Source organism: Sorex araneus, chromosome 2 (assembly GCF_027595985.1).
Source record: "Sorex araneus isolate mSorAra2 chromosome 2, mSorAra2.pri, whole genome shotgun sequence".
Taxonomy (NCBI): domain Eukaryota; kingdom Metazoa; phylum Chordata; class Mammalia; order Eulipotyphla; family Soricidae; genus Sorex; species Sorex araneus.
Window position 1 is genome coordinate 141297240 of NC_073303.1, and position 72089 is coordinate 141369328.

A 72089-nucleotide genomic window follows, 5' to 3' on the forward strand; every position below is an offset into this window, starting at 1 on the left:
AGGAAGGGAGGGAGGGAGGGAGGGAGGGAGGAAGGAAGGAAGGAAGGAAGGAAGGAAGGAAGGAAGGAAGGAAGGAAGGAAGGAAGGAAGGGAGGAAGGGAGGGAGGGAGGAAGGGAGGGAGGGAGGGAGAAAGGGAGGAAGGAAGGGAGGAAGGAAGGAAGGAAGGAAGGAAGGAAGGAAGGAAGGAAGGAAGGAAGGAAGGAAGGAAGGAAGGAAGGAAGGAAGGGAGAAAGGGAAGGAGGGATGGAGGGAGGGAGAAAGGGAGGAAGGAAGGAAGGAAGGAAGGAAGGAAGGAAGGAAGGAAGGAAGGAAGGAAGGAAGGAAGGAAGGGAGGGAGGGAGGGAGGGAGGGAGGGAGGGAGGGAGGGAGGGAGGGAGGAAGGAAGAAAGGAAGGAAGGAAGGAAGGAAGGAAGGAAGGAAGGAAGGAAGGATGGAAGGAAGGGAGGGAGGGAGGGAGGGAGGGAGGGAGGGAGAAAGGGAGGAAGGGAGGGAGGAAGGGAGGGAGGGAGGAAAAAAAGGGAGGAGGAAAGGAAGGGAAGGGAAGGAAGGAAGGGAAGGGAAGGGAAGGGAAGGGAAGAGAGGGGAGAGGTGGAGATGGAGGGGAAGGGAAGGGAAAACAGGAAAGAAGAAAAATGCATAAAAGAAAAAGAAAGAAAATAATAAAGGAAAAAGGAGAGTATATGACTAAAATTAACTATGGGTCAAGTTTGTAGGAAGTATCATTGGCACATCAAGAGTTTTATATAACTGATTAATTGATTGACAAAACAGTAATTTTGAGTAGAATCCAAATGTCTATCTTGAATCATATTATTTCTCTGTATATTCTGACCCAAGACTTCCAGGCAAATACACTTTTTTCTCACACATGACAGTTTAAATATTATCCCCCAGAAACAGAGGGCAAATGGAAGACCTCTTCTGTGATAAGAGTAAGTTTTCACAGTGAACTCTGGTAATATACTGGCAGAACAAATGCATTCTAGTCTCTGCTATAGTCTCATCTGTCTGGATTTCCTTGTCTGTGTCCTCAGTGAATGCAACTGCTCTCTCTGCAGACACGTGGGGTGTGATCATCTTGATCTTATCCAGGATGCTGACATGCAAGCTAGGTCTTCTGCTCTTACTCACAAACAGCGGTTCACTTCTTCCTCTTTTATTTTTATTCACGGTCCTGCCCAACCATTTAATCTTTAATAATGCTATAGTAAATATGATATTTTTCTTAATTCTCCTTTCCTCCAAATCATTGTTCAAGTATAAAATTCGAGATTGAACATATTTTGTCATCTGCCACTTCTTAGAACTCATTAATTATTGCTATTAGCCTTGAATACAAAAAACCCCAGAGCTCTGTAAGATTTATAAATATATTACAAAGAATCAAGATGCATGATAAATTTACTGTGTGGGATGTCATTGCAGTTTGGTTGTTTTCAGGAAATTTTTCCATGTGTACTGTTAGAAGTTTTGTTATTCCTAATATTTCTGCACTTTATTATCACATTTTACAATTCAACAAAATTCGGGGCACCCAAGGTGGTACTCAAGTTACCATAGGGTCAAAACTGGACTTCCTGCCTGTAAAGCATGTGTTACCCCTGTCTTTTGAGCTATCTCCTCTGCCCAGTGGTTTATATGAACAATTAATATTTTCCATACTGTTTTCAAACAATAACTTCCAGTTTTATTTTAGGCTAGAATTACAGGTAAGTGGATTCAGAAATTCAAATTTGTTGTAAGATTTTCTGATTTACTTCATATTTAGCTGAAATTTGTCTTGATTTTTAAAAGAACGGTACAATGTTCTTCAACCCTTCCTTCAGTAGTGTAAATTTCCTACCACCAATGACCCTAGTTTCTCTTCCTTCTCCCCCACCCAGTCATAGAACATAAAACATTATATGACTAAAACTCAATCATGAACAACTTTGTAACTGGTAATTCAATTTAAAATTTTAGAAAACTGAGAATAACTGCAAAAGAGAAGAGTACATAGAATGACACATATTGAATTTATTATATAGATTAAAATACAGCTGAATCTATAAAAATCTCTGAGATTTATTTGATGTGTGGTATGAGGTGAGAATATAATTTAACTTGTAGCCTACAGTAGTGTATACATCGTAACCCAATCATGAAAGCTTGTAACTATCTCACAGTCATTCAATAAAATTTTCAAAAAAGAAAATAATTTATGGTCCCATAACACCTCCAGGATTAATTCTGAAGCACAAGGTCAGGAAAACCACTGGGTATGACTGAACCTACCCACCCCCCCAAATAGTATTGTTCTAAATAGTAAGTCAATGAATAATGTTTAAAATATTAAAGTGATAATATAGTAAGCACACAGAGCCTGAGAGTGTAGTGGATTGCTTTTGCTCATGACATGGGCAATGACTCAATGTGCCACTAACCTAAGTAGAGAGATACTAAAAAAATCTAAAAATAAATAAATAAACAAACTACCAACATGGTAATGTGAAACAATTGCTAGCAGATATGGTATGGCCAAGTGCAGTATAACTCAGGGGGTTGGACATAAATTTATGTCATCACAATGGGCTCAGGGATTGTCATGGGTCATGGACCCCTCACACATTTGACAAATGATTCAAAAACTGAGGTGGCATTAATGCTGTAAAACTATAGTCCAAAGTGTCAATCGAGATCATGCAAGACAGTTTTCATTTAAGTTTAAAACAAGATGTGGTTTATTGATGTGCATCAATAAGGCTTAACTTCAGTTATAAGCACTCCTCACACAGGAGCAAATTAGCTCTTTACATAACTCAGGATCAAGTCATGCTCTTTGCCATCCCTTATCAGCACAGGCGGTGGTAAATCACAGTGTCTGTTAGGGATTTACCCCAGGGTTTTTAGGGTTTGATGCTTATAAACTTTTAACCCTTCCTTGGTCCAAAGGATGATATTTTCTTAAACTGCATATTATAATAGATTATAAAAAATAGCTTACATAAGTACAAAACATATATATTCCAAAGAAAATAAGATTAAAGGACATAAAGTTCATCTGAGGCAAAGAAGCTAAAGCTTAAATAGTCTGCTTTTTAAGAAATGCTCATGCCCAAAAACATAATCTTAGATAATCCCAATAAGATGATCTCAAAGAAAGGAGGAGCTACTGAGGTTATTGGTGTTGGGCTTGGTATACTAGATACTGTTTAACTTTGGATATTGACTGCTAAATGAAAATTAAAGGTGCATCTCAATATTTCCTTGACCCTTGTCTAAAATTTGTCAGTTTTGAGCTCCAGGGATCATTGACTTGAAATCAGCAGTTACATCAGGCAACTAACTTGACCTAGAGTTAGACTGAAGTTGTAAAGTCAGCAATTTTAATTTAAATTGCTTTGCTGCCTTTTCTTGTTAGCTGACCTAAATCAAAGCAGAGAAGGATAGAAGAGGCAAACTAGGTCAGCTCGTTTTCCCAGGTTCACCTTAAAACCCACCCTACTGGGTATTATCTGAAATAATAGCCCTCTGATGGAGTGGCTTTTTTAGGTGAGATGCATGAAGAACTATATGACATTCCCTTAGGTGCTACTAGGTAGTCACTAAAATTATCCGCATGTGTGAGTGTTTTCCTTGGGTAGGGACTCATAGCAATGTTTGGGCTTCAATTATACATTCATGAAAAAATACCAAATGGGTGTTAGAAAAATAAACAGAAAAAAATAAGGTTGGGAGTGTTAGATAAAGGTACATTTATGCCTTGGATATCTCCAGTCAGGGGTGCTCTTTCAGGAATGCTGAGGTTCCGTCATTGCATGCTACCTTCTGCTAAACCTAACATTTGAATGTGAGTCTCAGTGATTTGATGTAAACTTAGATAGTGAAAAGGTCGCTTGGAATAAAGCTTCAATAAAGTAAACCACCAAGTCTATTACTAGCATCAGATGAAGAAAAAAAACTTTTCTGACAAAGCTTTGCTTTTTCTGCAGATACAAGGGCAATGATGTTTGTGAATGCAGTTTCCTCTGCTTTTATTGGTAGTAAGTATTTGGTCATACCTGGAGGTTCTCAGGACTTACTCATGATTTTGTACTCATTGATCACTCTTTAGGTGGTCAAGGAACAAAATGTGGTCCTGGGGATTGAACCCAAGTTAGCAGAATGCAAGGCAAGCACCCTACATGCATTCCTATTGCTTTGAACTTTTTCTGTTTTTTTTTTCTTTTATTTTATTCTGGTTCTTCATTTATGTCTCTTTTATTCTGGTATTGGAGGATGGGAGATAGAAATGTGACTTTATTAATTTTAGAAATAGCATTGCACCAAAACAGATGGTAATGTTTTAAACCATATATCATTCAAGCACATTGAAGAGTAATATTAACATACTTTTGGATTACAAACATGATTTAGAAGTTGATATTGAAAGATGTAAAATTCTACTTTTTCAACTGATTTCCATCTTTTGACTTGGAGTTGATCAGTCTTACATAACACTGTTCTAGTTTAATTCTGAACCCACTGGAACTTTCCATTGTATAAAACTCCCCTAACTCGGAAGTAGAAAGAAAACAAACTGAACACCTGTAGGTTTTCTGAGCAAGAAAGAATTTGAGTTTCTTTCTCTTGTGATTACTATCTTTCTTTTACTCCTTTTACTTGCTCAATTCCCTTTTTTTCACAAGCAAGTCTATATTCCAGTGTGGTTAAAAGTCCTTTGATTCTGATTCACCTTATTTAGCAGATTCTGCTCCTCATTTAACCTTTTCCACATATCTGTAGGCTTGTTGAGTCAAGACTTTTATGGTCTCAATCCACAATGTTTTAAAGTGCTGTATACTGAGAGAAATAAAGTGACTCTTTCCATGTCATACTGTTCTGGAACTCAGATACCTGTTCTAAAAATCAGTTTTTCTACTGCAGAAAATTTTTCAGTTTTTAAAACAAAGCAGCAGATGTAGCAAAAACTGCTGAGATGGCTCAGAGATTGATAATAATGAGACAAAGTCTGGCATGGCAAAAATACTCAATGAATGTCTTTTATTTCATTACAAAGTTCTTTTTCTTAAAGCACATCTTTCTGGGTATGTCCAACATTGTACTGGGAGACACTCAAACTAAACCTTTCTTTATATGCGATAATATTGATGTTTATTCTGTTCTCAAATTTACCTATTAAAAACAGGAATGAAAAACTATTTCTTATAGTTGGGTAGCTTATATTTTAATTTAAAACATTTTAAGGATTCCCAGTAAATTTGTCATTGTCTGAGTAAACTTACTTTAAAGCGCAATATATAAAACATGAATACTTTATGAACAAACCAATTAGGCTTAACACATTTTTATGTTTCTAAATTAACAATATTGCTTTAAATATATGAGATGCTAAAAATAATTGCTGCATTTGTATATTCCCTTAAATATCTTTATTTTAACAACAATAACATAATAGAAAGATTTTTGGTGGCTGCAAAACCTTCGTACATTAAATATTTATTCTTTAGGTCCTACTTCCTTTCTCAGACCTTTTAAATCTAGTAAATCCATGTTTTTTTCTATGCAAAAGATGAAGAAAATTAGTGTTTAGAGTTGAAATATTACTTTTTGCTTTCAGCATCAAGTCAACATTCTATAATGGTTTACAAAACTCAACATAATTTAGCCAATGCTTTCTGCTGTGACCACAGAGATTTTGAATGTTTAGCTTTTCGAATATAATGTCTCATTTGCAGTTCTTCATACATGCAAAATTATCTGTCTGTAACACTCCAAACTGTCCTGTATGGTCTAATAAAATGTTACTTTCATGTCACAGTTCCCTATACATAGTAATATACGTATCAAATCTGTTACATATACATAAAAAACTATGTGTTGAATTTGCTCAAAAGATCAAATATCTCTTGAAATGTGGGAAGAGCCAAATAAACAAATGGTCAAGTGAATAAATTGTAAAGACCACCCTTGGCAAAAGAGATGAACTTACAACTTGCTTATTTTTTGGGTGTTGCTTCTTGAATAGTGGAGACCAGAAAAACATAATGTGATGATAGAAGGGGTGTGGGAGACAGAATAAAGATTAGAATATTTAAAGAATGAATAAGCAATGAAAAGAAGAGTCAAAAATCTGCTGCTGGTGTCACATATAAGATTATGCTGAACCCCTTTCAATAATCCTTAATGATCTTTGAGTTTCACCATTTTGCTGTATCCTAATGTATCTCGTACTTTTCTTGATATATTCCTTGTTATTATATTTTTTTGCCCTGGGAAAATATGACTTCTGTGCACAGCACAACATTCCTGAAGTATTAGGAGAGATGCCTATTTTGAGCCCCCCCCACGCCTTTCCTTACAACCTATACATACATCTAAGTGCACTCCCGAGGTCTGTGGCATCTCTTTAAACTATTATTCCTGATCTGAGCCTTGCTTTTTATCAGGTCGTCTCCAGTCTCACTTCAGGAAGATCAAGGCTCAAGAAAAATTTTCTTTTTATTAGACTTGTTTACCACCATCACAACAACATTGTGTTTGTGTGTTCACAGAGATAATTAAGATCTCCTTACTCAGGTTGCATAATAAGCTCAGGAATTAATCAATACAGTTTTTAATAGCACTTCTATGGAATAAGACCCTCCTGAGTAGCTAAACCAATCCTAGGGAAAAGATGATGGGAGGATTTTCTTTCCCCAACTTTGTATTGTACTATAAAGTTATAATAATCCAGGCAGTGTGGTACTGGACTAAAGACAGATTATTTATTTTTTTTAAAATTTATTTATTTTTAATTAGAGAATCACCGTGAGGATACAGTTACAGATTTATACACTTTTGTGCTTATACTTCCCTCATACAAAGTTCGGGAACCCATCCCTTCACCAGTGCCCATTCTCCACCACCCGTAAACCCAGTGTCCCTCCCACCCTCCCCAATCCCATCTCCCCCCCACCCCACCCTGCCACTGTGGCAAGGCATTCCCTTCTGTTTTCTCTCTCTAATTAGCTGTTGTGGTTTGCAATAAAGGTGTTGAGTGGCCGCTGTGCTCAGTCTCTAGCCCTCATTCAGCCCGCAACTCCCTTCCCCCACATGGCCTTCGACTACAATGTAGTTGGTGATCGCTTCTCTGAGTTGACCTTTCCCCGGAACGTGAGGCCAGCCTCGAAGCCATGGAGTCAACCTCCTGGTACTTATTTCTACAGTTCTTGGGTGTTAGTCTCCCACTCTGTTATTCTATATACCATAGATGAGTGCAATCTTTCTACGTCTGTAAAGACAGATTATTGAACACTGGATTAGAATTGAGAATCTGAAAAAAATCCCCTAAGTGCAGTGATAGCTAATCTTCGACAGATGAGAAAATGGTATTAAATGGGTCAAGGAAAGTCTATTCAACAAATGTGGCTATGAAAACTGATTGGTCGGTTTTAAATAAATGAAGTCAGACTTCTTTCTCAAACCACACACAGACGTCAGACCAGGGGCCAGACCGATAGTACAGTGGGTAGGGCTCTCCCCTTTCACATGTCTGACCAGATTTGATGTCTGAAACTCCTGTTGCTCCTGAAGCATGGTCATGAGTGATCCCCAGACACACTCAGGCTCAGGAATAACCCCCGAGCACTGCTAGGCAGGGGCTCAAAACAAAACAAAGCAGCCAACTCAAAACAGATAAAAGAGTATATATAAAACCCAAATCCATATATTATAGTGTAGAAAACATAGGAAGGGCATATCTTCAATGATTCAGTCACACTGGCCAAGCAAAAGTTTAAAAAATGATAAACAATTTGATTTGCATTTCCCTGATTATTAGTGATACAGAAATTTTTCTTGTGCCTTTTAGCCATTTCAATTTCTTCTTGAAGGAAGTTTCTGTTCATTTATTCTCCCCATTTTTGGGCGGTATTGGATGCTGGGGTCCCAAAAATACACAGCAGAAACACCACCTGCACCTCCATGTTTATTGCAACACTATTCACAATAGTCAGACTCTGGAAACAGCCTGAGTGCCCGAGAATAGACAACTGGTTAAAGAATGGATGGTACATTTACACAATGCAACTGTTAGGAAAAATGAAGTCATGAAATTTTCTTAAAAATGATTTGAAATTAGAGTAAGAGGGACATATTTAAAATGACTGCACTCATTTGTGTGATATAAAAAAAATAGTACATGACTAATTTCCAAGGAAAAACAGGGGCAAGAAGTACTGGTCAATGGTTTGAAGCTTGTCACAAGTGTGTTGGGAGACACAGGGCAATTAGGATAGAGAAGGAAACAATATGACAATTAGAGTTACAAATAAGCACTCTGGACAAGAACTGATTGTTGAAAAGTAGCTAAAAGGATTTAAATAATTACTTTTCATTATCAGTATTGCAAACTATAATGCCCAAAAGAGAGAGAGGAGAGAGAGAGAGGGAGGTAGAGAGAAAGAGGGAGGGAGTGAGGTGGAGAGAGAGTGAGAGAGAGAGAGAGAGAGAGAGAGAGAGTATAAAAGTGCCTGACACAGAGGCAGGCAGGAACAGAGGCGGGCAGGATTGGGTGGAGGGAAACTGGGGACATTAGTGGTGGGAAATCTACGCTGGTGAAATGTACATGAGTGTTGGAACTTTATATGACTAAAATGCAATAATCTAACTATGTCTCACTGTGATTCAATTAAAAAAAAATTAAAGATAAACAAATAGGACTATATCAAAATAAGAAGCTTTTTCATTTCAAAAGAAGCAATGACCAGAATATAACAACTATCCTATAGGCTGAGAGAAATATTTTCCAACAACTCATCTGACAAAGTATTAATAAATGAGACATATAAGATACATGAACTAGTATACAAGATATATAAAGCACTTCTACAACTGAACAGGAAAAAAGTCAACTCCATCACAAAATGGAAAGAAGGGATGAACAGAAACGTCCTTAAAAGATGATATATGATTTTATGAAATTTGTTGCCTCTTGGAAGGTTCTAGAGAGTATCATGCTGAGTAAAGTGAGCTGAAGGAAGGGAAAGCATACAGAATTATTGCCCTCATATGTAGGATAGCAAATGCCCAAAGGCAACAGCACCTGGAACTGGCCCTTTAAGCTGAGCTTGCTATGGCGGGGGACTGGTGGCAGAGCGATGTGGGCTCCCTGGTGGAGGGTCAGGAGTTGGAAACTTGATTCCAAGAAATCCTGGAGGTAACAGTACTGCAAATCAGAGTAATTAAAAAATTAAAGTATAAAATGTCGTTTTCGTTATCGTTCGGCATTCTCTTGCTAACCCACATCCTCAGTTAGCTTTTTGATTGGTCACTGTGAGGTCGTAGAAACAAAGGGAGTATGAGCTGGTTATACTTGCACACAGAGTGCAGAGACCCAAACGTGGACTCAGTAAAATGTAGACGCCTGCAAGCAACACTGTGTGTGAGTTTTTCAATGGTACTGAGAATCTGTTTTCCTTAGACTTGTTTTCCTGTTATTCTCAAATTTGCGATTTTTACACAACTCCTCCTCCTTATCCTAATTTGAAGCCTTCTTTCTATCACCTCTTAAAGTATTAAAAAACTATACGGCATGTTAATTTATATGTTTGACTTATTAATATATTTTACCTCCTTTAGTTAGCTTCTGCATACTTCAAAATAATATGCTTCAGAGATAAAGTGATGTCTTAAGTAGATTTAGTACCAATAACTATTATGGTATCATTTTATATATAACTCTGAAATGTCCAAATCATGGAAAAATAAATGAGTTAAAATAATGCTCCTTAAGCACCTATTATATGTTTTGTATTTTGTGGGAATACTCACTTAAATTTATGCCCTTTAAGAACTGTACCTATCTGAAGTAAAGGTAAAGCATACAGTTAAAATATAGAAAAATAGAGGGGCTGAGAGATAGTACAAGGGTTAAAGCATTTCTCTTTAGTATGTATGACTCTGATTTGATCGCTGGCACTCCTAGGAGTGATCTCTAAACTCCGCGGTTGTGAGCCAACTCATCTCCCCCAAATAAAACAAGCAAATAAAAGTCCCTAAGTACACCAATATGCTAAGGAGGTTTAGAGATGAATTACAATTTTGGGTGGGTGTTATTCAGATAGACTCATAGAGAATACCTTGAAAGATGAATATTATTTGATGAGTGGGAAAAAGTGGAGGCAGGTTTTAAAATGACAAAATGGGTGTTTCTTATTATGATAATTAATATAAATTCAGATCATCATTGAGAAGGCATTTTCATAATTTATTTGGTTTTAAAACTATTGTCTCTGAAAATAGTGTTCTCTAGGATACTCTGAGAGCTGAACTCTATGGAAGACTTGAAAAAATAAAAGCATGTGGAATGTTTTGTAGACTCTGGTAGCTTGTGATAATCAATTCGTAATAAACTCAGGTGGTAATAAATATTGCTGTTAAAGTAGGTTAGAACATAGTAGAAGATGTAGATGTAATTTCCCTCCTTAGATTATGGAGAGATACGGAAGGGTTTTAAGAAGTAGAATGAGATTACACAATGAGAAAAAATAATTCTGCTTCACGTGTTAAAAATTCATTGCAGAATTCAAACATTTATTATTGAAAATCCAATTAGAGGGGATTGTTGTAATATGAATGAGAGATAATGAGGATATTGGCTAACAACAGGAATGCAAGTATAGCATGAAAAAGACAGGAACATACAAATGTAATAGAAAAATGCATTGGTTGTTTAACTTTATAAAATTATTAATAAAATTTTCTGAACTGGTGATGAGGTTGAATAATATGCATACATGTTTCCTATATTGGGAATTCTTATGTAAAATTCAATACTCTTTCCTATTTTAAAAACGAAGTAAAAGCCAACTCATAGTAAATTCAGAATATAAGTAAGCATTCTTAACCTGATAAGGAAGCTTCACCAGAAGCCTCTAGCAAGAAATTACTTTATGGTTTTACATTAGAATATTTTTATTATAGTCAGACTTTATGCAAAGTCTTATACTGAGAGTAAGATAAGGATTAAATGATATAAGGGCCATGAAACAAAGATATATTTGGGTGGTGTGGCCTTTTATATGGAGAATATCCCAAATATTTAGACAGATGAAAACTAAATGTAATTTAAACAAAATGGCAAATAGCAGATTTTTAAATGTTATTCCAAACTTTGTAGCATGATTTCATTTGTTACTTAAAGCTGGAAATTCTAAGATTACATTTACCAAACACATCTCTGGCTCACGTTCTACATGTGATTTGGCTTCTATAAACTGCCATTCATGGGAGATAATTAAACTAAATATGAGGCAGATAATATGCTTCTGTTCATGCTGACTGTGAAAGTTGAAAGAAACATTTGGTTTTCTAGGGTGGAGCAACAGTTTCCTGGTGCTTCAGCCCTCCCACTATGTATCCCAGTATGTATCTCCATCTTGGAAGCTGAGGAAGTATGTAACCCTGGGGTCACCACTGTGAAGCAACTTTATGATTTCAGGTTGTAGTGAGTTGTAGTCTTAAAGTCAACTTAGATGGTAACCTTTTATTTTATTTATTTTTTGGGTGGGGTCGCACCCTGCAGGAATTACTTCTGGCGTTACTCGGGGGACCATATGGGATGCTGGAAATCGAACCTGGGTCAGCCGTTTGCAAGGCAAATGCCCTTCCCACTCTGCTATCACTCCAGCCCCGATAATAACCTTTTAAGCTGAATTTCTGACAAATCCTTGGTTTTTTGTAGGCTAGTTCTAAGATGCTATTCTGAGCGGCACTCTGGGAAGCCCAACCCACACTTTGCTCCTCTAGTCTTTTGTACAACCAAAAGGTTGTACACTTTCTACTAATATTATTTTCTTACGGATGGGTGTATTTGTACATGTTTATGTGTTATTTGTGTTGAAGGGGCGGTGAGTGTTATCTACTACCTGTCACTGCTACAGTAAGGTCACCTGATATAAGATTAATATCATTCAGTTTTTATTAATATAATACAATCACTAGTTTATATGCTCAAAAATTTACACTTGCAATAACCAATAAAATGATAAAATTCGACCACAAATTTATACTTTTGGTAGGGAATTTGATACTTCTCTAAGAAGAATACTAAAGCAATTTATATAGACTGAGTTAATTGTTGAATGACTGACAAATATATGAACTTAACTGCAGGATCTTTGGAATAAGGCATGCTCTCTGTTAGAATAGTGTCTCAACTTTCTTTTTTCTCTTCTATTATTGGGAAATTTGGTGCCACAGTCAACTGTGCATGGGACATACACCTGACTGTTCAATAATCACTCCTGGTGGTATGTAGAGGAAACATATATGGTACAAAGACTGAACTCGGTTGGTCACATGCAAGGCAAATGCCACCCACTCTCCTATTTCTTTGACTCTTCTCCTCATCCTTGAGAAAATCAACTTAGAAAATCACAAAGCTCTAAAACTTAGTGATATTAATTTCTTTATAATTTGAGTCTTGCAAAATTTTACCATAGTGTATTGTTACATATTTATTACTCAGTTTTCTCAATCATATTCAGTAGTTCTGTAAATTTTACATATTTTCTTAGACATATTAGCAAATATTTGTTGTTTGGGCTTTATCAACATTAAATATAATGCATGCCATATTGTTTTTGAATAGTTTTGTTGTTTTGTTTGGTTGGTTGGTTTTGGTTATTGAGTCACAATCAGTGATGTTCAGGGCTTACTCCTAGCTCTTTGGTCAGGAATCACTCCCAGCAGGCTCAGGGAGGCCATATGGGGTTGCAAGGAGCCAGCCCACATCAGCTGTTTGCGAGGCAAGTACCTTACCTGCTGTTCTATCTCTCTGGTCCCTACTGTGAATGGGTTGAATTGAAGAGTTTTTGGTATGAGGACTCCTGAGGGACCACACTTGGCATTGTTCAGGGAACTACACTATGCTTCCAGTGCTATATTCCTGGTGGTTAGGTGCTAGGGAACAAATGGGTTTGGTACATGTAAAACAAACACGTTAACTCCTATACTATTTCTCTGGACCTTGAATTTAAGGGACTCTTTTCAGGATCTAAAAGTTAATCATAAGATTTTCATTATTGTTGATCTGGTGCTTTAATTCATTTGGGCTAATATTAAAATGTTGCAAGAGTTAGGATGACTTAAAAACAACAACCCCTGAGTGTGTTTTCACTTCACTCAGATTTGTGTCAAAAGAGGAAAAGCTAATAATTTTTAAATAATAATATATTTTTTTTAAATTTATTCTTTTATTGAATCACCATGTGGAAAGTTACAAAGCTTTCAGGTTTAAGTCCCAGTTATACAATTGTCGAACACCCATCCCTTCACTAGTGCACATATTCCACTACCAAGAATCACAGTATACCTACCCCCACCCCCCCACCTCCCCAGCCCCCCACCCCACCTGTGTAACTGATAAATTTCATTTTACTTTCACTTTACTTTGATTACATTCAATATTTCAACAAAAAAGCTCACTATAAATAATAAATTTTAAGTAATAAGGATTATATAGCTTTTGAAAACTCTTTTGCAAAGAGGTTGGTTATTTTACAATAATGAAAATAATACTTTCATCATATACTTACCACCATTTGGTATGATTAGTCTTTCAAGTTTAACTCCTTAAAAATATAGTAGTTGCTAATTTGGATTTAATTGAAATTTTTGTAATGATTATCATCTTCATGTGCTTATCATTTCTGTCAGGTGAAGTCTTAATTAAAATACTTTGTCTAGGAGTTGGGAAAATAGTTCAGCATGTAGAGCATCTGCCTTGCACAAAGCCAACCCAGGCTCAATCCTCAGCACCACATATGGTCATCCAAGCAAACAGAATGATCCCTAAGTGAAGAGCCAGGAGTTAACCTTGTATATAGCTGGGGTGGCCCCCCAAAAAACAAAAAATTATCTACTTAAAATGAATATAGACATTATTTTTATTATAAACAAATACCTTTTTAGATATATTTTTACAAATATATTCTGCCACTTGGTAGTTCATATTTACTTCTTTATTCGGAAAAGCTTTTCCTTTTGGCCACAGTAAGTGTTGTTTATAGTATTCTTCTAGCTTGGTGCTCAGAGATCATTCCTGTTAGTATTCAGGGAGCCATATTTGATGCTAAAGATAAAATCAGGACCTCCTGTATACAATGTATGAGAATCAGCTTGTTGAACTATCTCTCTAGCCCTTGAGTTTTTAATGTTAGTTAAGTCCCATGTGTCAACTTCTTTTACGGCTGAGTAATCTGATACAGAAAACCTTTGTTGAAAACATCTTTAAATACTGGCTTGTCTTATACTTTATTGAAAATTTATTGTTCATATGTGTGGGTTTATTTCTATACATTAAATTTTGCACTGAGTGATTTTTCATTTTTATATTTATGATAGATTATTTTATTTACTTAAATTTTAAAATTTATTTGAAATCAAGTTTTTTTTTCAGTTTGCCAACTTTTTTCTTTTTCAAAGTTGCTATGTATAGCCTAAGTCGTGTATTAACTTCATAATTGTCAAATTATACCAAAAGAATAATATTTTCATGACTTTTTCCTGACTCTGTGCTAAGGTCACTCCAAGTTCTGTTTAGGAACCATATGTAATGCTGGGGATTGAACCACATTTTTTCATATGATAGGGAAAAACAGTTCATTTTGTTACACTCTCATCAAAAGCAAGCACAGCGGTTGGGCATTCGCTTTTCACAGGATCGACCCGAATTCGATTCCTCCACCCCTTTTGGAGAGCCTGGCAAGCTACCAAGAGTATCGAGCCTGCTTGGCAAAGCCTGGCAAGCTACCCGTGTGTACTGGATGTTGGATATGCCAAAAACAGTAACAATAAGTCTCTCAATGAGAGACGTTACTGGTGCCCGCTCGAACAAATCGATAAGCAACGGGATGACAGTGACAGTAATTTGCTTACATTGTTAAATTAATACTGTTTTTTCTCTTTTTTTGTCTTTTGAAATTTTCAAAAATTCTTTGATATTTTCCATCAGCAAGCTTTTAGTTCTTTAGGAACTAAAGCATGTCAGGAGTTATTTCTAAGCACAAAATCATGAAAGAAAACCTGGGCACAGTTGCGTGTGGCCCAACAGACTCTACACGCCAACCCCATTAAAAAATGGTCTCAATTTTCTAAGTTTCTTTTTCCTTGCTACTAAAAATTAGTAAATTTGGTAATAACTATGTGGAACCTAATAAAAACTTTAAAATATTACTGAATAGAAGGATATCTTAATAAGGGAGCATAAATACTGTGTTCATTTCTCACAAGATTTATATTCTGAATATATTATTTTCCCCTAATTTATCTGTCAATTCAATGTAATTCCAATAAATCCTTGCAGTCATTGTAATTATAAAGTGAATATGAAAATAGAAGGATTTAGAATAGTCACACAAAATTTGTGTAACAGAAACTGCAGGATTTAAACTGTTTATAAAGTTATAACTGAAACTAGGGTATAGATAAGAAGTTATACATTAGAACTGGAAAGACAAAACTGAGTCAAGAAAATGGTACATATTAATATATCACCAGATTTTAATAAAAATACAGGTAAATTCAATAAAGAAAGTGTATTCTTTTCAGAAAATTATGATGGAACAATTAACTATTCTGATACAAAATGATGAATGTATATCCATATGTGATTGGCTAAGTAAAATTAACTCAAAATAAATCGCAACTTACATACAATCAAAGTGATAAAACTTTAAAAAAATAAACAATGATATTTGTGATCTTAAGTTAGGCAAACATCTTGACACAATCTATAAAAGAACAACCTATAAGTTTTACTTGATGAAATTCTTGCTCTTTGAAAGATAATGTTCAGAGAGTGACAATTGTTATTTGAAGTAGTTTCAAATTTATATTATTTAAAAATTATTTCTCATTGTCACTGTCACTGTCATCCCATTGCTCATCAATTTGCTCGAGCAGGCACCAGTAATGTCTCCATTGTGAGACTACGTGCTGTGCTATCACTAAACTATACAAACAATTACATTTAATATTTACAAATCACTGTGGTTTTTGTTTTCAAGTTGCATCAATTGGTGATTAAGTCTTATTCCTGACTTTGTGCTCAGGGACTGTTCCTAGCTGTGCTCATGGGACCATATGCAGTACCCAGGATCAAGCCTGTATTGGCCATGTGCAAGGCAAATACCTTTTCCTCCAGTACCATCTCTCAGATCTCTCTGCAACCTAATTTGTATAAACTAACATCTTTACAAAGTTTAAATATTTAAAATAAAATTTATGACTATAACTCTATAGCACTGTCATCCCATTTGTACATTGATTTGCTAAAGTGGGCACCAGTAATGTCTCTATTGTGAGACTTGTTGTTATTGTTTTTGGCATATTGAATACGCCACAGGTAGCCTGTCAGGCTCTGCTGTGCAGGCAAGATACTCTTGGTAGCTTGCCAGGCTATCCAAGAGGGACAGCCTGGGTAGGCCCTGTGCAAGACAAATGCCCTACCTTCTGTGCTAATAGATAAAATTAATATATCCAATGATTATTAAATTGCAGTTAATATTTTATTTAAATAAAATTATTTCTTTAATCCAATTTAATTAAGTGATAAGATGTAGGATAACATTGGGTTTGTCCTTTCAGCCTTGCCACAGTGACTTAGTTTACCTTAAAGCAATGTTCTTTCTGTATGGACACAGGAAGACAGTTAATATTATGCTTTGTAACTTGGGAGCTTATTGACTCCAATAATATTTATTCCTGGGCATCTACTTTCTCAACTCAGTTGTCCTTAGTTCCTAGTACCCCAAAAGCAGGGCCCCGATTAGGGACAGAATGGACCCAGGGTAAACTGTGAGCTACCCTAGCATTGAAATGAGCCAGGCCAAAGCGCCACAATATTCAACTATAATTTGAGAGCATGGTCATAGACAAATACTGTCATGATTCAAAAGTAACAAAGAGACTAGGACCCTGCTGGGGTTAGGAAGACTAACCTGGCCTGAGGACTGTGGTCTGGTATGTATAGTGAGATGTTCTCAGGAAGAATCAAACTTTTTTTTTTAATTTATTTTATTGAATCACCATGTGGAAAGTTACAAAGTTTAATTTAATATATCTCTTAAGTTATTCATAGAGAATGACATTGCTAGAAATATTAGAAGTAGATTTACTACAACTAATTTAGTGGATTACTAGCTGTGGAAAGAGGAAAGCAACACAGGATCCCAGGATGGGATCCGTCCTTAAGCAGATCTCCCCGTAATCTGGAGTAATCTCTTTAGATGAGATTTTATCCTTGAGTTAATCTACTGAAGGAGTGGTTTTACCCCTATTTGTTGATTTGTTAATGTTCAACCCACCTTTGTGTCACCACCCTATGTGATTGCTATATAAACTAAGACTGTAAGAGGAGAGGTAGACAGAGTCAGAGTCAGAAGTTTAGGGAGAATCAGAGAAGGGGTCAGAGTTGGAAGTATGGGTCAGAGTCAGATGAGTCAGAGTCAGAAGTGAGAGCGAGTGCAGCTCCAGAGAGAGAAGCAGAGAGAGAGATTGGAAGAGAGACGTCAGAAGAGATCAGAGGAGAGACTGCAGAGACAGAGTCAGAGATAGACAGACAGAAGAGAGCACAGCAGCACACACAAAAGCAATGCACAAAGGAGGAGCTATCCAGATCCAATGTATACACAGCGGCTTGGGAGCACTGGACATGAGCAATGAGAGAGAGAGAGAGAGAGAGAGAGAGAGAGGGAGAAAGAGAGAGAGAGAGAGCTGCCACCCCGAGAGCCTGCAAACACACATCACCCTTCCACGCACATGTAATATCATTAGGTATTTAAGAAATTCCAACTAAAGTTGTAATGGACTTTTACTAAGAGCCACTTGTATGACAAAAAATAAAAACAAACCAAAAACCTGAAATATCAAATGACAAACTGAAACTCTTTTACAATACTGGTACATTGTAAAATACTACCAATATCTTTGGAAAGCAGTATGCAAGTCTCTGAATATATTTTATATACTAATTAGATCAGTCATATGATCCAGTTGTTCCCATAAATTTGACATTTCTTTGAGCGAAATCAAACCATCTGGCCTCAAAAATAATTATGTACAAATGATAATTTCAGTTTATTTTATAATAAATAAGATCTGGGAACAACCCCATGGCCACCTAAATATGATTAGATAAATGAAAAAGTAGAGTAAAAGTCCATTGTAATACTGATGACATGATTTTGGGTATGACACATTTGGGCATTGACTTCTGTCTTTAGTTGATTCCATTTTCAAATGGTTTCCAGACAAAAGTCATTATATGTAAGAAGAGGAGCATGTTACAATATAGCTAGGGAGGAAGATTATAATCTTCCTACTCAAAAGACCTGCTCTTTTTGTTTGTTTATGGACCACACAGACAGTGATCAGGGCTTACACCTGGATCTGGGATGTCAGGGATTGAACCCCAGGACACCTGTATATAAATCCCTGCATACCATACTGTCTCTGTGTCCGTATCTTAGGAAATCTTATACAAAGAGTAAACAACCCAAGTATTTGATTTCCTTTATATCATTTCTACCCAGTCTCACTTGAACATGATGATGTAACTGGTATGAACCAACTCTGAGAATATCATCCCTGATACTCATGATATATTCTAACCTTGGTATAGAATAAGACTGATGTTCCACTTCAAACTCTCAGACTGAGAGTTACTTCTTCCTTATTGTGTATGTTGCACTCAGGTCCTCAATAGATTGGATGATGTCTAGCCAATTGGTCAGGGTCATCTGCTTTGCTTAGTCTACTAGTTAGAGCCTTATATTAGGGGCCAGGGAGATAAAACAAGGGTTAAGGTACTTGGTCCTAGCTCCCTGAACATTGATTGGGAGACAGACACTCACAAATAAAATTCAATTAAAATAAAGTAATAAAATAAAACCTTGTGTCATATAAAAATACTCTCCAAACACACTTAAAAGCCAAATACTTGTGAACCTTGTGATCCAGTAAATTGACAGATAAAATTAATCATTACCTGCCACAGTGAGAATACAGTGGGTACTTGTCCTGCACATGACAGACCTGATTTCTGTTGGATAATATTAGTCAGTCCTTTCTCCAACTAGAAGAAAAGATTTTAGGGTTGCTGAGTAAAAGTAAACCTAACAGTTTAGGTTTATTGAGTAACCCATCACAATGCTCCTGAGGCATTCCCATTAAACTTCTCCTTTGTGCTCTGCTTTCCCTATCTGTTAATCGCTCATTTCCCCTAATCAGAACCCCTGACTTGTAGAGTCAGATTCTCCAGAGATCTCTAGATTTTTGTATTTATAAGTGAAACATTGCTTTTTCCTTTCCTTTTGGTCCTTTGCAGTTTACTTTAGAGTAATGTCCTTTTTGTATAGACAGTGGAAGACAGTCGATACTTAATTCTCCTTACTTGAGGTTAATTGACTCCAAAAAATATTTACTCCTGGGCATTTGTCATATTTTCTTGACTTAAGCCTCAGTTACCCTTAGTTCCTAGCAACACAAAAGGAGGGTCCCATTGAAGGGATTGATGAACCCAGGGCAAACTGTGAGCTACTCTGGCAATAAAACTGGTTAGGATAATTGTCATAAAACCTATAATAAGGTAAGAGCACGGTCATGGTCATGGACAGACTGTCATGACCCAAAAAGAAATGATTGGATAAGAACCTACTGGTGCTAGGAATGACTAATCTGACCTGAGGACTTTAGTCTGGGATCTATAGTTTGATGTCCCCAGAAGAGTCACCCTTTAATCTTAATAAATCTCTTACTGTGGCCCTACAAAACGATAGGATGACTAGATGACTAGAAATGACTAGAAATATTAAGAAGTAAATTTAAGGTGATGTTTCAAATGGATTTGGACTAAGGAAAGGAGAAATATGCCCTTAGATGAAATTCCGCCCTTGAGCAGATCTTCTAGCAGGATGAGATATTATCCTAGAAGAACTTCCCCAGACAGAAGGGCCTTTCTCACGTTGATTGTGCTACCTAGCCTATGTGTAATTGTAAACATTAGAGATTTGTCTCCTAACTAATGTTGGGAGATAGGAATGGCAGAGTAAAATTAGAATGGGACAGAGTGAAAATGGATGGGCAGAGGGAAACTGTACGGAGAGAGTGAAACTGGATGGGGTGTGTGGGACTAGAATGAGAGGTGTGTGAGTCTGGTATAGAGACAGACATTAGAATAAATGGCAACTGGTCACCACCTAGTCTGGTGGCCCTGTTCCCTCCTTCATGCATTTGTCCGCAGTGGGAACAGGGGTGGGGAGGTGGCTCATGACCACTGAACTCATGTGGCATATGCCCACACTTTTGAACCTATGATTCAATCCTTAGCATTATGTATGATACCCCAAGACCTGTAGGAATAATCCCTCATCACAAAGTCAGGAATAAACCATATGCACAGTTGGGTATGCCACCCAACCCCCACCTCAAAAAAAATCAAGAAAAAAGTAAATTAATCATTACACACTGGTACTGGAATATTTCCTGAGTATTTGATACTCCATGGGGATTAGTAAATAAAATGAAAATCAAAAAGTTTGGCTATGGTCTGGAAAGACTTGAATTACATTGGTAGAGAGCAGACTCCTGGAAGTCCAGGTATATTAACTTTTCTCATCATAAAGTCTGCATCTTTTTGATTGCAGATCAATTGATATAGAGCTGGAGCGATACCCAGTGGGTAGGGTGTTTGCCTTGCACGCGGCCAGCCAGGGTTTTATTCCTCAACCCCTCTCATAGAGCCCAGCAAGCTACCGAGAGTATCTCATCCACACGGCAGAGCCTGGCAAGCTACCTGTGGCGTATTCGATATGCCAAAAACCAAAAACAGTAACAAGAAGTCTCACAATGGAGATGTTACTGATGCCCGCTCGAACAAATTGATAACCAGCGGGATGACAGTGACAATGACTGGTACACATTCTGTTTTATTGAATTTTAAAAATATTTTCAATACATATAACAAAATGGGTCATAACAGTACTTCTAATATAGTAAAAGAAAGAAAAAATTTTGGAAAGAGTGGGAAACTACATAGAATAATGCAAATGGCAATGCAAAAGATTAAGCAGTTGAAAAATACCAAAAATGTTAAAGTCAAATAATACAAATTTTTGTCTTTCAGATGGGTAAATTATTTTGAAAAATTGAAAATATTTTTCTTGAAGTTGGTGGTAGTGTAAATTTCCATAGAAATTTTTGAAAGAAATTTTTTTGGTCCTTATGGAATACAAATACATATAAACTCTCACTCTAAAATTTCATTTTATACTTAACGCTAAAAAGAAGATTGGAGTAAATTTACATATAAGGGTATTTATTTTATCATTTCAAGCAGCACAGAATTGTAATTGCATCAAATTTTTATTAATGAAGATAAGGTTAAATCTGTGTACATACAGATTATTTAATACTAGGTAACCTTTACAAATTAGGCAATAGATGTATTCATATTGCCAGAGATGTATCTTCAAGATATACTGTTATATGAAGAGTCGTGGATATATATCTTTATTATACAAACACTGTACATATGCAAATAAACATATTTGTAAATGCATTGAAATAATCTGGAAGAAAATATTCCATCCAGAAGGTAACTTTTAAGGATGATGCTTCTCTTTAAGGAAAGATGTGGAAGTGTTTTAGGAAGCCAAGAGCTACTGCAACAAAATATTTTTTATAATACCATTTTTCATTGAGAATTAAAAAATAAAATAAAATAAATCTGTAAAGTTAGTATTACTTTGTTTCTAAGTAAATTATTACATAGGTGAATTAGAGTAAAATGCTAGTATCTCTTGAAGAATTTAGAATTTGGGCAAATTATATAAGATGAAACTTAGGAACTATTTTAGAGAAAATGGTTGGTAGTATTATCCTAGGATTACTTAATTTTTGGTTACTTTTAAAAGTGCTTTCCCATTGTATAGTTATATAAGATGTCTCTTTATCATGAATGCCAATATCAGAAAAAGTTTTTCACTGAACACAAAAATCATACAGGAGCCAGAAGAAAGAAATAAATATATAGTTAAAACTGCATTTATAAAATATTTTCATTATCTACTCTCAAGACTCTAAAAAAATTATTGAATCTCCGTGAGATACAGTTACAAAGATTTCTTGATTGAGTTTCACTCCAGTGTACATTTCCCACCAGCAATATTCCCAGTATCTCTCCTTCTATCCCCACCCCACCCCACCTTTGCCTCTGAGGCAGGCACCATCCTTCTTAACTCACACTCTACTTTGGGGCATTGTGGTTTGCAATACAGACATTGAGAGGCCTTCATGTTTGGTCCTTGGTCTACTTTCAGCACACATCTCCCATCCCAAGCGATCCCTCCAACCATCATAGACTTAGTGATCCTTTCTCCATCCCAGTTGCCTTTTCTCCCAACTCATGAGGAAGGCTTTCAAACCATAGAGAGATCCTCCTGGCTCTTGACTCCACTGTCCTTAGGTGTTAGTCTCTGTAGCACGGTAGCACTGTCATCCCTTTGTTCATCTATTTGCTTGAGTGGGAACCAGTAACGTCTCCGTTGTGAGATTTGTTGTTACTGTTTTCGGCATATCCAATACTCCACGGATAGCTTGCCAGGCTCTGCCGTGCAGGTGGGATACTCTCGGTAGCTTGCCGGGCTCTCCGAGAGGGACAGAGCAATCAAACCTGGGTTGGCCGTGAGCAAGACAAATGCCCTACTCACTGTTCTAATATAATATAATATGAGACTAACACCAATAGCACATAGCACAGGTTAGTCTCATATTATATTATTTTATCTTCCACAAATGAGTGCAGTCATTCTTTGTTCTTCTCTTCCTAATTTCACTTAGCATGATATTCTCCATGTCCATCCACTTATAAGCAAATTTCATAACTTCATCTTTTGTAACAGCTGCATAGTATTCCATTGTGTAGATGTACCAAAGTTTCTTTAACCAGTCATCTATTCTTGGACACTTGTGTTGTTTCCAGATTCTGGCTACTGTGAACAGTGCTGCAACAAACATACAAGTGCAGAAGTCATTTCTACTGTGCTTGTTTGTATCCTCTGGATATATTCCCAGAAGCAGCATTGCTGGGTCATATGGGAGCTCAATCTCTAGTTTTTTGAGGAATGTCCATATTATTTTCCAGAAAGGCTGACCAGTCAGCATTCCCACCAACAATGAATGGGAGTACTTTTCTCCCCACATCCTTACCAGTACTGTTTGCTCTTGTTCTTTTTGATGTGTGCTAGTTTCTGTGATGTAAGATGATACTTCGTTGCCATTTTAATTTTCATCTCCCTGATGATTAGTGATGTAGAGTATTTTTTCATGTGCCTTTTGGCCATTTGAATTTCTTTTTTGAGGAATCTTCTGTTAATTTCTTCTCCCCATTTTTTGATGGGATTGGAGGTTTTTATCTTGTAAAGTTCTACCAGTGTTTTATATATCCTGGATATGAATCCCCTATCATAGATATTGGGTAAGTTTTGTATCAGCTTATACATGATATGATTTTATCAATTGTAATTCAGTTGTTTTCTATCTATTGTCTCTTAAAAATATAAGTGAATTAACAATACTGCTTAAAAGATGACTAATTAAGCAAAGTAGAAAGGTCATTTCAAATAGCCAGAGCAAGAGGTAAGATTGACACAGGGTTGAGAAATTTAGGAATTTCCCAAGATTATATCACTGGCAGACTAATTGAAGTGACTCATCAAAAGATTGAGAGCAGGCTTTTTAGTTTTTACAGTTGTTTGTTGAGTTTGGTAATATTATGCAGACTACTGTTCGAGTTTTTTGGAAAATAAGAGTGATCTATGATCTGAAAAGCAGGTGTGCTCTGGAAATAACAGTCAATTCCTTTAGAGTCTCCTTAGGACAATTGCAGGAAATCTTAAGTTATGGACATAATTTGACTACTATGGGAAATGAGGCATATATGATTATATCTATAAGACTGTTAGGTATATTACTAAATAGATGCCAAAACCAAAGTTAGATGATACTTTTGGGTTATCGAAGAATATAATTTTGATACAATTATATAATGACTGAACCTAAGATCTATTAATGTTAAGCAAGATCCCATGAATCTAACAGTATTAAGAAGGAAATTTGTAGGAAACTTATTAGGGCCATTATTTTCAATTTGTATTTTTCTTGCTGTTTTTTATGAATATTGTGTAGATAATAAAAGCAAATTAAGGATATAAACTCAGTAAGAAACTTTTATCTCCTAATTCAGATTTTAATGAGACAGATACTAGAGACCAATGGGAACAGTATTAATACTAAGAAGTAGATAAAATACCAATCTATTAGCAAATGCGTTAAGTTGACAAATCTTCAGCAAACAAATATAGTACAAATGCATTGCATCTGTCATTTTTTCTTCAGTAAATGAATACCAAATAGAAAGTAAATACATGTTATTTACAATCTACCAAATGTTACATTAAAGGAATAACTGTAAAGATGATGATCCAAAAGAATCAGTTGACTTTTAAAGAGGCACACATTTTTAGAAGGTTTGAGAAAGTAATTCTCAGGAATTGGATTTCCTGGGTTATCTATAGGGTGTGGTAAAAATGAAAGAAAAAAAATCTTACAACTTCTAAATCTTTTATAGAGTCTGGTGCTTTTTATACTTTACTTACTGCATTTCTTTCATGTTCTTTATAGGGCTCCCTTTCTTTTTTCTCTTCCCATTTCAATTCAAGCTACTATCATTTTTTGAAAAATGACTTACCAGAAATTTGAAAAACATTTGTATCCTAGTTAAAATGCCTTTAACTTGTATCTTCATTCTTGAGTTTTTCTCTGAGCTTTAATACAGTATTCCCAACTTTTCAGAGGTATTCTGGTTCCCAAAAGCTCAATTCAATTGAATTTGTTTTGAGAAATATAAATCCTAAGCATATTTGATGTTGTACTAGCTACTGGGGATTTCAAAATTAATAAAATCTGGTACCCATTCTCAAGATTTTTAGTGATTATGTTACTTATACAAATAGCTATACAATACTATACATTGCAAAATTATCACTATAACTCATGAGAATTGAAATATTCACAATAGGTCAAAGAGAATTTTTAGGAAAGCATATGCTTTTTATTGTTTATTGTTTATTGTATCTGTCTCATTAAAAGCTGAATTAGGAGATAAAAGTTTCTCACTGAGTTTATTATATCCTTACTTTGCTTTTATTATCTACACAATATCCAAAAAATATGTTTTATATATGTATCTTTCATCATTTCAAAGATAAGACATGTGTTACCTACACAGTATTTATAGAATTTTGTTCAACTTCTTTATCATTCAAAGTATTCTATAATCTGAGTTCAGCATCTTTGTGATATTTCTTCTACTCTGCTGTGTATATTTTCTTCTAGAATCATTTTTCTATGTATTATGTCTCAGGGAGTGATTCATTTTCACTTTTTCTTTGGTCATTATTTCATTTTTTCACATACACTCTTATTAATTTATTGCTCTTCCATACATGTCAAGCAAACTAATATGGGTTTGTATCTCTGTTCTTTGGTTTTAATTGTAAAAAATGACTTACCTGGATTCTATCAAAGCAATTAAGAATTAATTTCTAGTGTTTATCACTCTATACTGCATGGGTCTTGAAGCAGTGTTAGTCTCTCATTTATGCTTGATGAGTCTTAATGCATAGAAATAAAATTTTTATTTATGTAATTCTTAAGAGTATTTTAGGAGAATGAAAATAGAAATAAAATTATCTTAAGAATATTTGGAGGGTTGGATTTTGGGCCACACCTGTCAGTGATCGGGGGTCACTTCCCATGGTCTTGAGGAACTCCATGGTGCCAGGAATTAAATCAGGGCTGACTGCATGCAGGTAAACACTTTAACCCCTGTACTAACTCTCTAGCAAACATGAGACTATTCTGAATTTTAAAAGAAAAATTTCAAATCACTAAAGCATTTTTAGTAAAAAGGAGGTTTTAGCAAAATGATTTTATATTTTCCACTTCACCCTAAAAATTTCTTCATAGAGAAATAAAACCTCTAATATTCCTAACAAAAAGCATTTCTCTGATACTCTATTTTATGTATTTTTATTATATGAGGATATCAAGAATGCATATAATAGTAATCTCATTGGGCCACCTCTTCTCTTCTCTCCCTCTTTACATAGCAAATTAACTGCACCAAATTAGTGGGAAAGCTGATATGGCTTTAAATGACCATTTCTCAAAATCGAAAGACAAGCACCATCATAAAATACATCTTAATATTAAAGCATGTCAACTTGAGATTCCCCTTGGGGGACTTAAGATAACTAGTGATCTGAAACATTTTCAGAATGGGTCATGTGAAATATACCTCTTAAAGGGAAACATCCTTTATAACTATTTTATTTCTGTGATCCCTTCTACATTTCACACTTGACATATATATATATATATATTAATTTATTTTATTGAATCACCAAGTGGAAAGTTACAAAGTTCTCAGGCTTATATCTCTGTTACACAATGCTCAAACACCCATCCCTTCACCAGTGCCCATATTCCACCACCAATAAAAACAAAAACAAAAGCAAAAACAAAACAAACAAACAAAAAGTATACATCCCACCCCTCACCCCCCAACCCACCCCATACGTGAGTGATAATTTCACTTCCTTTTCTCTTTACCTTGATTACATTCCAGATTTCAACACATAACTCACTATTGTTGTTAGAGTGTCAAAACAGACTCACTATTTTTGTTGGAATTTATCCCCTAAGAATACAGCTCTATTAACAGGGAAATATTTGATAATAAGTTTTCCACTGATGAGAATGAAGAGATAAAATGTCCGTGGCCGCGCGGTTTACAATTTCTGTATTATAGCAATTAAGTCCGCGAAGATTTAAGTTTGAAAATGAATCATTTCCCTTCCTGGAACAGCATGTAGCCAAAGTTAGTTCACAGTCTCCATACATGGGTGCAAGCACTTGCTAGAACCCCAATTCCTAAAGCTGTCTCTGGTTCCCGCTCGTTCCACATCCACCAGCTCTGCAGAGACATGGGCACCCGGGCCGAAAACCCGGCCTGCCGGAGCCGAGCCGCCGGCCCCGGCTGGGGCTGGCCCTCTTGACATATATTTTTAAGAGACACTGATTCTCTTGTATTCTTTCCTGTCACTCTTTGCCTTGTTCTTAGACACTCGGCTGAAGCTCATACCTCTGTATTACTTTATAATTACTGTTTTGTAGGCTCCTCTTACCTGTAACTGTAATTCCCTATGTGAGAGTCAGGCAGTATTTCATTTTTTAAAAAATAAAAGCCTGACTTCCTACATGTTGAGACTTATTGTATGTATTGCCATCTGATTATTTTTTCAGGTCCTCATTGACCACCCTCTAGAGTTTTAATGAGATTAAGGATTTTCCTGGGTTCATATCTCTGTCAGACACAGCAGGTGGATTACTTGTTGTATCCATTGTTCTTTGTGTTTCAAGTTAGCGCTGGAGGTTTAGATTCTGGTTACTTAAGAACTGATCTATTCAGTTGTTCATGCCAGAGGGCTACTGATAATACTTCTGTTGCTAAGATTATTCCCTTTATGATGTTGTACTAGTAAAGTATGACAAGGGGTTTTTGACCTCGTCACTCCATTTCATTGACTGACATATATGACTGTGGAAGGTCAGTGAAGTGTGCTTGTTGCATCGGCTGGCTCCAATGAAGGCTGTGTACAGTAACAATCCCATGCTGGTGCATTACTGTCCCCACAGATTTGAGTTTGGAGAATTAGAGCTGACGTCAGCCGGTGCTACTCCTGATCTAGGGACTGAAGTAAATGAGGAGGACGTCCCCAGGGTGTCCGCCCCAGACTCTGTCTGGAGTCTGGTTGGCTAGAGGGAGAAGATGGGCTGGGTCCAGGTGCCCAGAAGCACACATCTGGGTTTGCAGAATTAGAGGTGAGGTTCAGACAGTGTGGCGCCCTGATCTAAGGGGCAGGATCAGTGAGAGGAAGCCTCCAGTGTCGTCCTTGGCCCAAGGCTTTCATCCAGAACCTGACTGGTGAGCCTTTGTGTTTTGAATTGTTTTGTTTTTAATTCTCATTTTAACCTAAATCATGCTCAATGTCTTCGCTAACTTTTTAACCTGCATTATTTTTGTCCTATTACTGAGAACACTGATGAACTTTTAAAAAATTAGTCCCAACATTCAACCTGACAAAGCATTGCTTACTATGTCCCCTCTGGGTAACATTACTCTTATGAAGGAAATTTATTCTGAATGACCCTCCAACTAGTAATTAGACAATGAGTGCCATCATTTCTCATTGAATTGATAATGCTGTAAAGAGGGAAAGAACCAGAAGCTTTGCTAAAGTGAAAGAGAGTGCTGGTGTCTCACTTTCACCTATCCTGTTGTATCTTCATTGAAGGTTTTTAGAAATATGGTGTCTTATTTTAAAAAATTCTTCACACTTATTTTCATAATATGTGAAATATTTCATAATATAGGAAAATGCAAGAAAATGCCTAGCAAAGTTGCTACAGTCCTAAATAGGACTGATAATTTCCTCTGCAGCTATGATGGAATGGAGCCTTGTGGTGGGCTGCAAGATTGTGTCATAGGTTCTTTTTCTCTCTGCAATCTTTTTCTTTTTAATTTTATTTTATTGAATCACCATAAGATATTTACAAGCTTTCATGTTTGGGTTACAATCTCATAATGATCAAACACCTATCCCTTCACCAGTGCACATTCCCCACCACCAATATCTCGGGTATACCCCCACTTTCCCACCCTCCCCCTATCTCCATGACAGACAATATTCCCCATAATCTCTCTCTACTTTTGGGCATTATGGCTTGCAACACAGACACTGAGAGGTCATTATTCTGCAATCTCTTTCAAATGTGTCAGAGAAGGAGATTGCAAGAATAAAGTCTGTTTCATGAATGTTATCTATGTTCTAGTGACTCTCTTTTAGGAACTATTTTATGTCTTAAAAATAAAGCATTCAGCCGCCTGGCGAAGAGCGTTCAGATCTCCCCCACGTCTGCGGTCTGAGGCCTGGAGCCCCCAAGCCTGTCTCGCACCTCTCAGTCTTCCTGCAGCGGCCCTGACTCCCTCCTCTCGATCATGTTGTTAGAGGCGTGTCCATACATCAAGGGGCGTGGCCTCCTTCTGAAGCAGCGGCGGCATAGCGACCAAAGAAATTTTTCCACTCAATGCATTGTGCTTTGGCCACAATTGATAAAATCTATCCCTCTGAAGAATACCCTGGTCATCTTAGTCACTATATGTTAATAGTCAACAGACCTAGCCTATCCTAATTTCACAAAAACTGTCAATAAACACATCAAGCTGAACATAAAGTCCTTTGTAAAAAGATCATAGCCCCACGCTTTCTTTTGAGACCCCTGTCAAGCTAAGGAGAGCGCCTAATAGTAAAACCCGTAACAACATGAAGAAACAGCTAAAATCCCCACCACCAGCAGAGATGGAAGGGAGGATCTCAGCAACCCCAGCAATGACTTCCCAGAAACACAGTCTCCCATCAGATAAAGAATTCAGAGAGGAAATCGTGAAGATAGTTGAAGAACTCAAAGCAACTATGGAGTGAACATCCAATAAGTTAAGGGAAGATATGGATGCAGCATTGGAACGATCCACCAAGATAATCCAGGAAGAAATGAGAGCAGAAATTTCAAAGCTACGAACAGAAGTGACATAATTAAAAGAATCGGTAGATGAAATAAAAAACTCAGTAGGAGCCCTTAACAGTAGAATGACTATTGCCGAAGAAAGAATCAGTGATCTTGAAGACGAGCTGCAGAAAGCTTATAGGCAACAACAAATAATAGCAAAAGACCTCAAAATGGCTCTAGAGCGAATTAGAGTCTTAGGGAATGACCTCGAGAAACAACATAAGAATCATTGGAGTACTAGAACCACAGGGAACCAATCCTAATGAAAAAAAACACAATTAAAGACATCATTGCTAAGAAATTCCCAGAGCTAGAGAATGCAGGTATCCACATCCAAGGAGTCCAAAGGGTGCCAGCTAAAAGGGACCCAAACAAAAAATCCCAAGGCATATAAAAGTCAGAATGATGGATGCTATGGACAGAGACACAATACTGCAAGCAGCAAGATCAAAGAAGGAGATCATATACAAAGGAGCAACCCTTAGATTCACAGCAGACCTATCAGAAGAAACCTTCCAAGCCCCAAGACAATGGTGGGATATAGTGAAAAAACTCAATGAAATGAATGCCTCACCAAGAATACTTTACCCGGCTAAACTTTCAATTAAACTTGAAGGAACCATACACTATTTCACGGAGAAACAACAGCTCAGGAACTTCATAGACTCAAGACCAAATTTAAAAGAAGGATTCAGATGGAGGGCTACTATAAGACAAGGAAAAAACCTACATGAACGACAAACCCTACAGAAAAATGGCACAAAATGCCATGACAATAATTTCTTTTAACGTTAACAGTCTAAATGCACCAATCAAGAGGCAAAGAGTGGCAAAATGGATTTGGAAACTAAACCCAACTTTCTGCTGCCTACAAGAAACACATCTGAATAGTCAGAACAAACACAGACTCAAAATCAAAGGATGAAAAACAATCCTGCAAGCAAACAACTCCCTCAAAAAAGTGAGGGTGGCCATACTAGTATCCGACAACATAGATTTCAGGCTGAAAAAGATCAGAAGGGACAGTGAAGGTCATTTTCTATTCATCAAGGGATATGTACAACAGGAAGAAATCACACTATTAAATGTATACGCACCTAATGAACGACCAGCTAAATACTTAAAAGAACTCCTAACAGAATTTAAGGAGGACATAACTAGCACCACGATAGTAGTAGGAGATTCAACACTGCCTAATCACCTCTGGATTGATCGACAAGAAAAACACTCAACAGGGGGGTGGTGGGCGGCCATTGGCGGGCGTGCAGGCACAGTCGCGGTTGGTGAGGTTGGTGGCGCTGGCAAATCACGCTGGGGATGTAGAGCCTGTGGGGCTGACGGTGCGGCTGACGCAGCTCTGGGTGGGGTGGCAAGCAGGGGGCGGTAGTCGGGCGGCGGGAGAAGGAGGCAGCGGCGAATCACTTATAAATGATGCCCAAGCAGGACCCGAAGCCTAAATTCCAGGAGGGTGAGCAAGTGCTGTGTTTTCATGGGCCTCTTCTTTATGAAGCAAAGTGTGTAAAGGTTGCCATAAAGGACAAACAAGTGAAATACTTTATACATTACAGTGGTTGGAATAAAAATTGGGATGAATGGGTTCCAGAAAGCAGAGTGCTCAAATATGTAGACACCAATCTGCAGAAACAGCGAGAACTTCAAAAAGCTAATCAGGAGCAGTATGCAGAGGGGAAGATGAGAGGGGCTGCCCCAGGGAAGAAGACATCTGGGCTCCAACAGAAAAACGTCGAAGTGAAAACAAAAAAGAACAAACAGAAAGCTCCTGGGAATGGAGATGGAGGCAGTACCAGTGAGACACCTCAGCCTCCTCAGAAGAAAAGAGCTCAAGTAGATCCCACAGTTGAAAATGAGGAGACTTTCATGAACGGAGTTGAAGTTAAAGTAAAAATTCCTGAAGAACTGAAACCATGGCTGGTTGATGACTGGGACTTAATTACTGGACAGAAACAGCTTTTCTATCTCCCTGCCAAAAAGAATGTGGATTCCATTCTAGAGGATTATGCAAATTATAAGAAATTTCGTGGAAACACAGATAATAAAGAGTATGCTGTCAACGAAGTTGTGGCAGGGATCAAAGAGCACTTCAATGTGATGCTGGGCACTCAGCTCCTGTACAAGTTTGAGAGACCACAGTATGCTGAGATCTTGGCAGACCACCCTGATTCCCCCATGTCCCAGGTGTATGGGGCACCGCACCTGCTGAGATTGTTTGTAAGAATTGGAGCAATGTTGGCCTATACGCCTCTGGATGAGAAGAGCCTTGCTTTATTACTGAATTACCTTCATGATTTTCTAAAGTACTTGGCAAAGAATTCCGCAACTCTGTTTAGTGCCAGCAATTATGAAGTGGCGCCTCCTGAGTACCACCGGAAAGCAGTGTGAGGGCCAGACACTCACGTTGTCTGTAACACACTTGTTCTTAGTCCTCTTGTACACTTGTTGTACTTTGAAAACGTTGACGTATAACAATATTGATGTTTGTTTTCTGTTTGAGTTTAAACTCAGAAAATAAAAAGGGTTACAGCTCCCTTTTTCTCTTTTTTTAAAAAAAAATTTCAAAGTTGCTACCAGTGTATTCAGTGATGGACGACGCAGAGATACACCCTAGTGTTTCATTGCCTGGTTGACAAAGCTGCTTGTGAATGCTGGTGGTCATATTCCTTTGACACTAAGCACTTTGATATTATGTGTTAATGCTCTGTGACAAATGCTCTGCTAGTGCCAAAGGTTCGATTCAGTGTATATACCTGAAGACTTGCGCCCACTTGTGCTCCCCCTTTTTTTTAATGGTGCTTAATGAGCCCACCCTTTGCAGGTTATCCATGGTGTTCTTTAGGCATCTTCCCCTGGCTTGGATTGTAGAACAGTGGCTTGTTTCATTGTGTTTGTGTTTGTGTCAATGCACGTTTGCCATGGTAGACGCAATGCCTTGAGTAGCTGCAGTTTTCTGGAAAAGTCAATCTTTTAGGAATTGTTTTTCAGATCTTCAATAAATTTTTCTTTAAGCTTCAAAGAAAAAAGAAGAAAGAAAAACACTCAACAAGGAAACAATGGCTCTGAAGGAAGAAATGAAAGAGACAGGGCTAATAGACCTATACAAGGCTATACACCCCAAAAACAAAGAATAAACATTCTTTTCCAGTGCACACGGAACATCTTCCAAAATATACCACGTTCTGGGTCACAAAATATACCTTAATAGAATCGGGAAGATAGAAATTGTATCAATTATCTTCTCAGACCATGGTGCACTGAAGATGGAAGTTAATCACGCACAGATGCGGAGAACCAAATCAAACACTTGGAAATTAAACAACTCACTATTGAATAATGAGTGAGTCATGAAGGAAATCAAGGAAAAAATTAAATAATACCTCGAAACAAATGAGAATGAAGACACAAGCTACCAGAACCTATGGAATACAGCTAAAGCTGTGTTAAGGGGAAAATTTATAGCTCTTCAAGCTTTCCTCAGGAAGGAAGAAAGGGCCTATATAGGTAGCTTGACTTCGCAGCTCAAGATCTTAGAAGAGTACCAGCAAAAGGAACCCAAACCAGATCAAAGGAAAGAAATAATAAATTTAGAGTAGAAATTAATGATATGAAAACCCGAAAAACAATCCTAAAGATCAATGAAACAAAGATCTGGTTCTTCGAGAAAATAAATAAGATTGATAAACCGCTAGCAAGACTCACAAAGAAAGAGAGAGAGAAAATCCTAATAAACAGAATCAGAAATGAAAAGAGGGACATGACAGCAGAAACCAAGGAGATTCAAAAGATCATCAGAGACTACTTTGAAAGTCTATATGCCACAAAACAAGAGAACCTAAAAGAAATGGACGAATTCCTTGATTCCTACAATCTCCCAAGACTGAACCAAGAAGACTTGAAGTACCTGAATAGGCCCATAAATATCAAGGAAATCAAAACTGTAATCAAAAGTCTCCCCCCAAAAAAAGCCCAGGTCCAGACGGATTCACTGGCAAATTCTTCCAAACATTTAAAGAAGACTTGTTGCCAGTTCTCCTCAAGCATTTCCAGGAAATTGAAAAGACACGAAACCTCCCGAACAGTTTCTATGAGGCACATATCCCCCTCATTCCAAAACCAAACAAAGACACCACTAACAAAGAAAACTATAGACCAATATCCTTGATGAACACCGATGCGAAGATCCTCAACAAAATACTAGCAAATAGAATCTAACAACTCATCAAAAAGATCATACACCATGACCAAGTGGCATTCATCCCGGGGATTCAAGGACGGTTTAACATTCGGAAATCAATCAACATAATCCATCATATCAACAAAAGTAAAGATAAAAACCATATGATTGTATCAATAGATGCACAGAAAGCATTTGACAAGATCCAACACCCATTCATGATAAAAACTCTCACCAAAATGGGTTTTGGAGGAACTTTCCTCAAGAGTGTCAAAGCCATCTACCACGAACCTATGGCAAGCATTATGATCAATGGGGAAAAGCTAAGGGCCTTTCCTCTAAGATCGGGGACAAGACAAGAATGCCCACTCTCACCACTTCTCTTTAATATAGTACTGGAAATATTAACAATAGCCATTAGGCAATAGAAAGATATTAAGAGAATTCATATAGGAAAGGGAGAATCAAGCTATCACTATTCAGAGACGATATTATATTATACCTAGAGAAGCTGAAAAGCTCTGGTAAGAAACTCTTAGAAACAATTGACATGTACAGTAAAGTCGCAGGCTATAAAATCAATACCCAAAAATCAATGGCCTTCCTATGTGCAAGCAATGAGACAGAGAAAAGGGGCATGAAAAAAGCAATCCCGTTCACAATCGTGCCCCAGAAAATCAAATACCTTGGAATCAGCTTAACTAAAGAAGTAAAGGACCTCTACAAAGAAAAGTATAAAACCCTACTCCATGAAATAAAAGAGGACTAGAGGAAATGGAAACATATCCCCTGCTCATGGATAGGGAGAATAAACATTGTCAAAATGGCAATACTCCCCAAAGCATTATACAGATGTAAGGCGATCCCTATAAGGATACCCATGTTATTGTTCAAAGAAATGGATCAAGCAATCCTGAAGTTTATATGAACAATAAACGCCCACGGATAGCTAAAACAATTCTTAGGAAAAAGATGATGGGAAGCATCACCCTCCCCAACCTTAAACTCTACTACAAAGCGGTAACAATTAAAACAGCATGGTACTGGAACAAAGGCAGAGCCGCAGACCAATGGAACAGAGTGGAATATCCCTACACACAGCCCCATATGTATTATCATCTAATCTTTGATAAGGGGACAAGACATGTGATGTGAGCAAGGAAAGTCTCTTCAACAAATGGTGCTGATACAACTAGACAACCATATGCAAAAGAATGGACTTAGACCTTGTCCTGACACCATGCACAAAAATCAGATCAAAATGGTTTAAAAACCTCAACGTCAGACCACAATCCATAAGGTACATCGAAGACAAGGTCGGCAAAACCCTTCACAATATTGAAGCTAAAGGTATCTTCAAAGACGACATGGAACTAAGCAATCAAGTAGAAACAGAGATAAACAAATGGGACTATATTAAACTAAAAAGCTTCTGCACCGCAAAAGACACAGCGACCAGAATTCAAAGGCAATCTACAGAATGGGAAAGGATATTCACCCAATACCCATCTGATAAAGGGTTGATATCAAGGGTATATAAAGCACTGGTTGAACTCTACAAGAAGAAAACATCCAACCCCATGAGAAAATGGGCTGAAGTAATGAACAGAAACTTTTCCAAGGAAGAGATACTAATGGCCAAAAGGCATATGAAAAAATGCTCTGCATCACTAATCATCAGGGAGATGCAAATCAAAACAACCATGAGATTCCACCTCACACCACAGAGAATGGCACACATCCAAAAGAAGGAAAGCAATCGCTGTTGGAGAGGATGTGGGGATAAGGGGACACTTCTACACTGCTGGTGGGAATGCCGACTCCTCCAGCCCCTTTGGAAAACAATATGGACTCTCTCTAAAAATTAGAAATTGAGCTTCCATTTGATCCAGCAATACCACTTTTGGGAATATATGCTGGAGAAACAAAAAAGTATAGTCCAAATGACATCTGCACTTATATGTTCATCGCGGCACTGTTTACGATAGCCAGAATCTGGAAAAAACCTGAGTGTCTGAGAACAGACGACTGGTTAAAGAAACTTTGGTACATTTATACAATGGAATACTATGCAGTGGTTAGAAAGGATGAAGTCATGTACTTTGCATATAATTGGATCAACATGGAAAGTATCATGCTAAGTGAAATGAGCCAGAAAGAGAGGGACAGACATAGAAAGATCACGCTCATCTGTGGAATATAGTACAACAGAGTAGGAGACTAATTCCCAAGAATGGTAGTATATATTACCAGGATTTTGGCTCTATAGCTTGAAAGGTGGCTTCACACGCTGGGGGAAAGTCATCCCAGACATAGAAGGGAACACCAAGTAATATGTGACTGGATATCCTCCACAGGAAGGGAGATGCGTGCTGAAAGTAGACTAGAGACTGAACAGGATGACCACTCAATACCCCTATTTCAGGCCACAAAAGGAAAGAGAGATATCAAATTGGAATGCCTTGCCACAGAGGCTGGGGGGGTGGGGGGGTGGGACTGGGGGGTGGGAGGGATACTGCGTTCATTGTTGGTGGAGAATGGACACTGGTGGAGAGATGGGCTCTTAAACATTGCATGAGGGAAAAACAAGAACAAAAATGTGTGAATCTGTAACTGTACCCTCACTGTGACTCACTAATTAAAAAATAAAGTTAAAAAAAATAAATAAAAATAAAGCATTCAGTTTAAACAATGGGCCCTTTTGTATAAATGCTTGCTAATAATTGTACTATTAGAAAATAAGTTATTCACATGCTGGTCTTAATATGTGTTGCATACAAGATAAGATAATGGCTGCTAAGTTGTTTTATTTTTTTAAATATATTTAGGGGGTTGCATTTTTGGCCTCACTTGGCAGTGCTCAGGGTTTACCTCTAGTTCTGAGCTTGGGGACTACCACATGTTAGCAGGGACCAAACTCAGGGCAGACACATGCAAGGCAATGCCAATGACTTACCTGCACTACCATTTCTCTGGTCCTTACTAAAGTTAAATTTTGTTTGGCATTGCAACAAATTGTTCATGTCTTGGTCTCTAATCTGGCTTGTTTTTCCTGCACAATGATAAAGCCATTGAAATCACGGATTAGTGTGTGCATATATTGCATGTTTCTCCAGAGCTATCTCAGCTTTAACATGTCCTCACTGAGGTTCTTTGAACCTATTCAAAGTAATTGCACAGAACTTCTGGAAGAAGTATATCAGAATGTGTGGTTATGGGGCTTTCCGTCATTCCTACAATATTGCTTTCAAGAAGGAAGTTATTGCTTTTCCTTGGAGATCATGGCATTTGAGCTATATTAGTTTGCATCAAACTAAATCCAGTGGGTTTTCTAATCTTCCTCATCATTTCTTCATTAAAATAAAATTTCATTTTTATGTAGCTTTCCTAACATGCCCTATATTAATTTTATTTGTGATATTTGCCTGTTTACCATTTCTGTTGCTCCTCTGTTTTCCTGATTAATTAGTTTCTGGTTTCATCCTTATTTTGCTTATTTGATTAATAAATTATGCTAGATTTATGTTTTTGTTAGTATTTGTATTTGTTCCTTAAATTTCATTTTTATTAATAAAAAAGCTAATGTTGGGCCATTAGGTAGTACAGCAGATGTGGCATTTCCCTGCACAAAGTCATCTGGGGTCTGATCCAACCCCCCACATTATCCCTCAGCATTACTAGGTGGAGTCCCCAAATTTAAAAAGGACATTAATGGTCCGAAATTACAATACTATTCTGGCTGCATACCTTCCTAGTGACATTATGGCAAGCTAAGTTTCTGTGAGAAAGAGTTCCCCCAAACGATTGCTCAGTCAAGGTACTAATATATTTCTCTCACAAATGAAAGCCTAGGTTACATAAAGTCATTGACTTTGTAAGATAAGATAACCACCTGGATGTTGCACCAATTATTTTTCCAAATCCTATTGCTCAAACCACAGTAATATAGCCAAATAGAGTTACACACAGGATACTGGAAAAAGTATTCACTAGTTTTTTACTTAAACCAAAAGGGAAAAAAATGCAAATTCAATATTGAACCTCTGATACATGTGTGCATCAGAAATTTTAAAAATATCTATAAAGTTTAATTCATTTCTTCAGTTCAAATACCTAGGAGAGTTTAAAAATTAAAACTCGATTCATGGGCATTTAACTATTTTATTATCAATTTATATAGTCCTGTGGAGACTAATGAATTAAATGTGTTCACTGCTCTCTTTATTTTTTATTGCTCTTTTTAAAAAACTTAAGCAGCATGATTTAAAATCCTGTCCATGCTAGATTTTTGGTTATACAATGTTGTAACACCAACCCCACAATCAGTATCAATTTCCCTATACAAACATCCCTGGGTTACCTTGCCACCCAGCCTGCTTAACAAGCATATTTTTAAGATTGATTATTTTATTTTGGGTGTCCTGATTTAGTATTGATGGCTCTGCTGTAAGAACCATATCATCATAATCACATCCCATTGATCGTCGAATTTCTCGAGCGGTCTCAGCAACCTCTCCATTCCTCCTATCCTTGAGATTTTAGAAGCCTCTCTCTACTCAGCCTTCTCAACAATGCCACATTGGAGGCTCTTTCAGGGTCAGGGGAATGAGACCCAGCTTATTATTACTGGCTTTGGCATATGAACACACCATGGGAAGCTTGCGAGGCTCTCCTATGTGGGCAGGAAACTCTCAGTGTCTTGCCATTTCTCCCAGAGGGAGAAGTAGGTTATAAGAAGTAGGTTATAAGCTTCTGGGGGCTTGCTTTTAAGTCTCTGGATGTTGGCTGTTGATGGGATTTCACACACCTGGGTTCCTCTTCCGGTACCTTCATGCGTAAGGCTTGTCCGAATCTGTTGAGAGGGGCCTTGAGCATGGCTGTGGCTAGGTTCTGGAGGTCTTCAGCCTCTGCTCAGGATGGGGAGGGAAGCTGGAGCCCATCCCCTCTGAGGGGCTCCAGGGAAGACAGCCAGGCATGTGGGCAAAGACTCTGCCAAGAGCCATATACATATACTTTACCACTACACCACCACTGCCATCACTGTGTCTGAGGCCTCGACTATTGCCCGGTGACCACATGTCTGCCTGTTCTTACTTGCCTGCTCCAGTTCATTCTTTCCTTCACCTTTTCATTGCTATATTATAGGGCCAGGGGGTTGCCTAACTTGGTAACTTGTGTTCCTTTAACATATTATTCTATATATTACATATTAGTAAGATCATTCAGTATTTGACCACCTTCTTCTAAGTAACTTAAATTGATATTCTCCAATTCCATAGAAGTTGTAACAAACTGCATGCTTCCATCATTCCTGAGACTGTGTGTATATATAGTACATACAATATAAAATATATACAATATGTATAATATGTACAATATCACTGTCACTGTCATACCGTTGCTCATCGATTTGTTTGAGCAGGCACCAGTAACGTCTCTCATTGAGGGATTTATTGTTACTGTTTTTGGCATATCCAATACGCAAGGGTAGCTTGCCAGGCTCTGCCGCGAGGGCTCAACACTCTCGGTAGCTTGCTGGGCTCTCCAAGAGGGGTGGAGGAATCGAACTCGGGTCGGCCGTGTGAAAGGCAAAAGCCCAACCCCTGTGCTATTGCTCCAGCCCATGTATAATATATAATACAAATATCACTGTCACTGTCATCCCATTGCTCATATATTTGCTCGAGCGGACACCAGTAATGTCTCCATTGTGAGACTAGTTTTTTCTGTTTTGGCATATTGAATACGCCACGGGTAGCTTGCCAGGCTCTGCTGTGCGGGCGAGATACTCTTGGTAGCTTGCCAGGCTCTCCGAGAGGGACGAAGGAATCAAACCTGGGTCAGCTGTGTGCAAGACAAACACCCTACCCACTGTGCTATTGCTCCAGCCCAATAAAAGTATATTATATATATTACATATAATATATAGTATGCATATATATCTATATATGCACAATTATATATAGTATATATATAATATAATGTGTATATCCATTATGTGTAGATACCACACCTTCATTATCCACTCATCCACTGATGGGCACCTAGGTTGATTCAATAGCCTACTTATTGTGCTGTGTTACAATCAATAATTGTGCACATATGTTCCTTTTAATGTGTGTTTTAGTGCCTTGGGGGTAGATACTGAGAAGCTGAATTGCTGAGTCAGATGGAAACTTCATTACTACTTTTTTGAGAAATCTCCATATTGTTTTCCACAAGAGTTGACCCAGAAAGTATTCTGAGCAGCAGAGTTCTTTTTTTTATAATATCCCTACCATCAAACTGCTTCAAGTATTTTTTTTAATGTGAAATTCTCATTGATGTGAGATAATATCCCATTGTTGCTGCTTGGATTCTCCTAATACCCAGTCATGATCAGTACTTTTCATATATATATATATATATATATATATATATATATTTGCTTTTTGGGTAACACCCAGCGATGCTCAGGGGTTACTCTTGGCTTTGCACTCAGGAATTACTCCTGGTGGTGCTTGGGGAACCATATGAGATGCCGGGGATCAAATCCGGGTTGGCCGCAGGCAAGGCAAAGGCCCTACCCTCTGTGCTATCGCTCTGACCCTACTTTTTATATTCTTAATGGACTTCAGTCTGTCCTCTTTAGAGAAGTTCACAACTCACTTCTTTTTACATTTGTGATTTTTTTTAATAACACAGTGATTTATCAAGTTGTTTTAGGCGTTAAGTACCCAACACCATCTAAGTCACCAGTGTGACCTTCCCTCACCATTGTCCCTAATTTCCCATACACCACTTCAGCCTGCCCCATATAGGTACAATTTTAGTTCACATTTGTTTATTACAACACAAAGGCAAATGAAATTTTCAAAATTTAGATCACTAAGAGTCAATTTGTGAATATTGTTATATCTCACAATGGTGTTAGTAAAGTCATTGTCTGAGTATTTGCTTGGCTGGTTGATGCTAACTGAGCCGTCTGTTATTTAGTCTCACTGATCTTGGTGGTCTTCTATGCAACTTTCCCATAAGATTTTCTGCAATCCTACTGGCTGAAAGTTATGAAATTTGGAAATGTTGCATGGCTGCAGATGTGACCGTGTAGTCCAGGAGCTGGAATGATTTGGTGGGTTGGCAGCTTAAGGAGGTTATGCTCTATGTGGGGAATGGGTGAGGGATGGTTCAGCCATCTTTAACATCTTCACTCCAGGGTCTGTCAAAATAAGTTCCTCCTATTTGGACAAACTATTCACCTGCCTGTGATAGGCATGGGAAATAAATCTCAGTAATTTTGAGCCACTGCAGCTGGTAGAAAAGTGAGGCCAGGGAGGCTATTTGTTATATGCACTGACTTAGCAACACTGACTAACAAAGAAATTTGTATCTGAAAATTTTGGGTCCCATGACAATATGGGACAAAACAGAGTAAATCTTTTGGGAATGTGTAAGCAAAAGGAATATTTTTCTTTAATATTTATTGCTTATTCTGTTTGCTGTTATAGGTTATAAGGGAAGGGAATTTTGGATAAGAAAAGAAATTATTTTAAGAAATATTTGTCAGGAATCAGCTTTCTAAGGACTATCCATATTGTTTTTCTCTGAAGTACTTGAACAAACAATGAAATCTAGCCTTGAAAAATTATTTTCAAAAGTTAAAAATATAAGTATTCTTTCTGCAGATGATGAAATATTAAAATCTCTTGATATAACTTATGTCATCATCATCTACTCTCTTTTGAGTTTGCAGAATAATATTAAAGCATGTCAAAGACATTTAAAACATAAATATGCATTTGTAATGTATATAGTTATATGTAGTTATATAACCCCATTATATATAATATATTAACATTTTAAGTGATTTTTTTAAGTTTTTATTTTATTGAATCATCATGAAAAAAATACAAAGCTTTCAGGTTTACGTCTCAGTCATATAATGATTGAACCCCCGTCCCTTCACCAGTGCACATGTTCCACCACCAAGAACCCCAATATACCCCCCTCCTACCCACCCCCCACCTAAGTAGCTAATAATATTCACTTTTTTCTCTCTATACTTTGAATACATTCAATATTTCAATAGAGAACTCACTATTATTGTTTGGAATTTTCCCCCGACAATCAGGCCTGCTGAAAAGGCATCATTTAATAATTTCTTTTCATTGCTGAGAATGAAGACTCTATGAGCTTTATGAGTTTTGGATTTCTGATATTTTAGGTCAGTTCACAGTCTAGATGCATTTCTGTAAGAAGCCGCTCTGGGTGCCAAAATGGGTTAGAAGACCTCTGGGATCATAGTCTTTAGGAGCAGAGATTCCGTTTAGCGCTCAGCAGATCCAGATCTTATCTGGGCTGAGGGCGTGCCCGTAACGCCCGCTTCCCATGATTGCTAATGAGCCACAAAACTGCAAAAATCGTACCTCTGGGTTTGGAGTCATAGAAGGTGGCTCTCGCCACGTGAATATTGCTGCCGCGGCCATTTTCCGCAAAGAAAAACAGGGTGGAGAGGAAAAATCCATCCCCGCGCGGCATGGAGTTGTAGCATGGCTCACAGTCTACATGCATTTCTCTAAGAAGCCTCTCTGGGTGCCAAAATGGGTTAGAAGACCTCTGGGATCATAGTCTTTAGAAGCAGAGGCTAAATAATTTCCACTGTTCCATTATACCTCCCCCCATCTGCACCCCCTACTCGACAGTAGTTTCCCAATTTCTATAGGATTTTCTGGAAAGCCTTGAAAGCATACCTATGCCTGGCTAGGATGGTTCAGGCAGGGGCAAAGCACCTGCCTTACAACCATGTCAACACAAGTTAGGTCCCTGATACTGGCTTTCATGTGGCTTGTGCAATCGTAATGGCTCTGACCTCTGGGATTTCCACTAACACAACAACATGTGTGACCTCCAGAGCACCACACCTAAGAGAATGTGACCCGTGGGCATGACTATTAGCATTGCCACGGCTAGTAACAGATCATGCCCACACCTGGTGTGATTGGTCTGACAGAGGGCTTGGGCATCAACATCTTTTGTTCAAAGTAATTTTCTAGAATTATCAATAGATTGTTTTTGGCTAACAACTTCCTTACACCTTTTATTCTGTCACCACATTTACTCTATAAAAGAAAAGCTAGAAGTTTAGTGAGATTTAGGTTAAAATTTTTTGTTGTTGATTTTATACATCTTGTCACATAATATTTGATGGCTGTATTTTTAGTAATGCTAAAATTGAGTAACATTATATTTTTTATTTTTTAAATTTACACTAAGTTCTTTAAATTTCAACTGATGGTTCAAACCACTTTTGTTGATAAATGCCTACATCAATTGTCTCACTAGAGCTCCAAACTTTCGATTACTTATCTTTTATTTCTTATTGGCTGAGATTCTTTCACAGAGATGTTATTCCTCATCGCTATTTCATCACAATAAAATTTTGTCCATACATGAAAGTTAGATGGGTTGGATGCTTGAATCGTTCACTTTATAAAATAAATAAATCTGCTTCATAATTGAACAATTGCCCTCTAGATATCTAGAATACCAAAAAATGTGAATTCAAAATGATATATGTACATGTATGTTCATTGTAGTGCTATTTAAAATAGCCAGCACTTGAAAACAACAAAAGTGGTACCAGCGAATAATGAAAACTTCTTCTGAAACAACATGGATGGAACTAGAGGGAGAAAATGCTAAGTGAAATAAGTCAGATAAAGAAAGACAATTACTGGATGATAACACTCATATTTGAGAAATACAGAAGCAAATTAAGGAAACAAGACAAACCCTAACGACACAAGTACTTGACTTATACCATTAACTGAGGTTTCAAAGCAAATGAGGGTAAGAGCAGAAAAGAAACAATGAATTATGAGGAAGGAATATTTACAATTTGGTGGTGGGTGTGGAATACTTTGAAGAAGCCTAAAATTGTTCCCCTAAAACACATGTAGTCTTATAAATAAATATTACCTGAATAAAAATATCAAAGTAATCACTTCCAATAATTTTACTTTAATTATAATAACATTTAGAATAGCTATGAACTAAAATTATTTTTTGAATGAGGGCCTTTACATTTGACTTCTTTGTCTCCTTTGTGTATCTTAGATGTCTGATGTTTTTTTGCTGCAAGCATAACATGTGTAAGTTTTACAATTTTGCATTTTTTATTTTAACATAGATTTAGCTAATTTTTCCTAAAAATTCTGAATCCTCTTTATTATAAATAGGATTTTACATATCATTATCTGGGTGACATGACACTAATTAACTTTGAGTTTTCATTATTTGTCATTCTTTTCAATGGACAAAAATAGAAAATGCACTTTTTTTTTACAAAAAGAAAGACAACTTTTTGTTTTATATTTTTAATTCACTTGAGCTATCATAGTTTTTATTTAACATATATAAATTTTATACATATCTTATTTTATATATATTTTATATATATAAAAACATGTATAAATTAATACATGAATACATGTATGTTTATCTTGAAAATCCTGTCATGATGTAATAATAATGTTTGCTCACTCCTACCTTTCAGCTATTTATTTTTCTATTACAATGTAGTATTTTCTTTTTAAATGTTATCTAGAATTAATTTTGAGACACTGATTAGAGACAAGTCATATCTTCTTCTTGAGCAGCTAATTAAATCCACATTGAGCCAAATCCCTTATTGGAACTCAACACTACAGGATTATTCTATTCTACTCTACTCATCCTGAGGCATTATATCAGACAGTAGGGCATCCTATATGCCTGGGGGATTATTCAAGTTAGTTGATCTAGAAGACTTCTGTGGAATTGAGTTAATCCCAATCAACTTGCTATATATAGCCTATTCGTTAAAGTTTTGCTTGCTCCTAATGGATCTCCTTTGGTGAACCTATGTGTCAGCTTTCTATTAGTTGAGCTGTAAATGACAAGAAATTCTGCCCTTTATCCACTCAGATGTCATTGTTTTGCGTCCCTCTGGTGAAATAATCATTTATTTTTATTAAACATAATCTTTGTCTCTCTTTGTTTGAAAAGACACTATCAATGTTATACTCTACATGAATGTAGTTTATCTATCATTGTGGGTATTTTGTTTGTTAGAAAAATTTCCACTAGGGAGGTACCACCCAATAGCTATGGTATTCTTTCTTGAAATACTATCATTCATTTAAAATAACTATCTGTGTGACTATGCCAACAATTTGATATGTTTAGTCTAATTTGCTCCATTCTGCATTCTGCTTTTTTATTTTGAATATTGTTTTGCTTTTCAAAAATTTAATTTCATTTAGAAATGATAAATGAGCTAAACATATTTGCAATCTTAAGTGCATAAAAAATATATTGAGAGAAATATAACTTTGATAAGTGAGCTCCAAATCTACATTATCACTTTTATTAGTCCTTTTTCTTATCTAATATTTAATTAAAATTATATATGCACATACACTATATATGCATATTCACATATATTTACATATTTTTCTCCCAGAAAATTTAGCATATTGTATACATTCTTCCTTATTCACCTTGCTTTCTTAGTTAATGCTTTCTAAAAATAACTCCAAACCATATATAGCCATTATTCTTATTTTTGAAATATACTTTGTGAAGAACACTTATAAATGTACAAAAGCAATTTAAGGTGGTACAGAAAATGATCATATAGCTTGTACTCAATATTTTCTACTATTGCTATCAACAAATATGAATTTATTATCATTAATAAAAGCATACATTACGCAGATTTTCCTGAAATTTGCTGTTCTTTTTTTTGTTTGAGGATTCCATCCAAAACAGAGTTGTAATTTCTCTTTCAACTATCTCAGCCATGATATTTCTTAGATTTTTCTTGTTTGTGTTGACCTTAATGGTTTAAAGGAATTCTAGACAAGTGTTTTATAGAATGCTTCTCCACTAGAATTTGACACTATTCTCATGATTACAATGTATTGATATATTTCCAGGAGAAACACAACAGTGACAAGTGTCACTTTTAAGCTATTGCATCAAAGGTGTATGCTATCATTTATCTTAACCCTAATAACCTTGCTGAGGTAGTTTTATATAGTTCCTCCACTGTAAAGTTTTTGTCCTCTGTTTAACTGCCTCACTCCCCCTGCTCTTTTCCATATAGATTTTTGCAGAAAGAAATTATTTTGTACAGCCCATACTTGAAATGAAGAGTTATGTATGCTCTTTGACTCTGAGAAGTAAAAGGTATAATTGATATAAAAATATTTTTAATTTTTTTCTTGAAAGGAACCCCCACTTATTTCTTTACACCAAATATATCACAATGGGACTCATAGATTTTGGGGGGTATGTATTTGATACTATTGGAATTATATAATTATTCACATTATTGTTGATTTGGTTATTGGAAACTCATTATGTTGTCTTCTGTGTCCTTTTAACATAAACAAAATGGTGGTAGCTCTTATTTATTGATTTTAACTGTTTGACTCAACAAGCTGCTCTAGCAATAAGTTTCCTGCATTACTCCTTAGGGTGATCTCTTTGCCAAAGAGCCTGTGTTCCTTTCAACAAAATAAGGTATTAGAAGCCAAGAGAAGGGCATAAAGTATACACATATCTACTAGATTGTAACTTCATTAGATTTTCTCAACTGATAAAGCAAGAAATATTGTGAGTATATTAACATGTTTTTGTACCAATGGCTACAAATATTTTTCTATATAATCAGTATCTACATATTTCATAGATGTCTTTGACTTGCCCATTGTTCATTTCATATTCTTTCTCTTCCTTTATTTATAAACTCACACTAAGTCTGAAGTTTAATAAGAACCTTGTTAGCCAAAGAAAAGTAATTTATGAATAAGTCAGAGCTTATCAGCAGAGTTTTCTTCTCCTTTCACTGGCTGATTCCAATTATTTCCTTAATTACTTAGGTGAATATATCATTTTTGCAGGCCCATTAGTAAGTTTGCTCCAAATATTTGTTATACTAATAAGTATTTTTGTAAGTTTGCTATCCAACCTAAAATTTCTGATCATAAGTGTTTTTTTCATACATACATATAAAACAAATAAACATATACACATATGAATGTATGAACATGGTAATAAGTATAAAAGTACATTCATTATTCTGTTAATTGATTGTTTTTTATCACTGAAAATTATTAAATTGCATATATATTCACTTATTTATATGCCCTTTAAAAAGGATCTTAGCTACTTTCAGGTTTTGAAGATTATGAATTAGCTACCATAGATACCTATGCTCAGCATGTTTTGTGAACATAAACTTTTAATTCAGATAAATACATTTTAGGAGCATGTTTTTTAATAATATAGGAGATGAAACTGGTGAAGTTAATCTTAATAATGTTTTTGATTTGATCTTATGTATGTACACTTTTCATTTCAATGTATGTTGATATAAAATTATAGATAATTTATTTGCATTATTTTTGTATAAAATCTTTGAAGTTCAGTATGTGTTTCATGCTCTCAATAAGTGATCTGACTAGACACTTTTCAGATGCTCTTTAGTCACTTGGGGCCAGATGCTGCTATGCTGATCAGCAGGACTATAAACTAAAACAATTTTTAAAGCTTTTGAGGCATATTGGAAACATCAATTCCTGTTTAAAATTCTACTGGTAATATTACAGTTTATAAAATTCATAATTAAACTTATAGATTTACATAAGCCTGTATAATTAAATTATTAAAATAAAAACAAATTTTCAATTTTTTGACATTTAAGCATGCTATTATTGATTATGCTTTTGTTTGGAGATTTTAATTTTGAAGATGCATAATTCCAATAATAATAAGGTAATATTCCAAAAATATTACCTTTTTTTACTTTTATATATTTATTATACCTTATATCTCCATTAACTAACAAAATTACCTTGTTTTTACTATATCATAACATGGCATCTCATCAAGATTTTATGTACCAGGTATTAAGAAATGTAAATTTGTGATGATTCTCCTGTTAAAATTATTCTTATTTCTTCTATTTTAATTTGTGTTACTGTAATTTATTTTTATCAGGGTTATGTCTCTTTACCAATTTTTTTTTTTTTTTTTGCTTTCTGGTTCACACCTGGCGATGCACAGGGGTTACTCCTGGTTCATGCATTCAGGAATTACTCCAACTCCTGGCGGTGCCTTACACCCTGTGCTATTATTCTCAGCCCCTGTATTTATTTTTCCTTTTTTTTTTTTTGATTTTTGGGTCACACCTCTCGATGCACAGGGGTTACTCCTGACTTTACACTCAGGAATTATTCCTGGCAGTGTTTGGGGGACCATATGGGATGCTAGTACTCAAATCCTGGTCAGCCACCTTCAAGTGCCCTACCCGCTGTACTATTGCTCCAGCCCCCTATATTTATTTTTTTAGTGGCTATTTTTCTGTAGCACATTATATTGAATATAAGATTCTCTTTCTTTTTTTTTTTTCTTTTTTTTTTCTTTTTTTTTGTTTTTTTTTCTTTTTTATTTCTTTTTATATTGAATATAAGATTCTCAATAAAAAATTTTGGATAAGTTTATCACTGTTGAATGCAAAGAACGATAGCATAGCAGGTAGGGCGTTTGCCTTGCACGCTGCTGACCCAGGTTCAATTCCTCCATTCCTCTCGAAGAGCCTGGCAAGCTACCAGTGGCTTATTCAATATGCCAAAAACAGTAACAACAAGTCTCACTTGGAGACATTACTGGTGTCCGCTTGAGTAAATCAATGAGCAACAGGATGACAGTGACAGTGACAGTGAATGCAAAGAAAATCTTTAATGATAGCTATTTCTTCTAATTACATAGAAATGCTATAATAAAAGTATTGCATTTTTAATTTTTAAAAGTTTGCTAAAGCTACTTTATAAACCATTATAAAATGATTTAGGTCTATTATAAAACCAGCACTAATACTTACAAGAATATTTCCCTTAAAACTCCATTTTGAGGCAACCTACCAACCATGGAGTTGGGGGAGAAGGTAGCTGGGACAGAGAAGGAATCACTAAGTCAATGATGATTGGAAGGACTGCTCGGAATCAGTGATGTGTACTGAAAGTAGATAAAGGACCAAACATGATGGCCTCTTATTATCTGTATTGCAAACTATAGTGCCCATAAGTAGAGAGAAAATAAGAGGGAAACTGTCTACAATAGAGGCAGGGAGAGGGGTAGAACGGGGTGGGTAGGTATACTGGGCACACTGAAAGTGAAAAATGTACACTGGTTGAGGGACAGGTTTTCCATCGTTATATGACTGAAGGGCTGGAGCCATAGCACAGCAGGTAGGGTGTTTGCCTTGCATGCAGCAGACCTGGGTTCAAATCCTCCACCCCTCTCGGAGAGCCTGGCAAGCTACCGAGAGTATCCCACCCGCATGGCAGAGCCTGGAAGCTACCCGTGGCATATTCAATATGCCAAAAACAGTAGCAACAATTCTCACAATGGAGACGTTACTGGTGCCCGCTCAAGCAAATCAATGAGAAACAGATGACAATGATACAGCGACAGTATAATGACAGAGTTCAGTCATAACTGAAACTCAAACACGAAAGCTTCGTAAGTGTAGCTCATGGTGATTCAATTGAAAAAAAAGTTAAAAAAAAAACTCCTTTTTACCTGTCAGGACATTTTTCTCCTATGTATTTGAAACTTTACTTTTGTGTTAACAGAAAACTTTATTAATTCAATATTGGCTTACTTTGGATAGCAGGAGAACTGCTAGTCCCCTGATATCTATATTTCATTACATTATTAAAAATTTTAGATAATCTCAAGCAAGTTAATTGCAATCCTGTATTTTTCTTTCTCTGGTCCCTTGTGTTAAGAATTAATAAGGTTTTTACTGCATTATGTTAGCAGTTTTCTGATACTAAAGTTTATAGGTCTATAGTCCTAGTGTTGTTCTTTTTATAGTTTAACATGACGGTAGTTCACTTATTTTTATTAAATCTACTTGTTTTCCATGAGGTTTCCAATTATCTAAGTACGTATATTTTAAATTCATATCTTTATTTAATTTCATCTGTTTTTACTATTTCACAAAATGAATTAGAAAGTACTACTTTATTTTCTTTTGAAGATATTGTTCTCATACTAGAGAGTAACTATAGATTTTCTTCATGAAGCACTTTTTTCTCTGGCTAAAGAGATGGAATAAGAGTTATCTATGCATTTTTAATTCATTGTTGGATGGTAGAGCACACAGTGTTGCTTGATCTATTCTCGGGTATGTGCTGGAGATTCACTCATAGCTCTGTGCTTAGAAGATACTCCCAGCATTTTTCAGAGTAGACTCCATGCTCCTGGTGATGAAACCAGGACTCTTGCATGCAAAGCATGTGCTCAGTTCATTGAGATATCTCTCTGGTTTTATTTATGCGTGTTTGCATCCTGAAAGATATATTATATAAAGTAGAGAGGGTAATAATGCAAGGATGCTTCTTAACTCTGAAGTGAAGGGATGGGATAAAAACAAACTCAGCACAGAGATATGGTTGAGCAATTATAAGTTCATTTCTTCCATAACTAATAGTGAATAATTATCTAAATTACCCTCCAAGGCTGTCCCTCTATCCTGTCACTAACAAAAATTAAGATTTTCTAACATACAGATCTTGAGGCTGAAAGTGCATGATCTCTATTCCTTTTCACTATCATAGTTGTGATAAGTTTAAGAAAAAATGAAAATAATATGCAATGGGACCCAAAATAAAAGCATAATATGTTAGGTGCCTGCCTTGCATGTGCCAGACTGAATTTGAATCCTTAGCACTCTATGTTTACCTGGAGCACTGTTAGGTGTGTTTCCTGAGTTTAAAGCAATGGGTAAGCCCCAAACACTTGTGCTGCACTCCCCCAGAAAAACAAGCAAAAATAAAATAGTATAGAAATATACCTGTAGGTGGGAAATAGGGAAGAATGGAAGAATGTCATTTGTACACTGAAATTACACATCACCAAAGCTCACTATGTATAAGGAAAGTTTATAAATAGAATAATATGCATAATACATAGATATAGGCAGGACACATTTCTGAATATAAAGAATTTTGAAGAGAATAAAAATATTCAGCAAAAAGATATGATAACAGATGAGCAGAGAAACTAATAAACAAAATACATGTTTCCTATAAATTACAAAAATCAATTTGGTCTCAAAATTTCTCAGACATTAATCCTGCAACATAAAATCTATATATGCTTTTCTAATTTATTCTCTTCTCAAGGACAAACAGAATTGTTTCGATAAGAAAGTATCCCTTGTCATATATGAAAGTCATCTCAAAATAGATTAAAGACTTCAACATCAAACCCGAATCCCTAAATTATCAAGAAAAACATAGCCAGAACCCCTTATGACACTGAATCTTTTGAGGCATCTTAAATGATTAGATAGCACAGCTAAGGAAAAGGAAGCAGAGATAAATGAGTCTGCATGAAATTAATTAGCTGTGCATTTCAGAAAGCAACAATGACCAGAGGAAAACTAACAAGAAACTGTCTGGAAGATAATATTTACTCACCACTCATCTGACAAAGGTTTAATTTCCACAATAAATGAAGAACTTGAAAATTTTAATGTCGGAAAAATGGGAAGACTAGAAGAACAGAAACTTCCTCAAAGAAGAAATACAGATGTCTCATAAGTATATGAAAATAATCTCTCCATCACTTATCATCAGGTAAATGTGAATAAAAATAATGTTATATAACCTCATACATTTGTGACCTGCACACATAAAAAAAAAATCATTGCTGGTATCCATGTGGAGAAAAACAAACCCTCATTTATTTTTGGTGGAAATGTCAACTGATTTAACATTTTAGGTAAACAATATGTACACTTCTCAGAAAACTAAAAATTGCACTTCCAAATGACCCAGCAATCCCACTGTTGGGTATATAATCCAGGGGTCAAAAAATTCTATTCAGAAGAGAATCCAATTCACTCCAATGTTCATTGCAGCACTATTCACAATAGCCCAAATCTTGAAACAATTAAGTTTCCAAGAATAGATGACTGAATAAAGACAGTATGATATATTTGCACAATGAAATTCTACTTAACTGTAAGAAAAGATAAAATCATGCAGTTTGCTGCTACATAGATGGAAGTAGAAGGAATCATGCTGAATGAAGTCAGTCTGAAGGAGAAGAACAGATATAGAATGATTTGTCTCATATGTGGAACATACAGAGTATAGCAAGGGAGTAAGAAAGGTTCAAAAGTAAGGAAACCTGAGATCTGATCTACCCGGTAGAGAGACAGAACTGGGTCAGGGTGATGTAGGCAGGTAGATAGGGAAAGGCTCTTGGCAATGAAAATTGAGATTTAACTGAGTCTCTGGGAAGGAGACTCTTAAGACATGCAGATTCAAGAAAACAAAAGACCCAGAGGAAACCATCAGCAGACCCTGAGGATAATGGACCCCTCCCCAGGAAGTTCCCCAAAGAAGGCCATCACCTCTCCCAACCTCCCTGGTAACCTCCTTAGCAACGAACTTTTACCTGGAAAGAAGTCCCAAGTGGGGGCAGGGTGAAGAAACCCTATAAAAGACACCTTGAACAAAGGAAGGGTGCGTATATGCTGCCTGAGCCCATGTGCTGCTTGCGCCTGCATGGCCTATCACATGTGTCGCCCACATCTCCCCTCTTGAGATGAGTGCTTTCATGCTTTCATACTTTTGTGTCTAAAGCTCGGTTATGTGTAGGGGCTTCCTCCACCCTTGGAGAAGCCCGCGTTCTCTCTTGATTATGTTATTCTTACTGTTCTCTCTCCCACTTATACCTTCCTCCTTCCCTCAGAAACCTCTGAATAAAATCTATTTACTTCACTGCTTGTCTACTCTGAAATTCTTTTCCGTGAGAGAGACAAGAAACCAGTAACTCTGGGTCCCAGGTGGTAGAGTCGGTTGGGGAGAAAGTGACAGTCTTTCTCCTCCCCACTTCACATAAATCACCTGTGGGGCCCACCGACATCAAGGGGATTTTTGAAGACTCAGAAAATAGTGGAGAAAATTTTTTGCACTGGTGGAGAGTTTGGGATTGGAATGTTGTATGCACAAAACCCATTATTAACTGCGTTGTAAATCACATTGACTAAAAAAGTTAAAGTAAGATGTACTCCCCTTTAAGGTAACATTGCCATAGGTAGCTTAGGTTTATTTGGGTTACTCCCAGCAGAGTGCTCCCATTCCTCTGTGTTTATTTGTAACTTCTTTTTTTATGCTCTGTTGACTTGTAAATATTGTTTTCCTCTTCTCCTAAAATCCTTTGCATAGTTGATTCAGAGCCATGTCCTTTTTTTTATGGGCACAAGAAGACAGTAAATGCTATGTTTTTGTAACTTGGGAGTTAATTGACTCTCAATGATATTTACTTCCTGGGCATCTGTTCTCTCCATTTAAGCCTCAGTTGCCCTTACTTCTTAGCACCCCAAAAGCAGGGTCCCAACGAGACAAGGGAGGGACAGGATGGACACAGAGCAAGCAGTGAGCTACGTGCTACCCTGGCATTGAGATGGTTTGACCAAAGTGCCTAATGCTTAACTATAAGTTAAGAACTTGGTTGTGGACAAATGCTGTCATGATCCAAAAAGGAATAACTAGATTTGGACCCTGCTAGGGTTAGGTATGATTAATCTGGCCTGAGAACTATAGTCTGAGTCTGTGGTAAGATGTTCCCAGGAGAGCTGCCCTATAAGCCTCAATGTATCTGTTACAGTGTTCATACAAAAATAACTAATATTAAGATGCTAATTAAGATGCTAGGAGGACAGTAATACCCCCAGGTGGTGTTTCTGCCCCTGAGCCTGATGGACAGTCTGGAAGAGCTTTTTTATGTTGATTTTGCTACCAAATTGGTTGTAGTGGGACCAGAGGACAAGGGGTGGAAAGACAAGTGGGGCGAGAGGAAGAAAGAGTGAGGGAGTGAGGAGAGAGAAGCATCAGAGTCAGAATCCAGAGAAGTAGTGTCAGAGTCAGAATCCAGAGAGGAGAGAGAAAGCCGAGAGGAGAGAGAAAGCCCAGGATGTGAGATGGAGCATGGAGAAATGAGTGGGAGAGACAGGAGGAGACGGAATGAGGGGCAGTGTGAGACTAGAATGGGGAGTTCAGAGAGACTGGAATAGGTTCGTGGAAAGAATGGAATAAACAATAACTGATCAATCAACTGTCTTGGCCCTCGTTTCCTCTTCTATCTGCCTTATAGCCTGCCCACATGGGAGAGCCTCTCAAACTCCCCATGGTGTATTCATATGCCAAAACCAGTAACAATGTTGGGTCTCATTCTCCTGACCCTAAAAGAGACTCCAATGCAGCATCATTGGAAGGACGAGTAACTAGAGGCTTCTAAAATCTCAGGGCTAGGATGGAGATATTATTGAGACCACTCGAAGAATTTGATAATCAATGGGATGATGAAGTTGTTGATGATGATGATGGTATGTGTGATTAAAATGAGGCACGTTATGGCAATAACGAACTATTAAAGTCATCAGAACTGAAGATTTTATCCATAGAACTCAGTTTATATTAGAGGGGTACTTGCGAGAGACCCTTGAGACACTAGTTAGGGATGCTAGCTCTCTGGTGATGGGTGCGGGCTTGGAATGATGCAAGCATGAAGAGTATAATGAACAGTATTGTATATCCTAATACCTCAATAAAATTGATTAAAAAATTTAACAAAGATTGACCAATTATCAATAACAGTGGATTATACAATTCATATTACTTCTGATATTTATTAATTTAGTATACATCACTGTCACTGTCATTGTCATCCTGTTCATCGATTTGCTCGAGCGGGCACCAATAACATCTCCATCATGAGACTTGTTTTTACTGTTTTTGGCATATCGAATACCCCATGGGTAGCTTGCCAGGCTCTGCCGTGTGGGCAAGATACTCTCAATAGCTTGCCAGGCTTTCCGAGAGGGGCGGAGGAATCGAACTTGGGTCAACTGTGTGCAAGGTGAATGCCTTACCCACTGCGCTATCGCTCCAGCATGTATGTTAAGAAACAATAAATGCAAAAATTATTCATAATATAAACCTGAAATCTCCTCCATTTTTCTAATCTTTAGCTCTCCAGAGTTTTCAGGATATACATCTTATTTTCTGATCTTTCACGAAACGTTTTTGTAGAAGTTGGCTCATTTGTGCATTGGTGTAGGAGTGAGGTCTGTTATTCAAACTGTAGGCAAAGGTTCTCCAGCAGTAATTCTATATTGAGGCTTTCAAGCAGTAACTCAAATTAATAATATTTATTGTATTAGATGCCAAATTTAGATACTCTAAACATTAAGATGATTGAATATTAGAAATTGACCCTGATTGGAGACACAAAAGTAGTGATATTTCTATATGCCCTTTTTTTTAGGTTTTTAACTGCCAAGAATATTGGTATGTTTTTATTTAATTTTAATTCTTAGTTTCCTTTTTGTTAATATCATTTCAATTTTTTTATGTTTCTTTTAGTATCAATATTTAATAACAGATTCATATTGTACTGTGATACATATTAATTTATCATAATTTTGAAAGATAAATCTAAATATATGCTTATTAAATATAATTAGATAATGGCATCATATATAAAATTAATTAAAAATAAAATTCAGACATATCAAAGTATTATTGATATACTGGATTTAAGTAACTAATCTTTCAAGATTAAATGTGACAGACAAAAAGGTAATGTTCTCTCACTTTTTCACACTTATTAGAAAAATTAAAGGTTCATAATTTCCATAATAATTGTACCTTAGGAAAAACTAATTCAAGCACGCTCATAATAGTAAAAATAATGGCCAAATGTTGCCTCAATAGATACTGGAGAATCACTTAATAAAATTCAAACTCTATTTTGAGAAAAATGTCGTAAATTAAAATTTTTAAGATAAGTCTTATTCTGATTATGATGCAGATTGTATTTATAATCCTGAAATAAGAATTGTAAAACATTAAAAAAACTTAAATGCTTTGAAAACCTGCTAAGATTAAGTAGGACTTAAAATAATAAAAGCATGAAGATAATAATTTGATAATAGCTGAGAACCTTTAGATACATTAACAGAAATCTACAAAGTTTTCATCTGTAACATCAAGAAATAAAGAGAAAATCAGTGATAACAGAAGGAGTCAACTTGTGAACGAGACACTGGAGTTGTTATACACAAATTTTAAAGTAATTATAATTAATAAATGCAAGAAAATAAATGACAAGGTTGAGCATTTCATCAGAGAATGGGAGATGCTTATACTTTAGGAGAGTGAACCAGGTATCTATCGGCAAAGACAGCTAAAGAAGCTTGATGGCAGTGCTTTAAGAGATAAAATGTCGGAGATATGAGTAAGAAGAAAGTATGTATTAAATGTATTTATTGACTTATTAGACTCATTCAGCAAAGTATTACATTGTGTGTATGTATATATATATATATATATATCATCTTAATCTACTGATATGTTGACAGACATCTTGGTTGATTTCAAATCTTAGATATTTTACTGTGTGTTGCCATGAATAATGGTGTGCATATGTCCTTCTGAATTAGTGTTTTTCTGTCCTTGGGTAAATGCCTCAAAGTGAAATTTCTGGGTTGTATAGTAGCAAATTTTAAGTTTAGTGAGAACCCTCCATACTGTTTTCCAGAGAGGTTGACGCAGACATTCCCACCAACAGTGAAGGAAAGTTGCTTTTTCACTACATTCTTGCCACCATAGATTGTTACCATTATTTTTGATATGTGCCAGTCTCACAGGTATTCGTTTTCTCTTCCCATTTTTGATGTTTTCCCTGGGGCCCCTTGGAGCAGGGTAGGTTGAGTCTCCCTCCCTGCCCAGAGCAGAGCCCCTCAGCTGAAGACCTGTGGAACCCAGCCACAGCATGCTCAAGGATCCTCGCCACATGTTCAGACAAGCCTCACGCATGAAGGAACCAACAGAGGAAACCAGGTGTGTGGGACCCAGGGCTGAGATTGCCAAGCCTGCTCTAATCGGGACTGGGGCTCCTCCACCCAGATCCCTCGTTTTCCAGTAGCTTGGCAGCCACACCCACAAACTGCCTCCGGTTACATGTAATTCCATCAACAGCCAAGATCCAGAGACAATGCTCCCAGAAGCCTATAAGCCTACCTCTTATAGCCTAGTTCTCCCTCTCAGAGAACCTGGCAAGCTACCGAGAGCATCCTGCCCATACAGCAGAACCTGGCAAGTTCTCCATGGTGTATTTGATATGCCAAATACAGTAATAATGATGGGTCTCATTCCCCTGACCCTGAAAGAGCCTCCAATGTGGCACCACTGGGAAGAACGAGTAAAGAGAGGCTGCTAGGACTAGGATAGGATAGCACAGTAGGTAGGGCATTTGCCTTGCATGTGGCAACCCGGGATCGAATCCTAGCATCTTATATGGTCCCTTGAGCAGCACCAGGAGTAATTCCTGAAAGCAGAGCCAGGAGTAACCCCTGTGTATTGCCGAATATAATCCCCACACTCCCATCAAAAACAAAAACGAAAACAAAAATATCTCAAGGCTAGGATGAGTGGAGACGTTACTGGTGTCCACTCGAGCAAATTGATGATCAATGAGTTGAGAGTGATACAGTGATACAGTAATTTTTTATGTTTGGTTTCATTGATGGTTATTGTACTTTATATATCCTGGATAGCAATCCTTTATTTTATGTGTTTACTGCAAATATTTTATCCCATTAAGTAAGCCATCTTTCAGTTTCTTTTTCCATGCAGAAACTCTTTAATTTTATTTCGGTCCTTTATTGATTCTGTTGCCTTTGACACTGGCATTATTTGAGTCTGAAGACTCACTGAAGACATCTTTGAGCTCCAGATCTTGAAGCATTTTGCCTATATTTTCCTCAATGTAATTTCTTGAGGAAATTAATCTCAATGATTTATTCTGAATGTTTTTATCCAATTTGAATTGACTTTGGCATAGGGGTGTGACATACAGATCCAGTTTCATTTTTTTGCAGGTGTTTATCCAGTTTTGCCAGCACCATCTGCTGAAGAGGCTATCTTTTTTTATTATTATTAGTTTATTTTTAATTAGTGAGTCAACGTGAGGGTACAGTAACAGATTTATACATTTTTGTGCTCATGTTTCCCCCATACAAAGTTCGATAACCCATCCCTTTACCAGTACCCATTCTCCACCACCAGTAAACCCAACATCCCTCCCACCCTCCCCAGTCCCGTCTCCCCCCACCGCACACTGCCACTATGGCAGGGTATTCCCTTTTGTTCTCTCTCTCTGATTAGGTGTTGTGGTTTGCAATAAAGGTGTTGAGTGGCCATTGTGTTCAGTCTCTAGTCTGTATTCGGCCAACATCACCCTTCCCCCACAGGACCTCCGACCACATTTTACTTGGTGGTCCCTTCCCTGAGTTACCCAGAATGAGAGACCAGCCTCCAAGCCATGGAGACAACCTCCTGGTACTTATTTCTACTATTCTTGGGCATTAGTCTTATAGTCTATTATTCTATATTCCACAGATGAGTGCAATCTTTCTATGTCTGTCTCTCTCTTTCTGACTCATTTCACTTAGCATGATACTTTCCATGCTGATCCACTTATATGCAAACGTCATGACTTCATTTTTTCTAACAGCTGCATAGTATTCCATTGTATAGATGTACCAGAGTTTCTTCAACCAGTCATCTATTCTAGGGCACTCGGTTTTTTTCCAGATTCTGGCTATTGTAAACAGTGCTGCGGTGAACATATAAGTGCATATGTCACTTCGACTATACTTTTTGGCTTTTCTGGGACATATTCCCAGAAGTGGTATTGCTGGGTCAAATGGGAGCTCAATTTCTAATTTTTTGAGAAGTGTCCATACTGTTTTCCAAAAGGGCTGAACCAGTCGCCATTCCCACCAGCAGTGTAGGTGGGTCCATTTCTCCCCACATCCATGCCAACACTAGTTGCTTTTATTCTTTTGGATGTGTGCCAGTCTCTGTGGTGTGAGGTGGTATCTCGTGGTTGTTTTGATCTGCATCTCTCTGACGATTAGTGATGTAGAGCACTTTTTCATGTGCCTTTTGGCCATTCGTAACTCTTCCTTGGTAAAGTTTCTGTTCATTTCTTCGCCCCATTTTTTGATGGGGTTGGATGTTTTCTTCTTGTAGAGTTCAACCAGTGCTTTATATACCATTGATATTAGCCCCTTATCTGATGGGTATTGTGTAAATATCCTTTCCCATTCTGTAGATAGTCTTTGTATTCTGGTCACTGTATCTTTTGCGGTGCAGAAGCTTTTTAGTTTAATGTAGTCCCATTTGTTGATCTCTGTTTTTACTAGATTGCTTAGTTCCTTCCGTGTCACCTTTGAAGATACCTTTATCTTCAATATCGTGGAGGGTTTTGCCGACCTTGTCTTCAATGTACCTTATGGTTTGTGGTCTGATGTTGAGGTCTTTAATCCATTTTGATCTGACTTTTGTGCACGGTGTCAGGTCGAGTTCTAAGCCCATTTTTTTGCATGTGGTTGTCCAGTTGTGCCAGCACCATTTGTTAAAGAGTCTTTCCTTGCTCCACTTCTCATCTTGAAGAGGCTATCTTTATTCCATTTCATGCTCTCTGCTCCTTTGTCAAATATTAGTTGACTGTATATGTTGGATATTCTATTCTGACCTATTTGTCAGTCTGTTATTATTCCAGTACCATGTTATTTTGATTACTCTGGCTTTATAGCATAGTTTTAAATTAGGTAATGAGATACCCCACAGTTTCTTATCTTTCAGTATGGTTTTGACTAATTTGGGTCTTTTTTGATTCCATACAAAATTTATTGTGAGCTATTCTAAATTCCTGACGATTATCATCTGAATTTGGTTAGTTATTGCATTGAATCTATAGAGTAGTTTAGGTGGCATGGTCATTTTAGTAATATTATTTTAAGACAAGAGCATAGAATATTTTTCCATTGCCTAAGTTCTATTTATTTAAGTGAAGACTTCAAACCAATTTGTTGGATAAATATTGATGAAAAAAATCCTCAAACAAAATCCTAGCAAACCAAATCCTACAATATATAAAAAATATTATACACCATGATCAAAAGGGCTCTATCATAAGGATGAAAGAATGGTTCAATATATGCAAATGAATTTATTAATCCACCACGTGAAGAAAAGGAATGATAGAAATCATAGGATCATATCAGTTGGTCCAGAGAAAGCTTTTGACAAGATCCAGGATCCATTTATGATTAAAAAACAATCGGAAAAATAGGAGCATAAGGTTCTTCAAGACAGTTAAGTTTATACATAACAAGCCCATAGCAGTTATTACTAATGATGAAAAAGTGACAGCATTTTCACTGAGATCAGGTACCAGGCACGGATATCTACTGCCTCCACTCTTATTCAGCATTGTATTAGAAGTTTTTAGCAACAGCAATCAGTCAAGAACAGAAAATCAAAAGTTTCAAAATTGGAAAAGAAGTCAACTTATCTCTATTTGCAGATGATATGATATTACACATTGAAGCCCCTAAAGAGTCCACACAAAAGCTCCAAGAAAGAATAAACCAACACAGCAAACTGGTCAGTTACAAAGTCAATATACAGAAATCATTCACAGTCTTATATACAGATAATAAATCAGAGGAGAAAGGGATCAATGAATCTATCACATTCAAAATTGTGCCCCAGAACATCAAATACCTAGTAATCAACTTAAAAAAATATGTAATTATTTAATCCACTTTGAATTTACTTTTGTGTGTGGTTTACAGTTTTTTTTTTCTATGTAGCTCACCAGTTTTCCTAGCATAGATGTTTGAAGATAATTTTGTTTTACATTTAATGCATCTAGCTCCTGGGTCATAAAGAAATTCTCTATCTATGGTTGTATGAATATCACTGAGGTGAATATCACTGAGAATTAATTAGCTCCCAACTTACAAAAGCACAGCATTAACTGTCTTATTGTGCCCACACAAAAGGACATTGCAGGGCTGGAGCTATAGCACAATGAGTATGGCGTTTGCCTTGCACACAGCTACCTGGGTTCGATTCCCAGCATCCCATATGGTCCCCTGAGCACTGCCAGGAGTAATTCCTGAGTGCAAAGCCAGGAATAACCCCTGTGCATTGCCAGGCACTACCCAAAAAGCAAAAAACAAACAAGCAAAAGAAAAACCCCCCCAAAATTAAAAAGGACATTGCTCTGAATTAACTATGCTAAGGACTTAAGGAGAAAAGAAAAACAATATTTACAACTCAACAGAGAACAAGAAAAGAAGTTACCAATAAACACAAAGGAATGGGAGCACTGTGATGGGAGTAACCCAATAAACCTAAGCTTTCTGTGGCAAGGCAGAAAGGACAAACCCATGTTATCCTACAGTTGTAGGCTTCATCCTGTTTCTTTAGTCTGAGAGATTGCTTCTATCTAGCCCCACATTGTTTTTATTAACATGGTACTTTTTACTTAGGATAACTTGTTTGTTTTTTTCTTCATTTTTGGGTCACACCTGGCAATGCATAAGGGTTACTCCTGCTCTGCTCTCAGGAATTACTCCTGGTGGTGCAAAGGGGACTATATGGGATGCTGGCAATCGAACCCAGGTCGGCGTGTGCAAGGCAAACACCATACCCGCTGTGCTATTGCTCCAGCCCCAGAATAACTTGTTTTTTCAGGTAGGCTTATGGTTACAAATTTTAGCATGTCCTTGAGAAATGCTGCTGAAATTTTTTGAGAGGATTATATTGAATTTGTGACAGTACTTTGAGCACGATGGTCATTTTAACAATGTTAATTATTCTAATCCATGAAGATGAAAAATTTCCAATTTGCTTTCATCTTCTATTTGTTTCAATAGTGCACTACAATTTCACTGTTATAAGTCTTTAATCTCCTTATTATTAATTCCTATGTATTTGATTGTTTTTTAAACACAATTTTAAGTGGTATCTTTTTATTTCTTTCCTACCACACTATTTATATATATAAATACAATGTATTTTTGATTAAATTTTGGAGTCTATTACTCTAATTAATTGGTTTATTATCTCTTTATCTCTTTTCTTTTGGAAACCTTTAGTATTTTCTATGTATATAATTTAATCATCTATAAATATTGCTAGTTAAGTTTTTTTGCAAGTGCATCCTTTTAACTTTTATCCTTACTTAGTTGCTATGGCCAAGACTTTCAACGCTATGTTTCACAGTAATGATGAGACTGTACGTACTTGTCTTATACCTTATCATAAAGGAAATATTTTCAGTTTTACACTATCGAATATATTAGCTTGTGATTGCAATAGATGAACTAAGCCATATTAACTAAGTTCTTTCTATTCCTATACTCATTTTCTTGACAAATTTTCATGAATGTATATTGGATTTTGTCAAAGTTTTCTCTGCAACAATTATACTATTATATGATTTTGGCTGTTTCTTTGACATGTTGTTAATATCACATAAATTGATTTGCATACATTGCATGAACCATGCTTGAAAACTTGAAATAAATCACTCTTAGACAAAATTCATGATCCTCTTGATACATTGTTGAATTTAGTTTCTTAAGATTTTTGTTAGAATTTTGCATTTTGTTACTGGAGAGATCATACAGATCGTTAGGACCTGAATTTGATCCCTGGCTTCCTAGCTGGTCCTGAGTCCTGCCAAGAGTAATTCCTGAGCACACAGCCAGGAAAATGCCCTGAGCACCACCAGTATTTACTCCCTACCCCCAAAATATGCATTTTGCATCTATGTTCACTAGGGATAATGCTTTGTATTTCCACTTTTAAATATATCCCCATCTGATTTTGTTATTGGGGTGATTTTGTCATAGAAACTGTGAGCATAAATTCAAATTTCTTTAACTTTCTTAAAGAGTTTTAAAAAGGATAGATGATAAGTCCTCTTTGAAGATTTGGTAGAACTTACTGAGGGTGTGGGCTCGTGCTTTGGGGGAGACTTTTGGTTACTGTTTAATTTCCTCACCACTAATTGATCTTCTAATTTTTCTCTTTCTTCCCAATTCATCTTGGGATGTTATATAATACTAAGAATGAATAATTTTCTTCTAGGTTCTCTAGTTTAGAGACAGTTATTCATAGTAGTCTCTTATGATCCCTTCCATGTCAGTGGTACCATTTTTATTTTATCTCTTATTTTTGAATCTGATGTATTAGAATATTCTCTATTTTTATTCTTGAGTCAAAGATAATGGTTTGAGTTTTTTCTTTACAAAAACAAACCATTCTTTGTGCCATATATCCTTTGTATTATTTCTTGATTTCTTTTGTTATTTATTCTTAATTTAATTTTTATTCTGTTCTTCACTCTTTATTCTTTATTGAATTTTTGCAAGATACTAAGTTAGATTATTTATAATTTTTATTTTTGTAAGGATATTTTTCTATAAAATTCTTTCTCAGTTATCCCCACACCATTACCATGCTGTAAACCCCACGCCAGGCTGTTTCATTTGCGGAGCCCCCAGAGTGGGGCAGGCGAGAGCCTCCCCGCCCCTGGCAGCCAAAAACCTCAGAATTCAACCACCACCATGCTCACTGCTCTCCATGTGCTCAGCCTAAGCCTCACCCACAACTGAGTCCCAAGAAAACCCGGATATGCAGAGCTTTGTGATTGAAAACTCTGGGTTCAATGGAACCCGGACCAGGATCCTCTGCCTATATCCTCCTGCTTCCGGCAACTCAGCAATCATGCCCATAAGCCACGTCTGGCTGGCGGCAAATAGTCTCATCAAATGCCACAATCCAGAGTCACATTGTTCTCTCCTGGAAGGGAGCATAACATAACACACACCATAACCGTGCTGCTGGACCCTGTGCCAGGCTGTTTCATTGAGGGCACCCCCAGAAAAAGGTGGATGAGACGCCTACCTGTCCCATGGGACGCAGCCCCGGCAGCCAAAAACATCCAGTACTCAACTGCCGCCGCGCTCATGACTGCTCTCCACATGCTCAGGCCAAGCCTCATCCAGAAGTAAGTGTATTTCTGGACCACGCAGCTGCGAACACACAACTCATACCTTACACCACCCATACTCCAAGAGGACGGCACCATGTCTGATGGGCTTTAAAGTAGGAGCCAGCATATCTTAGACGGAACTATGCCGAATCTCTCATGGTAGAGCCTCGCAAGCTACCTATGGTGTATTAGATATGCCCAAAGCAGTAACAATAATGGGCCTCATTTCCCTGACCCTGAACTTGATAGGGACAAATGGAGATGTTACTGGTGCCGAATCAAGCAAATCAATGAGGAACAGGATGACAGTGATACAGTGATATATATATGTAAATATATGTATATATGCATATATGTATATATAGGCATACAAGGCTCAACTTTTAACAACATGTTAGTGATCTTTTATAGAAGGGCTTGATGGCCCTTGGCTGAAATACAATAATCTTCACACTCTTTCCTCTACAGAAATTTTTTTGGAGCATTTTCAGTGTTTTTTCATAACAATCATCATCATCATCATCATCATCATCATCATTATCATCATCATCATCATGATCATCATCATCATCATCATCCTGTTGATCATTGATTGTCTCAAGCGGGTCTCAGTAAGTCTCCATTTGTCCTAGCCCTGAGATTTTAGAAGCCTCTCTTTACTCGTCCTTCCCGATAGTGCCACATTGGAGGCTCTTTCAGGGTCAGGGGAATGAGACCCATCATTGTTACTGGCTTTGGCATATGAATATGCCACGGGGAGATTGCCAGGCTCTCCCATGTGGGCAGTAAACTATCGTTAGCTTGCCAGGTTCTCTGAGAGGGAGAACTAGGCTATAAGATGTCAGACGTCGCTCAGGAGCTTGGTTTTATAGTCTTTGGATGTTGGCCATTGATGGGATTACATGGCACCAAGGGCAATTTCTGGGTGTGACCGCCTAACTACTGGAAAATGCAGGATCTGGGCTGAAGAAGCCCAGTCCCAATCCGAGCAGGCTTGGATTGCTCAGCCCCAGGTCCCACACACCTGGGTTCTCTGCCTGTTCTTTCATGTGTGAGGCTCATCCAAATGTGTGGAGAGAGGCCTTAAGCATGGCTGTGGCTGGGTTCTGGAGGTCTTCGGCTGCCAGGGCTCTGCTCAGGGTAGAGAGGGAAACTCAACTCACCCCATCCGAGGGGCCCCGTTGAAGACGCCAGGCATGGGGACAAGATATTCTGTGTCGCTCTTTTCTGGGAGCTTGGTTTTATAGTCTCTGGAAGTTGGTCATTGATGGGATTACATGGTTCCAGGGGCAGTTTCTGGGTGTGACCGCCTAGCTACTGGAAAAATGGGAGATCTGGTGGAAGAAGCCCAGTCCCGATCTGAGCGGCTTGGAGATCTGAGCCCCAGGTCCCACACATCTGGGTTCCTTTCCCCTTTCTGCCATGCATGAGGCTCGTCCAAATGTGTGGAGAGGGGCCTTGAGCATGCCTGTGGCTGGGTTCCGGAGGTCTTCGGCTGCCGGGTTTCTGCTCAAGGTAGGGAGGGAAACTCAATCTACCCCTTCTAAGGGGCCCCGGTGAAGACAACCAGGTGCTAGGGCAAGAGACTGCATAATAAACAATACAAAATAAATTGTTTCAGTTCTACTTTGGGGCAGGGGTTGGGATTCTGGATGGAAACATCTGAAATAGGGTGGGAAGGCAAAACAATGATGAGACTGGTGTTCAAATATTAATCAAATATTGTAAACTACTTTATAAAATAAATTATTTTTAAAAGTTCTGTTCTTCTCTGTCCCAAAGAATCCAGTAACTTGTGTTTTTAATAAATCTTAATTTTTTTTTAATTTTCTCTTTGACCCAATGGTTGATCAATAATATTTTTTTTAGACTGCTTGCTTGCGCTTTCACTGGCTTTATTCTTTTAGTTAATTTCTATTTTTATGGCACTATCAATTGAAAATAAAGTTTATATGATTTCTATTTTCATAATATTTTCTACATTGTATCCCGTCATGTTTTCTGTCTTGGAAAATGGTCCATGTGCTCTCCAGAGAGAATACATATTTGACTTTATCACTTGTTTCGCAGGTCACTGGATAGGCAACCTAGCTGAGCTCCTCGGAAGCATGAGTGCTCAGCGGAAGTTGGAAGCTTGCAACTAATGTGTTACAGCCAGATGATGTCCGCAACCCACTCCTCAGGGCTCCATGAAGCCTATACTTTTATTCCTACAATCACCTGTAATTTCACACTGGGTGTATTCTCCTAGCATACTTCCTGGATTCTGTGACATTTCTTGCCAAAACTCAGTCAGTATTCTATTCCATTCATCTTTTGTTGTAGATAGATATTTCCTTTCATATATAGTGCTAGGTGAACATCCCATAATAGCCATCATCCTCATAACTGTTTCTTTCTATGTGAGTTTAGTCATTCTTTGTGGTCACAAAACACAAAAGACTTCTGGAAATAATCTCTGTCTTGTTCTAGTGCTAATCAATGAATGTAAGATTTTTTTTGAGCAGTCTGTTTTTACATTTTTATGTAAATAAAATGAATTTCATGAAATAATTGAGTGTCATGAAATAATTTGGCTAAATATTAAATACATATACTTTGTTAGATTCAAAAGGATATTATTTTAGTGGTGGTTACAATAACATCAGAAAAAATTAAATTGCCTTTTCTCTAGTGTTAAATATTTTTCTAGAAAATTGACTAGGGCTAATATGAGTACTACGAAAATTACTATTATATGTGATATATTTGACAATCTGATATCATACACAAATCCAGTATGAGTGACTACATTAAACTATGGAGATAGACATGAATTCTTTTAATTTTTTCTACATACAACCTTGCTTTTTAATTGTATTTACTGTTTAGAAAATGAAGTTAAAAGTCATAATAACGGTACTTATTTTATGCTATTAACAGTGTTCTTTTGTTATTCCATATTATATGAATAATGATATCATCATACTACTAATCAGCAGGGATAAGTAGAGAATATGAATGAATAAATCAAGAAGAAATACAAGATAAATGATAAAGTATATTATGAACATATGGAAACAAATACCAAGACTCAATACAAAAATATTAATTCTCCATATAAAACAATTTATTATGTGACAGAATTCCAGTCAAAATACCAATGTATGTTTTTGAGCAGTTTTAAAGATTTTCTAAAGGTCATCTTTAAAAATTAATGATTATAACATACTACAAATTCTGAAAATAAAAGAATAATGAGAAGTAGTTTGTAATGGTTAATATTAAAATGGTATTAGAATGCCAAAGTCATTAAAGTAGCTTGGTATGGGATAAGAACTGACTGATTAATTGTGCCAAGTAGGAAGCACAAGAAGATTCAACAACATTAATCTACAGGATATGACACAATTCACATGAAGTAAAAAATGTACTTGGAGAGTAAGAGGTATCTTGAAAAATGTTGTATTCTAGATGAATAAATAGTTAAATGAGGGGTCAAACATAAAATTCTAGAAGTACTTAACATTTAAGGTTTGCAGAAACTATTGAATGTAAAAAAGAATGTATAAAAGAAAGACAAGAATAATGGAGCACGATTAAATTTTTAATAAATAAGAATTAAAATTCATACATAAATATATCACTAACATTAAAATGAAAATTTTAAACCGATGGAATAACACCTTTAGTAAGTTTAATACAATTGAATTTTATAAGAATTGAATTTCAGGGCCGGAGCGATAGCACAGCTGGTAGGGTGTTTGCCTTGCACGCGGCCAACCCGGGTTCGATCCCCGGCATCCCATATGGTCCCCCAAGCACCGCTAGGAGTAATTCCTCAGTGCAAAGCCAGGAGTAAGCCCTGAGCATCGCTGGGTGTGACCCAAAAAGAAAAAAAGAATTGAATTTCAGAAATAGAGAATTATCATTTAAGTACATATATAATATTAAGTTTTAAACCAAAATAGATATAAAGTAATAAATATAAGAATTTGTAAGTATTAATTACAATAAACTTGTTGATGCAATTCTTTAAAAATTCTATTTTTATTATAACTATTCATCAAAGTCAATAAAATCAAATTAATTAGTAACCACTGGCTGGAGCGATAGCGCAGTGGGTAGGGCATTCACCTTGCACATGGCTGACCTGGGTTCGATTCCTCTGCCCCTCTTAGAGAGCTGGGCAAGCTACTGAGAGTCTCTCACCCACATGGCAGAGTCTGACAAGCTACCCATGGCATATTCGATATGCCAAAAACAGTAACAACAAGTCTCACAAGGGAGACGTTACTGGTGCCCGCTCGAGCAAATTGATGAGCAATGGGATGACAGTGATACAGTGGTTTAAATATAATCATGATTTTAAAGATGAAACTTTAGTTTAGGGCATACAGGTATATCTTTAAATTTTTTTATGAAAAAATAATTACATAAAAAATAAAATAGTTTATGACTTCAGCTTCAGTCTGATAAAATAAAAAAATGCTTCTATTGCACATGACAAATAATTAGAAAAATGGACAAAATAAATAAAGAACAATTCTTTCCAAACATTGGATTATAAGCAGAACAGTATAGTCACAATATAGTGAGAAAAGATAACCAAATAAGGTGAACTTTATGATTAAATTCAATTTAATGGTTGAAAAGAGTTTTGGGGATGCAGATTAGAGAGAAGCAAATCAAAGTAGAGTGTTTTATGAGACACGGTACAGCTACTGTGAAACCAAAGTGCTAAAATTTATAGAGAAAATAACATTTTATAGAGGAAGAAAATTATGGATAAAATAATATTTCCTAAGGAAAGTGAGTTCCATTGAGTTCTACTGGATACCTCCAGAGACTTCAACTGAATATCAATTTATTTGTAGGGATGAGAAAACTACCAAGGATCAGGAAAATCCATTAGAAAGGATTATGTTGAATAACCCTTTCATGGCCAGGGATTGTTAGCAGAATTTTATCAGTTAAACCATTTATTCCTATCTGAGGTCACCTAGCAAATCCTGAATATAAGACTTGTAGGAATCAAAGTGTTCTCAAATAACTGCACCATAGAATGAAACACAAAATATTAAAGAATGAAAACAATGCTAACAATCAAATTGTAAATATGGCAAATGGTAAATAATTTAACTAACATATATTGCATAGTTCCTTAGTGAAAATAAAAATAATTTCTGAAGCAAATTTAGATATATTTCAAAAACAAAAGGTGGTGCCATTGATCTTACAAAATTATACTTTTTAAATTTTGTAAATTTTAGATTGACTTCTACATAAATAAAAAATGAGTATTTGCTTTGTTCTGGCCTAATTTCTTTCCTGATCATTCTTTTGAAATTCATCCATGATGAATAGTAGATGGGAAAATTCACAGGGTTTATTTCCTTCTTTCTTTTTTTACAAACATATTCTAATTTTATTTAATTATTGCCTTTTTGTTTGTGGGAGTTATAGTACCATTCTTATTCTATATATTAAATATTTTATTTTTCTTCTCTTTTTAATGAATATAGCAAGATCCTAGGTTTAATTTCCCAGAACCACAATGAATGTATGTATATACGAAAGAAGAACAGAAATGAGACAGGAGGGTAGTTGAGATAGGAAACATGACCAAGACCCGACCCTTCCAATGGATGAATTTAAAGTTTGATTAACTTAAAAGACAAATAAATTAGCTAGTCATTTGACAATATAATTCAAATGAAAAAGAGTAAACTACACATAGTATTAAAATTTTAAGATTAAAAATAAATGCAAATATTATTGATGCAGAGAGAGCTTTCAGATCATGAGACTATAATATCAACTTTTTAATATCTTTTGAAACAGAAAATGTAGACAATTCCCAGGTAGGTAACATTTACCAATCTAAAAAGCAATTGAAAACTGAAAAAAAGTAAGCCTTATCATTATTCATTTTTCAAAGTATATTAACAAGTTGGTTTCAAACTAACACAATTTTACTGGTGAGTGTTTATCAAATTTTGGTAAAATGATCTCCCATCTAGAATTCACCTTTATAAAGATGAGTTAAGTGGGGAAATTTTTTCAATTTATTTTGCAGGCTAAGCAGAAATGATGCCAAATTGTATGAAGAATATAGCAAATTGGGTTTTTCTCAGATTCGCACAAACATTTCACATGATAAAGAACTGATTAAAAGAGAAAAATATTCTATCAATAGATTCAGGGAAAACATGAATATTAATTTGACACTTATATTATAACATTTAGGGATACTAAGAATAAGTCTTCATAAACCTCTCTATCAAAAACATACAGAAAATATACATAATTGAACACAGATGTAATACCTTGTGAAATAAAAATTAATTTAGTTTCCTTATATCACTTCAGTCATTCAACACATATTATAAATCTTACTCTTTGTAGTGAGAAAATAATATATACGAATGATAAGTTATAAAAGGAAGAATTACTTTTGTTTTGCAAGAGTTATACCAGGCTGTGCTCAGGGCTTTCTTCTGACTGTTCTCAGGGATCACTCCTAAGTGATGTTCAGGGGACCATTTGTGACCAGGGAGTGCACCCATGTCAGCCATGTGCAAAACACTTATATTACCCAGTGAACCATCTCTCTGGCTCAGGAAGAGTTACACTGCTACTATTCAGGAACAAAAATCTCAGTCTGTAGAATATTCAAATCCTGTTTCTACCTATTAGAATTTATTTAGAGAACTCAGGAAGCTGGTTAGAAATTTATCAATAGAAACACTTTATCTTCCTATGCTTCGATCTCTTTGCTTAGGCTTCCTCTGAAAGTAAAACTTAAAACAAGAATTTTGATAACAGGGTATATTTTTTTATACAAGCCTGTAAAAAAACTAAGGCACGCCGACGGGCTTGAGCACTTGCGGGCTCTCGGGGAGGCTCTGTCCCACTGCCCACGTTCGGTGCTCTGGAACCGCTGTGTATGGGCTGGATTGGGACAGCGGGTGGTCAAGGACAGGTGAAGGAAGAGAGAGGACCAAGTTGGTTGCTGATTAGTTACCGTTTATTCAATCTTCCATCTTTCTCATCTCCCGCACTCCCAGCTCTGTCCTCTCTCTGGATCTACTGCAGCCTCCCGACTTCTCTCTCCTCCCTCTTTCTCTCTCCCCCTTGCCCCTAGGCTACACACAGCCAGGTAGCAAAATCATCATAAGAAAGCCCTTCCTAAGGGCAGGGCATTCCAAAGCCCTTCCTGACTCATAAGGTGTTTTTCTCCTTTCCTTAGTCCAAAGACTCATTAACATCTTAATCCTAGTTATTTTTGTATGGACATAGCAAGAGATACATTGAGGCTTGCAAGGCAGGTCTCCTGGGAACATCTTGCCAGACTCAACTACAGCACTCAGGCCAGATTAATCATTCCTCACCCTAGCAGGGTCCAAATCTAGTTATCATTGTTTGGATCATGACGACATTTGTCCATGATCAAGCTCTTAACTTATAGTTAAGCATTAGGCACTTTGGCCAGGCCCATCTCGATGCCAGGGTAGCACACAACTCACCGCTTGCCCTGGGTCCATCTCGTCCCTCGTTGGGACCCTGCTTTGGGGGGTGCTAGGAAGTAAGGGGCTTGACCTAACTGAGGCTTAGGTCAAGAGAACAGATGCCCAGGAGGAAAATATCATGTAGAGTCAAAGGTTACAAAAGCAAAGCATTTGCTAAGTCTTCCTGTGTCCATACAAAAAGCACATTGCTCTGAATAAACTATGCAAATGACTCAAGGAGAAGAGAAAAACAATATTTACAAGTCAACAGAACACTAAGAAAGAAGTTACAAATAATCAAAGAGGAATGGGAGCACTGTAACGGGAGTAACCCAATAAACCTAAACTACCTGAGGCTATGTTATCCTACACAAGCCCAAAGAGTGAGAGTCAGGAAGTGGGGCACACAATGAGGAAAATAGAAAAGGTCTAAGTTGTGGTTGCTTCTCTAGATGGTGGCTGATTGTACTGACGCTGGCAGCACAGACTTTCAGGACTGCTGACTGAAAGGAGAGGGTATTTAGCATCCAGAGCTCTAGTTCTTGCATCTTTTTGTTTGAGGGGTTACTACATGACATTGATACTCTCTACCCTAATGCCCATATCAAACCTTTGCTCTACGTGCCTATGGAGCTTAGGCTCTGAGGGAGAAAGTGGAAAGAGATTTGGGGTGTTGGAGGTAGGATGTAGTAAAAATGTAATCAATATGCCAAAAACAGTA

The 72089-nt window shown here is 36.8% G+C and overlaps 1 protein-coding gene across 1 annotated transcript; it reads left to right on the plus strand.

Moving 5' to 3' along the window:
- Positions 1-31052: 31052 nt before the first annotated feature.
- LOC101539145 (mortality factor 4-like protein 1) lies at positions 31053-32133 on the plus strand. The gene has a single exon (XM_055127198.1). The coding sequence runs from the start codon at positions 31145-31147 to the stop codon at positions 32114-32116; it is 972 nt and encodes a 323-aa protein (XP_054983173.1). The 5' UTR covers positions 31053-31144; the 3' UTR covers positions 32117-32133.
- The last annotated feature ends 39956 nt before the right edge of the window (positions 32134-72089 follow it).

What these genes read in the sequence shown, in the direction of transcription:
- LOC101539145 (XM_055127198.1), top strand. Translation starts at nt 31,145, where the DNA reads ATGATGCCCAAGCAGGACCCGAAGCCTAAATTCCAGGAGGGTGAGCAA.